This window comes from Camellia sinensis, chromosome 11 (genome assembly GCF_055761805.1).
Source record: "Camellia sinensis isolate YWXY chromosome 11, ASM5576180v1, whole genome shotgun sequence".
Classification (NCBI taxonomy): domain Eukaryota; kingdom Viridiplantae; phylum Streptophyta; class Magnoliopsida; order Ericales; family Theaceae; genus Camellia; species Camellia sinensis.
The window spans coordinates 53,187,574-53,253,145 of record NC_138971.1 but is presented as its reverse complement, the minus strand read 5'-3'; the positions used below and the strand labels follow the sequence as shown (position 1 = coordinate 53,253,145).

The 65,572-nt window shown below is 38.0% G+C and overlaps 3 protein-coding genes and 2 pseudogenes across 15 annotated transcripts; 4 read left to right on the top strand and 1 right to left on the bottom strand.

Moving 5' to 3' along the window:
* Nucleotides 1-8,901: 8,901 nt before the first annotated feature.
* LOC114311799 (RNA polymerase sigma factor sigA pseudogene) lies at nt 8,902-9,585 on the bottom strand (annotated as a pseudogene).
* A 3,936-nt stretch (nt 9,586-13,521) lies between these two features.
* Nucleotides 13,522-14,271, top strand: LOC145802334 (secreted RxLR effector protein 161 pseudogene; annotated as a pseudogene).
* Nucleotides 14,272-15,555: 1,284 nt separating this feature from the next.
* Nucleotides 15,556-16,685, top strand: LOC145802333 (uncharacterized). The gene is made up of 4 exons (XM_082895029.1): nt 15,556-15,600; nt 15,908-15,985; nt 16,063-16,264; nt 16,372-16,685. Exons 1-4 carry the CDS (start codon nt 15,556-15,558, stop codon nt 16,683-16,685), a joined length of 639 nt encoding a protein of 212 aa, XP_082751155.1.
* A 7,181-nt stretch (nt 16,686-23,866) lies between these two features.
* Nucleotides 23,867-51,348, top strand: LOC114289300 (RNA polymerase sigma factor sigA). 13 transcript variants are annotated; one of them, XM_082893917.1, is made up of 7 exons: nt 23,867-23,988; nt 36,100-36,202; nt 36,325-36,438; nt 49,250-49,378; nt 49,711-49,788; nt 49,898-49,968; nt 50,039-50,420. In XM_082893917.1, the coding sequence occupies exons 2-7, from the start codon at nt 36,113-36,115 to the stop codon at nt 50,067-50,069; spliced, it is 513 nt and encodes a 170-aa protein (XP_082750043.1). In that variant the 5' UTR covers nt 23,867-23,988; nt 36,100-36,112; the 3' UTR covers nt 50,070-50,420. The 13 variants fall into 13 exon arrangements, 5 of the variants coding, with proteins under 5 accessions (XP_082750043.1, XP_082750044.1, XP_082750042.1 ...); XM_082893918.1 differs by having other exon boundaries at nt 23,887-23,992; XR_014343913.1 differs by lacking the exon at nt 23,867-23,988 and adding an exon at nt 50,991-51,348 and having other exon boundaries at nt 35,901-36,202; nt 50,364-50,476.
* LOC145801956 (uncharacterized) lies at nt 26,241-28,298 on the top strand. Its single transcript, XM_082893915.1, has 2 exons — nt 26,241-27,351; nt 27,439-28,298. The coding sequence occupies exons 1-2, from the start codon at nt 26,920-26,922 to the stop codon at nt 28,162-28,164; spliced, it is 1,158 nt and encodes a 385-aa protein (XP_082750041.1). The 5' UTR covers nt 26,241-26,919; the 3' UTR covers nt 28,165-28,298.
* Nucleotides 51,349-65,572: the final 14,224 nt, after the last annotated feature.

Below are 65,572 nucleotides of genomic sequence, written 5' to 3'. Positions count from 1 at the left end.
ATTGCTTGGATCCTTGGGTTTCTGTGAGTCTTGTTGGAAAAGTACTTGATTAATGCTGTTTCTAACCGGAACTCTAGTAACGCCTCGGGACTATCACTATCTGAAAATGAAATTCGTAAGTGCTTATGCGTTTATGTGCTTATGTGGAGTGAATTACAATTGTCCATGCATTAGAACGTGAGTGTTATAGCTTCGGCACATTCGTAAATGTGCTAACGTTCTTCGTTACCTTTATTAGGATGTTAGGACGAGGACGGGGATGTAGACATAGTAGGCGTGGTAGACAGGAAATGCCTTTACTGGATGATATTCCGACGCAACAGGAGGGGGTTGGCCAGGCCAATGTGCCCGAGCCAGCAGGTCAGCAAGCTATGGGCGCTTTAGCCCGTGGAATAGCCGATGCTTTGAGGGAGTCTATGGGTATTCTCAGAGCTGAGAATCCAATTCAGGCTCAAGTGCAGGCCCCAGTTGTTGAGGCAGGGCTTTCCTTCTTGAAGAGGAAGTTTTTTCGGTCTAATCCGGATGAGTTTGTCGAGGACCTGAAGGAGCCACTTAAGGTGGATGAGTGGTTGGAACAGATAACAAAGACGTTTGAGATGCTTGGCATCGAGGACGGAGCATTGAAAGTGACCTTGGCATCTTTCCAGCTTAAGGGGGATGCGGGTCAGTGGTGGAAGTACACAAAGGGTCGTATTAGTGGCACGTGGGAGGCCTTCGTGGATGCTTTTCAGGAGAAGTATTTATCTCCAGCTGTTAGGGAGAAGCTGAGGGACCAGTTTTGTCAGCTTAGGCAGATAGGTTTGTTAGTGGCCGAGTTTGAGGCTGCTTTTACTAGCTTGTCCAGGTTTGCACCTGAACTTGTGCCATCTGAGGAACGTCGTTGCCTTGAGTTTGAGAAGAAGATGAGGCATGGACTCAAGATGAGAGTTGGGGGTTCGATGACCCAGGATTTTGGGCGTTTGGTTGATGCTGCATTATGGAGATTATTATGCAAGAGGAGGAGGGGCAGAGAGACTCTAAGAGGAGCCAGGATGGCCAGGGTGATAACAGGAGACAGAGGGGTTCTAACCCTCAACAGTCTCAGGGTGGTGTTGCTAGATCGACTTTTCCAGTGCCGAGTGCAGGCTCGGGGAAAGGCAATTAGGGAGATATCACCTGTTTCAAGTGTGGTCAGCTGGGCCACAAGTCTTCGGTTTGCCCGCAGAATGGAGGAGGTTAGTGAGCAACTTCTTCTTCAGCTCGACCTCAGGGCCAGAGTCAGGGCAGAGGCCAGCCCTTGTCTTGTTATCAGTGTGGTCAGCCTGGGCACTTGAAGAGGTTCTGTCCACAGTTGGGTGCCACATCGGGCGCGTCTGGTTCTAGGCAAACGTAGGGTTTTCAGCCAGCTCAGTCTGTGCAAGCCTCGAGGGCCAATACGGGAGCTTGATCATCCCAGTTTGTGCAGCAGTCTTATGCTCCTAGGGGTGAGCAGGTGGATCAGGGGCCTACCAGGCATGTGTATGCTGTTACCGCGCAGGACCTAGTACCGGCTCCATCAGTTGTGAGAGGTACCTTTCTGTTTTGCAACTCGGTTGCTAGTGTATTGAATGATATGGGTGCGTCTCATTCCTTTGTGTCTGCTGCATTTGCATCTGTTTTGGGGTTGGAGTTAGCACAATTAGCATCTCCTATATGTGTTGCATCACCCGTTGGGGTGGAATTGATTTTGAAACAAGGATGTAGAGGTTGTGATATAGAGGTCGCCAATCGTCGGCTTCCGTTTCCTTTTGTAGTTATGCCCATGTCAGGATTTGATGTTATTTTGGGTATGGACTGGCTATCGTCATACCGGGCTATTATTGATTGCTATCGCCAGAGGGTCACAGTATGTACCTTGAGCGGGGAGTGTTTCCATTTCTTGGGGGATTGGGTTGGTAGTCTGTTGCCACCGGTGTATGATCCGCGAGGGCGAAGTGAGCTTAGTGGTCTTCTCGCTAGCCTTTTGAGTAGTGAGTGTGATGAGACCCAGATTGTATTACCGAGAGTGGTTTGTGAGTATTCGGATGTTTTTTCTGAAGATCTCGTTAGTTTGCCACCTCACCGAGAGATAGAGTTCTCTATTAATTTAGTGCCCGGCACAGCGCCGATTTCTATGGCACCTTATCGTTTTGCCCCAGCCGAGTTGAGTGAGTTGAAGATTCAGCTCCAGGAATTGCTAGATAAGGGCTTCATTCGCCCTAGTGTTTCGCCGTAGGGAGCACCGGCCCTCTTTGCTAAAAAGAAGAATGGTGCCTTGAGACTTTGTATCGACTACCGGAAGTTAAATTGAGCTACGGTTAAGAATAAGTACCCTATGCCCCGTATAGATGATTTGTTTGGCTAGTTGAAGGGTTCCTGTTGTTTCTCTAAGATAGACTTGAGATCGGGTTACCACCAGTTGAGGGTCAGAGAGAAGGATATTCCTAAGACGACATTCCGTACGCAGTATGGCCATTATGAGTTTCTGGTGATGCCATTTGGGCTCACCAATGCACCGGCAGTCTTTATGGATTTGATGAACCGGATCTTCGGAGAATTTTTAGATCGCTTTGTGGTCATTTTCGTGGACGACATTTTGATTTATTCACCTTCTGAGGAGGAGCATGAGGAACACTTGAGAGTGGTGCTTGAGTTGCTTAGAGCCCTTAGGCTATATGCCAAGTTTGAGAAGTGTGAGTTCTGGCTGGAAGAAGTCAAGTTCTTAGGCCATGTGGTATCCGGGGAAGGGGTGTCTGCTGATACATCCAAGATTGAGGCAGTGCAAGATTGGGCACAGCCTAAGAGCGTTTTTGAGATCCGCAGTTTTCTGGGATTAGCTGGGTATTACTACCGGTTTGTGAAGGATTTCTCCAGGCTAGCTTCGCCTTTGACTAGATTGACGCGGAAATGGGTCAAGTTTGTATGGTGTGAGACTTGTGAAAAGTCGTTCCAGGAGTTGAAGGTTAGATTGACCACCGCTCCGATCTTGATTATTCCGGAGAGAGGCTTGGGTTATGCCGTTTATTGTGATGCTTCACGAGAGGGTTTGGGTTGTGTGTTGATGCAAGAGGGGAAAGTAGTAGCCTATGGCTCACGTCAGTTGAAAATACTCGAAAAGAATTACTCTACACATGACCTAGAACTAGCAGCCGTGATTTTTGCCTTGAAGATTTGGAGGCACTACCTTATGGTGAGAGGTTCGAGGTATTCTCAAACCATAAGAGTTTGAAATACCTGTTTACACAGAGGGACTTGAATTTGAGGTAGAGAAGGTGGATGGAGTTCATTGAGGACTACGATTTTGAGTTGCACTATCACCCGGGAAAGGCCAATGTTGTAGCCGATGCCCTTAGCAGAAAATCCATTAGTGATGTAGCTTGTGTAGCCATCCGGGAGTGGAAGATGTTGGGGGCACTTGGCGAGTTTGATTTGCTTTTGGGCAAATCTATCGAGGCTGTGGCCTTGTTTTCCGTTGTTGCACAGCCTACTCTTGTGACTCGAGTGTTAGAGGCACAGAGAGGTGACCTTGAGGTAGAATCCCTTCGAGAGAAGATCTCTAATGGGAAGGTTGAGAAGGATTTGACGGTATATCCCAACCAGAGTGTGAGATACTAAGACCGTTTGTTTGTGTCAGAGTCTTGCCGAGAGGAGGTACTCCGAGAGTTTCACCATTCACGCCTTGCGGTGCATCCAGGAGGCACTAAGATGTATTAGGATTTGAGTCGCCAGTTTTGGTGGCGAGGTATGAAGAAGGATGTGGCAGTTTTCGTGTCTAAGTGCCTTACTTGTCAGCAAGTGAAGGCCTAGCATCAGAGGCCAGTGGATTTGTTGCAACCCTTGCCTATTACCGAGTGAAAATGAAAGCATGTCACTATGGACTTCGTTATAGATCTTCCGAGGACTCAGCGGGGTAGTGATGCTATTTGGGTGGTTGTAGACTGGTTTACTAAATCGGCGCATTTTATCCCTATGCGCGTAAGAGATTCGGTAGATCATCTAGCCGATTTGTATATTCGGGACATAGTGAGGTTGCACGGGGTCCCAGCGATGATCATCTCAGATAGAGACCCTCGTTTTACTGCTAGATTGTGGCAGAGTTTGCAGAGTGCCTTAGGCACTAAGTTGACCTTTAGTATGGCTTATCATCCTCAGACTGATGGGCAGTCTGAGCGTATTATCCAGATCCTTGAGGATATGCTTCGAGGTTGTGTCCTTGATTTTAGTAGGACGGGGGAGAGGCACTTGCCCTTGGTGGAGTTTGCCTACAACAACAGCTTTCAGTCTAGTATTGGTATGGCATCGTTTGAGGCCTTGTATGGCCGACCTTGTAGGTCTCCAGTATGTTGGGCTGAGGTGGGTGATGCACCTTTGTTGGGCTCGAAATTAGTTAGGGAGACGACAGAGAAAGTTGAGCTTATCCGTAGGAGGCTTGTTACAGTCCAGAGTCGCCAAAAGAGTTATGCCGACTGTAGGAGGAGGCCTTTGGCATTGAGACGAGTGATCATGTTTTCTTGAAAATATCACCGAGGCGAGGTTTAATGAGATTTTGGAAGAGTGAGAAGTTACCCCCTCGGTTTATCGGTCCCTATGAGATCCTTGAGAGGATTGGGCAGGTTGCTTATCGTTTGGCTTTACCACCGCAGTTGTCCAGGGTACATGACGTATTTCATGTTAGTATGCTTCTGAAGTATAAGCCGGATCCATCGCACGTGTTGGATTGGACTGACTTAGAGGTAGATGAGGATGCCTCATATGAGGAGAGACCGGTTCAAGTCTTGGATAGGCGGGATCAAGTCTTGCGAGGCAAGACTATTCCTTTGGTAAAAGTTTTGTGGAAGCATCACGGAGTGGAAGAAGCCACTTGGGAACGTGAGTTAGAGGTCCGTGAAAAATATCCAGACATGTTTGTTGATTTATAATCATGTATTGAAATTATATAATATGATGAACTTTAAGAACATTGAATGTGTCTTGAGTTGTAAAACATTGTGAATGTTTTGGTTCATGGAAATATATTTTGGAAACTTGCCTTAAAATGGAAGTTTAGTGTAACATTGCATATTGTAGAAATGGAAATATATCATGAGTATTGAATTTGATATAGAATTGTGTAATGTGGTATTGAAATTTGTAGAATTTCAGGGAATGCATATCTATAATGCATGTTGTGGGAAATGTTGTAAATTGCCTCTTGAAAAGAGATGAGATGACCGGTAATGGGTCGAGTTGTTGAATTTTGCTTGTAATAATGTTGGGAATTAAGAAAATCTTGTTTTTGAAAAACTTGTATTTAATTTTGGGGATGAAATTCTTTAAGGAGGGAAGGTTATAGCGATTTCGATTTTCCCTTTCTGTATTTATTGTATTCCAGACATTGGTTCCGTGGTGTTGGTGGTTGTATACCTTGTTGTCATCCTTTAATTCCACACGTTTGAGTTTTAGGATGTGTTGGGCATGTTTCGAACAGGTAGGTTGAGTTTTGGTCTTAAGTGTTGTTGCCCAGGTTTTTGGTGTTACGCTCGAGCGAGTCATTCTGCGCTCGAGCGGATTTTGGTTTTTGGTTGTTTGCTCGAGCAGACCTTCTTGTGCTCGAGCGGGGTTTACACCCTTCCAGTATTTCATGTTCCTGCAAAACTTCTGCATGTGTGTTTTCTACGCTCGAGCAGGTAGCGCTCGAGCGAGCCTTTTGGCGCTCGAGTAGGTAGTTCTTTTTCTGAAAAGTTCTGGGAGATGAAAATCTACGCTCGAGCGGACTGGTCTTTCGCGCTCGAGCGGGTGTGTTTTGTCTTTGTGTCTTGGCGCTCGAGCGGGCATTCTTGCGCTCGAACGGACCCAATTTTTTTGTTCTTGACGCTCAAGTGTCCTGTTCTCCGCTCGAGCGGGAGAGTCATATATCAGTTGACAGCTAGGCTATTTTAAATCACTTTTTACTTTCCATTCTCTCTCTTACTTTTCGAAAACAGCTATTGGAGAGCTTCTCTCTCTAAAAACTTACCTTCTCTCTAGGTATTGATCTAGTATAAGTGATCCTTCACCCTTTGGCCTTTATAAAAAGTGTGTTGATCGTCGAGGGCTTTGTTTTGATCCAAAAAGTTTGGAGTTTGGAGCACTTTGAGTTTGGTCTTCTTCTTCCTTTCAGCTCCGAATTTGAGGTAGGGATTCCTACTCACTTTTATGGGCTTTGACCTAGATTTTGAGCTTTTGTATAAATGGTTTTGGGTTTTGAAAGTTAGGGTTTCAAATGTGTAATTTTTAAAAGAGGGTTATGTTTATTTTGAACCATAAACATGTATTTGGATTTCAAAATGAGTATATTGATGTTGTTGGTAATATTTAGACCCTTGGGGTTAATATTGAGAGATGGAGGAGAAAGTCCTAAATTGTGCATAAATTAATTGGTGTAATTAATTTGGAAAAGTTATGGGTTTGTGAAATTGAGTTGAATATAATGAAATTGGCTCATTATGAGATGGGATAGTGGAGTTGGATTTATAAATCATTCACTTTTGAAAATGCGGATAATTTATCTGTTAGTGCTTTTATTATCTATTTAAAAATAATTATTTTGGGCTACCGGTGGAGGATAGTCTTGATTGTTGTAGACAATGCATGATGATTAGGCAAACTAAACCTGATCAATTGAATGTGTCATAGAATATGACGGTTGAAATAATACATTAATTTTATGTATTGATTGAATGTGTATATGATCTATGTTTATATACATTGTGTTGTGTGGGAGGAGATAGGAGATGTACTCCATGGTTTAAGGGAAGATAGGGGATGGACCTCTAAACCGGATAGTGTTTGGAAGAAGATAGGAGATGGACTCCGTAGATACAGCTCATATGCTTATATGTTGAAGTGTTGATACAACTCATATGCTTATATGTTGATATGTTGATACAGCTAGTATGCTTATCTATTGTGAAGTGGGAAATGTTTAATATGAGTTACTAACTCATCTGAATTGTTAGGTCAGGTTCTGAGCCATAGTTATGAATTGAGAATTGGATAAGAAATGGAAAATGGGATGAAATATAGACGCACTTGTCTAATGGAAATAGTTTATGAATTGATTTATGTGAGTCAAACAGTTATCAATTGCTAATGTCTTAGTTACTGCTCATACTATGTTTAGCATATCTCTACTGGACGTTGGCTTACCCTATATGGGACATCATTTTCAAGTACAAGTAGCATGCCACCTCCAAGGACATAGCTTGGGAGACTAGAGGCAGACGGACTGTGTTGTTATTTTGCTTTCTTTTGATGTATTACATGTAAATTCAAGCCAAGGGCTTAATATGTATTTGAGTTAGCACTCTTCTTTTGTAACCAAGTGTTGACTTGGAAAGCTGTAAGCCCATAGGGCATTTGCTTTTGTTGTTAACATGTAATACTTTTGTAAGAACTACTCTGATAAATAGGAAGATGTTTATTTCTCTTATATCTTTGCATGTCTAAAATAATGGGTTTTATGTATTATTTTGAGGGCGTTACAACTACCGAATGAAATTATTCACAAAGATGTTTGATTTCAACTCAATGTCATTTTCCCATTTACAAAAACTATATGTTATTATATTTTTTTACTAAATTGACTCTAAAATATATTACAAAAAGTACACAGTCATAAATGAAAAATAAGAAAAACTATATTAGCCTTAAAATCCTATTTTATGTACTTTTTTACTCAATTGGATGGAGTTACATGAGGATTCAAAAATGTCATATACCTCTCAGTAGAAATAACATTAAAATGTGCAAGTAATTCTTCATTAAATGGATTATCCATGTCAACTTCATGTTATGTAAGTTCGACACTAACTTGACACTTAATATTCATGTTACCAGGTTGTGTCATATTCATGCTTGTGCCAAAAATGATCAACCCTAACCCGCTAACTTCGTGTACTGTTCATGTTGAAGATTCCCACCCTTAAATACTAATATGTGAATGAAGCTGCCAAAAGGAAAATGGCAATAGCTAGGTCAGTATTGATAGAGTGGGTTGCCGTGGACATCGGCTGCAGAGCGTGGTGGTATGTTATGATCCCATATTGGTTAACAGCAAGCTTGGGCATGTGAACATAAAACTCTTAGGAACCCTCCCTTTGCAAGTCGATTTTCAAGGGTGAATTCTACCCTTCTACCCAAGTGGTTTGTATCACACAGGCATGGTAAATTTCTTTGGCCCCATTTGATGCAATGATGCATTTAGCTTGAAAGAGCTTTTGCTGTCCTTAAAGTGCTTCATGGTGATTTGGTTGTATCTTTGAAGAACTTTGAGTTTTATAGGTACATCACCAAAAAGCATTGTATGTTAAAGTAGTAATTGAGGTGCTTTGGCGAAAAAACAAGAAGTGATAGCTCAAGATGTAGCGACAAAATAATACTAAACTAGTATACATTGAGCTTTTCTCTGCTAAGACTCTTAATTGAAAACATATCATCAGAAAGCACGCACCACCAAACTAGGCCTTAACCAAATAACTTCTCCATGAATGAAGAACAACTATGGACATGTAAATGATAAGATAAGAAGGGTATTATTTATGTCTAAAATCAAATAGCTTGCAAATCTTATACTACAAGGAAAGTAAGACAAAAGGCAGATATTAACTGCCAAAAGGCTTAAACAGTGACCATGAGGACCATAATACATGAAAAATGTGTTACCTTTCACAAACGATGGATGAATAAGTAAACAAGACAGAAACAAAATTTCTGATGTTCCACATATCTTTAATGAACAAATCTATGTTTCTGTTACCTCCCTTGTGTTGTGTAAACATCTCACTGTGGAAAATAGTGTCATTCATGGTGAGGGTAGTAACAAAACAAGTAACTGAATCAAAGTGGTTCATTCACTCTAAATAAATAAGAAAGAAAAAAGATGAATTACCTCGATTTTTGCTCCTCTAAGTAAAGGCCAGTTTTTATTATTTTAGGTAATTGCACTACTTCTGAATAGGTGAGCAATTCCTCACTTATTACTCCCTTCACATATCCTTTCAAACGGTTCTGAAGCAGCTCTGGCCTGATAATGCATTTTAGCTGCTTACTTGTACTAAGTCGAATCATGGAACAGTTTTGCCTTAGAACTTTCCTCCTAGTATCTATTCTCCGCCTGCGAGCAGATGTCCCTGAACCAGTGACCTGCATCTTCTTGTGGGTATTTTCTCTTTTTCCATAAGTTATTACTGTCTCAGTTGAAAGATTCCATTGCTTTTCCAGCATTGACTTCTGTAACAAGAGAAGAGCCTCCACTGAAAATTCCGAATGAGATCTGTCCTCCTCCAAGTGGTTCAATCTTTGAAGCCACACCTCAACAATTAAAGGTTCAGAAGCAGTATTCACATGTTCTTTTTGAGCTTTTAAGGACCGTGTGTATTGGTTGGACAAAAAACTAGTGCTATTATTGGAGGACTTATTTGCTGTGATAACATTCTTTGTTGTAGCAGCCTGATGGTATGTTGATCTGTAATCGTAACCACATGACAGCTTTTCTGTGAGATCAGAATAATAGAAGGAACTAAATAGCCTATTTCCTGCACTGAGTCCAATAACAGCAGCAGAGGCCATCATATGGCTTCTTCTTGGTTAGCTGCAATACTATCACACGTATTTAGCAAATTTGCTGAATCAAAACCATCTCACAATACTTCAATTGCAAGGGAGACACCAAGCCACAAGGAAATGGTTGTGTAGATCACTTTCTTAGGTTTCTGAAAAGGACCAAAAATTAAAGAAATGAATGTACGAGTCGATTTTTGTTTTATAAAGTAGCAACACTAATTTTAAGCAAATTCCAAGAAAAGTGAGCTTTAAGTTAGTAAACAATAACAAAATTTAAAGCAGACAAAACAACCTTCAAGAATATCACCACCAGAGTATGGGACAAATTTGAAAGATATCAATATCAGCAATCAAGTGGGAGAAGAACGGGGGAAAATAAATGGTAGATGAGAGGCAAATATTTTATTTTCTTTGTTTGTTTATTTATCAATAAGTAAGAAGTAAAAGATTTAACATGAATATAAACATAGAAAGAAAAGACAAAAACCAATGGAAAGAATAACCACAATGACATTTCACTTGCATACTATATGACCTTAAGTTATGATGCGAAGCTTCAAACTTTTAAATCTGCTACTTCAAGTCATTACCACTTCTCGGTTACAATTGAATTTGGCAAATAAATGTGCTGAAGATTTGGATAAAGCTGCATGAATCATCACTATTGCAATATTAAACAGGAATATGATGAGTGCACAACACAAGTTGAGTAAAGTTTTTATGACCGGCCTGTTTCCATTCCAAATGCTCTACATAGTTATCAATCCTGGCCTACATTGACTGGCATGATCCAAAACCTACAGTTCAAGCAAGAAATGTACAAACAAGTTTGTGTTTAGTTCTGGTACATTCTCCTTCCTACACCAACATGTTCCATCTGTTTTGGGTTGTGTATGTTGCAACAAACATAGTAAATCAACATTTGTATTGCAAATCAAAATTCTAATTTTGTGAATCAAGAATAGAATTAGGAATCATAAGAATTAGTAAAAACTATAAAAAAAAATAATGTTAAACAATCATACATATGAAAGAATATAAAATAACTTGATTTTGGCACATGTTATACAATAATTCTTACACAAGGACATAATTACGTTGTTTAGTAGAAAAAGTAAAGCAAATTACTTTAATATTGAAAAGCTTTTGAATTTGAATAAGCAAGATGCCTATATTACCACAGTGAAAAAAAAAATCTAATGATTGTTTCTTTGTAGGGATTTTCTTTTCCTTTGCATCAAATGGCTGCTAATTTCAGTAATGAACGTGAAACTAAAATGAAGGTGTTAAGATTTTGTGTATTGGCAATTTTCATGGACAAAACATGTGGCACATATTCAAGAATGAATATCTTTAAAGACAATGCAAAGAGTGTTTGAAATTTAATCTCATGTATAGCTGCATGAGCATACTACATTAGTATAGGATACAAGCATTTTATGTCACAATTTGACCTAGGATGACCCGTACTTAGTCCTATGCACTTTGTAGTTGAAAACAATTTGAAATAGAGCTATTTAGGCAAGACCAGCATACCCGGCTCAAGGCTGTACAAGCAAGGTGCCGCTAGAGTTAGTTGAATTCTGTAATAAGGCAATAAGGTTGAATATAGAGAGAAACAGAAAAGAGAAAAGAAAGAACCCAAAGGTTTAATATGGTTTAGTCAATATTGGCCTACATCCACATACACAAAGCCCTATGGGCTACATCTTTCATTCACTCAACTTCATACTCTTCTTTATATGATGCACCATATGTATAGAGTGGGAGATATAATCAAATCCCTTCAATTAAGGAATTAAAATAAATCAGAGATACAAAAAATCATAATAAGTACAAATCTTGGGATCTCCATATATTATAATATCTTCCATATCTTATGATATTTTTGACAATATAATCTTATCTCCAACAGAATCAAGGACTCTAAGCCCACTTGAATGGAGCCTTCTTTTGATTTTCATAGAAAAATTCCAAAATCTTGCGCCCTAAGCCCTCCAATGTGTACTCAAGTGGACAAGTGGATTTCTAAATCACTACACGACATTAGTTGTTAAAAAAAAAGGAAAAAAATGTCTTTGTTTATGTCTAATACAAACAAAGATACCAAGAAACAATCCTAGGAAACCTAGTTTTTAGTTTATTTAGAGAAGAAGACTTCTTTTTCTTATGCATACAAATTGATTTGTGAAAAACTTCTGTTTGCTTTTTTTTTTGGTTTTTTTATTTTATATTATAAAAATCACATGCACTTTAGCTATTTGATTACTCTTAGAGTAGCGGTTATTCTTGTCTATTCACCCATTGCAATCAAAGTTTAGTCTATTAACCCATCTAGCCATCAATGTGTTTGCCTTTTCCTTTTGAAAAGGTATCAATGGATTGCTCCCCAGAAAATTATCTCTTGGACTTTGTTGGTCCATAATGCCGCTCCCAGTGACTGCTCTAAAAACAGGTCCACAGGTTATGATGTCGAATGCAGTAAAACATAAGCGAAGCCCTCTCTAACATCAATTGGTTTTAGGAGAGAGAAGGTGGAACTTGATTCGACAGACTTGAAGCTTATAATGCCTTTAACATCAGTATATATATATATATATATATATATTTATTTTTTAAATTAATGAAGATGCCAATTCCAACAAATTACCAGAATCGAGTATGTGTGTGATTATAATTGGCATACCATTACTTGAATACAATTCGATGATAAGTTTGAGAGCAACATCGTCTTAAATACCACTAAGGGACCATCCTAGTTGGTAAGGGAGTTTGCTTCTCTCCTCACTGACCAGGGTTACTCATGTAGTGCAAGTCCGACAGTTTAGGTGGATCGGTTAGCTTCCTCCATTTGGCTTGTAAGGGTAGATCCTAAGATCCTGCCTTGGGGTGTTCTGGGCATTAAAAAAAAATCATCTTAAATTATACTAATACCAAAATAATAATAATAATAATAATCTAACCCAGAAAGAACTCAATTGTAGATAGACCAAATCGTGAGCACATTATTTTTTTAAAAAAAATCAAAATACTCGATGAGAAGCAATTATTAGTTGAATTGAGAAACGAAAGCAAATGGAATCACGGAGCATACAAAGAAGCAAACTCTATTTAACTAAACCGAACCAGAGAACTGAAATGTAATGTATATATAAATATAGAGAGAGACAAGCATTAATAAATATGAATTTGGAAAAATAGCATATATATATATATATATATGTAGAGAGAGAGAAAGAGGGAGGGGGAGGGTTATTTACACACCACATTTAGGTTAGGTTTGGCATCTCCTCAAAAAGACAAAAAGTTAAAAAGTCATTATCCTATTTAAGTTACATCATCTTATTTAAGTTACATTACCTCTCTACCACATCATTGCAAACCCAACCCAAATTTCATAAAAACTCAAAAAAGTTCACTTATTTAGAACATCCCAAACAAGGCACACCATTAATTGGTTATTTTTTTTTACAATAATGACCTTAGATAAAATGACCAAAATAACCACAAAACAATATCAATACACCTCTCACACACCACCACTCTCCGCCGCCTGATTTTACCTTCGGCCACTGTCACCGAAACCCAGCCACCATCGCAACCCCACAACCTCCCTACCTCACTGGCGATCCCTTTCCCCTTTGCAAACCCTTTTCCCTCTCCCCATTAACAAACAACCCAGTCTCTCACTTCGGCCATGGCTCGTTTTTCTCCATCGCAGAGAGAGAGAGAGAGAGAATCCTAGGGTTTTCAGATGACTTGCTTATAACAGGGAGCAATGAGGATCTTATAAAGGAATTTAAAGCAGAGATGCTTAAGGTGTTTGAGATGACAGATTTGGGCATGATGTCCTATTTTCTGGGAATGGAAGTAAAGCAAAGGCAACATGAAGTCTTTATCTGCCAACAAAAGTATGCAAAGGAGATCCTAAAAAAATTTCACATGGAAGATTGCAAAGCTACATCAACTCCTATGAATCAAAAAGAGAAATTCAGCAAGGATGATGGAGTTGACAAGGTTGATGAAGGTTTGTACAGGAGTTTGATTGGTTGCTTAATGTATCTTACAGCAACCCGACCTGACATAATGCATGCTGTGAGTTTGCTTTCGAGGTTTATGCACTGTGCAAGTGAGGTGCACTTTCAAGCTGCAAAGAGGATTTTGAGGTATATCAAAGGCACTATCAATTATGGCATAAAGTTCACTCATTGTTCAGATTTTAAGTTCCATGGCTTCTCTGACAGTGATTGGGGAGGTTCTATTGATGATATGAGAAGTACAACTGGTTTTTGCTTTAGTTTTGGATCAGGCATGTTCTCCTGGTGTTCAAGGAAACAAGAGATTATTGCACAAAGTACTGCTGAAGCTGAATATGTGGCTGCTACAGCCGCCATAAACCAAGCTCTGTGGTTTAGGAAATTGTTAACAGATCTGCATATGGAACAGGAGGAGTCCACACAAATTTTTGTTGATAACCAAGCTGCTATATCTATATCTAATAATCCAGTTTTTCATGGGAAAACAAAGCATTTTAAGATTAAACTTTACTTTCTCAGGGAAGTACAGAAAGAAGGAGAAGTACTGTTGCTCCATTGCAAAACAGAAAATCAGGTTGCTGATATCCTAACAAAAGCACTTTCTAAAGCAAGGTTTGAATTCCTACGAGAAAAATTGGGAATGAGCAGCAGTTGATCCAAGGAGGAGTGTTGAGAAGATGACTCAGCTGCTGATGTGTCATGTTGAGTAGGCTTCTAAGATATTCAAAGATTGCTGAAATAAAGTTGCTGGAGTATTTTTGAATAAGTCAAAACGTTTGAAAGCTTCAAAGTAGTTGTTACTAGAAAATAGGAAACTATAAGATAAGCTCATCTATTCATGGGCTTGTGATGCTATTTCTTTGCAAGTTGTTATGCATTTCTGTTATATTTTTCATGTATATAAAGCACTTTCTAGTCAATAAAATATTTAGGTCATTTTGGCAGCTCATTTTAGTTCTTATATGTTCTTATTTTGTCACTGTTCTTGAAAAATAACAACATATAGATCTAGGGCTTGTAGGAGTTCGATCATGCAAACCAAATTCAAAACTTTGATCTAGGATTTCAAGCTCTGATTCGAAGCTTTGCCGCTGCAGTTGTCTTCGGCGAGAAGCTCCTCTCCGATGGGTTGGGGAAGATCTCTGTAGAAAGAGGGTTGTGGTGGTGAGGGTAGGTTTGGTAGTTTTTAGAGAGAGAAGAGGAAGTAGAATATGAGATGGGATGGGATGAGAGGTTGTGGCGGCGATGGTAGGGAGGTGGTTGAACTGGTGGTGGAGGGAAGAATGGGGTGAAAAAGGGTTTGGGAGTGTGGTTGGAAGTGGTAAGGCAGGAAAAGTGATGGATGGAGGAGTGAGGAAGAGATTCACTGGAGAATGAGGGAGAGACAACGGCCTGAGGTGAGTGGCGATGGCTAGGGTTAGGATTGGTGGGGCGGTTGAAGAAGATGAGGATATTTTAGGTATATTTGAAAATGGATGATGTGTATTGAGCAAAAATAATAAAATTAAAATTGTGTTTAGTATGCATTAAGTAAGGAATGCTACTATTAGCACCTGCCAAAATTCTTTGGACCCTCCATTTTATAATTTTTTTATTATTACAATTATACCCTAAAGTAAAATTACATTAAAAGACATTATTAAATGGAACACCCACCTATCAAATAAGAACCAATTTTTTTATAATATTGGACACCCACCGACACCCCCATCGACACCCCTACCTCCAACTCCAACTCTAACTATACGTATTCCATGTCTGTAAACCCTAAACCTATTGCTTTTCATAACCAACCAACTAAACCCTAGATCTATTATTTTTCATAATCATCTTAAATCCTGAATGTGTCAAATTTATCACCATTATCAACCCTATTGAACTTGAAAGTTTTACTTCAAGTATAACGTATACTTCATCACTTATTTCATTGTGTAGAGCAATGGAGGACGAGGACAACAATTCTAGAGAGATCGGCGTTCCATTGGTAAGTTTATCTGTCTTATATTAACATTCTCGGTTGTTTTTAGTCGTTTTCAGTTGTTCTTGTTTTGTTTTGAGCTGTTTGGTACTGGTTTGCCGACTGTTAGGATTATGCTCGGTAATACAGTACTGAACATAATCCTTTCATTCAATACATAGGTTCCGAACATTAATACATATAGTCAGTACTGTTAAACCGAATATCATCTTTATTTTCGGCACTGTTGAACTGAACAAAACCATTAGTTTCGGGACTGTTGAAATGAACATCATTTTTTCAATTTTGAAATTACATTCACACGTGTTTTCAGGGTGATGCTTTGACTAGAGGCAGTAAGGTTGATTCAGAACTTGTAATGGATTATAGTAATGAATTTATTACTTATGAGGTGAGTCTTTGATTGTTTTACAAATAATGTACCTTTTTTATGTGCAATAATTGGTTAGTTTAATTTATTTATTTCAGATATTCAAGAGTCGAAATGAGTTAATTCGATGGGCACGTCAAGTTGGAAGAAGAAATGGATTCGTTATTGTTGTGCAGAAATCAGATGGGGGTGATATTCGTGGTAGGAAGCCAAGACTTAGCTTAGCTTGCAAGATGAGTGGATCTTATAGCGACACTCGAAAAAACAGCAAGCCTAAGACAAAAAAAGCAAGACTGACTGGTACAAAAAAATGTGAATGTCCTTTTTATTGAAGGGCAAAAAATTAGCCACAAATGATGACTGGATCTTGATAGTTATTTGTGGTGTGCATAATCATTCTGCTGCAGAATATCTTGAGGGTCATTCTTATGCTGGAAGGTTGTCACATGAGGAAACCTCTTTGTTGGTAGACATGTCGAAGAGTATGGTACGACTGAGTGAGATATTGGTTACATTGAAACAACGTGATGATGCAAATGCTTCCACAATGAAGACAATTTACAATGCACATCATAGGTATAAAGTTGCTGAAAAAGCTGGGAGATCTCAAATGCAACAACTATTAGGTCAGTTAGCGATGAACAAGTACATTGAGTGGCATAGAAGCTGTGCAGATACTGAGACAGTGACGGATTTATTCTTGCACATCCTGCTAGTTTGAATTTGTTACGTGCATTTCCAAAAGTATTGTTGATGGATTGTACTTATAAGACCAATTGATATCGGTTGCCCATTCTGGAGATTGTAGGTGTGACATCGACAGACATGACCTTTTCAGTTGCATTTGCATACCTCCAATATGAGAAAGAGGATAACTACACATGGGCACTTGGTATTTTGCGTAGTGTCATGGATGAAAATACTCTTCCTTCTATTATTGTCACAGATAGAGAATTGGCCCTTATGAATGCCATATGTATGGTGTTTCCTGCAATTAAGAATTTGTTGTGTAGATGGCATATTGGAAAAAATGTGCTTGCTAATTGCAAAAAAGATGTTTGAGACAGAAGATAAATGAGAAATGTTTATAATGAGTTGGAATATGTTGGTTATGTCATCGTCTGAAGAAGTATACATGCAATGACTATCTTTGTTATATAGTGAGTTCAATACTTATCAAGATGCACTTCATTATGTTACCTCATCTTGGTTGGATACATACAAGTCGAAATTTGTGGCAGCTTGGACTGACACATTTATGCACTTTGGAAATTCTACAACAAATAGGTATATTCGAACATTTAAATTTATTAGTTTTTTGGTTTTTTAATTATTTTTATAACATTTTATTTTCATATATAGAGTTAAGAGTTCACATGCAAAACTTAAAAGACATCTTGGATCAAGTCAAGGAAATTTTGAGTCGAATTGGACAAGGATACACAATTTACTTGATTTGCAACATAGTGAAATAAAATCATCATTTGAGAAAAGTAAGATAGTTGTGCAACATGATTTCAAACCTGTGCAGTTTAAGGAGCTTCGTGGTAATGTCTCAATTACTGCATTAGAGATCATATTGGCAAAGTCTAAATGAGCATCTTCTGTTGGTATTGATATTGTTGCATGTGGATGTGTCGTTCGACGTACTCATGGTTTGCCATGTGCACATGAGATAGGAAATTACATGAGGGAAAATCGGTCAATTCCCCTCACTTCGATTTATTCATATTGGACTAAGCTTGATATGTTAAGTATCCCACACACTGTAAGTGAAGAGTGGACTTGTACACCTGAGTTAGAATTGTTTCCTAAACGATTCGAGGAGGTGGATCCAGATGTGAAGAGGTTTTTGTTACAGAAATTGAGAGAGTTAGCCAAACCTAATTGTACATTTTTTATTGAGCCGGAAGTGAAGTCTAATCCACGGGGTCAGCCAAAATTGAAGATTGAGACCTCCACTCGTCGCGAGCCATCTGCGTTTGAAATAGTTGTTTCAGCACAAGATAGTTATTCACCCAGAGTCATTGCCAAGGTGAGTGTAACAACAAAAAAAGTGAAAACAAAGAAGATAGAAAAGGTACATGGTTTACTAGTCAAGTATATAATTGTGTCATGTTGTCTACTTTATTGTCTAACATTGGCATTGGCATGTGATAGATTCACCAGCTTTGATCATTGAATCCAAATTGCTTTTTAGAGGCATTTCCTTCTGAATTGAGACGATATATTAAATACAGTAAGGATGTTGCAGCAGATGGCAATTGTAGGTTCCGAGCTATTGTTGGTTTGATGGGTTTTGGAGAAGAAGGATGGTTACAAGTGAGAAAAGATTTACTTAAAGAGTTGCATGCGCATAGTGACCACTATAGGAAATTATTTGGATCACAACGGAGAATCGATGACCTTACTAACATCTTGGCATATTTTGAACCAAACCCTGGGTTGGACCAGTGGATGACGATGCCTGACATGAGTCATCTTATATCGTCTTTCTACCAAGTCGTTTTGGTCCACTTGTCTATGCAACAATGTTTGACATTCCTCCCTCTTAGGTCAATACCGACGTCTGTTGCCTCTCACAAGGAGATATGTATTGGCTTTGTCAACAACAATCATTTTGTTCAAGTATTAGTTTCTAATTTTTTTGTACATTCTTGTACATTATAACGACAAATTTCTTAATAATGACAACATTTTTGTACATTCTAATTTTTTTTTTTTTTGTAACTCATTTTGGAGCTTGGTCATCCTATCCCACCCATAGCAACTAACTGGTGGAGGTACCATGATCTTTGTGCAGTAGGCTGGAAGGTTGCATATAGTTCCAGAGTACAACATTTCAAATCACTCATCAATCTAGACGTAGCCACAATCGAAACAATAGACCTGGATAAGGACTAGTGTCATACGAGTGAGTTAGGAAATAGAATTAGAATAGATTTAAGTTATGTAATTTTCTTTGTTAAACTAGCTTAGAATGGAAAAGAGTGAATTGGAATGGATTTAAGTTTATGTATTTTGAATGGATTTAATTCACGTTATTTTCTTTGTTCTAATGAATTGGAATGGTAAACAGTGAATTGAAATGAATGTTATTTTCTGTGTTGTACTGAATTGAAGTTGATGAAAAAAGTGAATTGGAATGGATTCAAGTTACACCGTGGTGAACAAATTTTGTTCGGACATACAGTGTTGACGGATCACTATTGTTCGACAAAATAGTTCTGAAGAAAAATATATTTGTTCAGCTATACAGTGCTGAACGAATTGTTTTTTATTCGATTCCGCATTGTTGAAATGAGTAGGCCAGCAATTGTGATTGGGCCAGCAAGCATTTATGTTCGGCATTACAGTACTAAAAAAATTATATATGTTCGGCATTACAGTGCTAAACAAAGACTACCTGTTTGGCATTACAGTGCTGAGTGAGTCATTTTGATTCGATTTTACAGTGCTGAACGAGGAGAATTTGTTCGACTAGTCAGTGATGAACATAAAATTCATGTTTATTCATTAGTCTAGATTTGTTTATTCAACGATGACCATAAAGCAATAAACAAACCAATATTTCAAACAAACAAACTATCAAACCAATTCAAACTATCAAACTAATTCCAAACCATCAAACCAATTCAAACCATCAAACCAATTCCAAACCATCAAAATAATTCATTGAGTGCCCAAAAAAGGTATAGTAACGTCATATACAAGCCTAGCTCATACTTGTGTCATATACAAACCACCATCAAAATGTATGCCAAAAAATTTTCTCAGACAAACTAACATATACTAAAGTGTCATCTGACCTTTGTTATACTTGTGTCTAACACCATCAAAAAGTCTAACAAATGTTTGAGACTAAGATTTCAAAATACACATTTAAAACATTTGAACCCAACAACTACTAAAGTCTAAGACGTTGCTCCACGATTCCTGCGACGAGTGTACACCAAGTTCTCTGATGGTGTATGTTCTTCAGTGGATTGTTGGCCCTCCAAGACTTGTGTTATCTTCTTCATAGCATTGCATAACATATCTCAGGTTGGAGCTGCTTCATTGTATCCGATTTCGAGCATTGAACATGAAATGCTCAAGGCACTATCAATGCGCTGCAAACAATAAAATAAAACTTAACGATTGCCTTAAACAAAATATATACAAAAATGAAAATGGTAAAAGTTGACATACGAACTGAAGTTGACGATAATCAGCTGATGCCTCAAAGCATGGATTATACTTAGAACGATGTGTCGGGTTTTGAACTTGTACGTGTGAAATGGAAGTAAACCAGTCCAAGTAACCTGGCATACAACCCCATGGATGCAAGACTGGAACACTACGCATTGTCTCAGACAACAAGTGATTTTCCCAACTCTCCCAAATCGCATCCAAGTATTTATAGGCAATGTTGTACTATTTTGCAGTGGATCCTCTAGAGGCTCGAACCTGAGCAAGCGGAGGTGAGGGAATAATTTGCATCCTACCAAATTGTCTTAGTACCCTATCTGGATGGTATGGTTCAACAATGTGCATCCATTTTAAGCATCCATTATAGTAAGCAACATCAGAAAAGGATGCTTAATATGCTTATCATGGTATGGATCCCAAATAACCTACAATAGTAAAAATTTTATATGTAAGTTATGAATTAGATTGAATAACAGCAAGTAATATGTACATACATTGACATAAGATTGAGACTTACGTCATGGGCCTCTAATCTGTCGAGGTCCTCTCGCAACCTTTGTAAAATAGACGTTGACGAACCAGATTAGGTACGAGAAATCCAATGAACGACACAAGGTTGATCTTCTTTATAGTCCAAATTGGGGTGGGGTCTAGCACCAACAAAATGCTTGTAAATCCAAGCTTCTAGCAATGTCATGTATCCCGCCATCTGTTTTATAGCATACCTTGTGGCAGTGCCCAATTGTCGTATAAAAAAGCCAATGCGGCTACACCCCAAGCATAAGAAGCAACCGATTGTAAATCCATAAGAAAAGACAAATACACTACCGAAACACGTATGCCTGTCTTGTCTGCAAATAAGGTACAACCTAACAAATATAACAAACATGCCCTAGCTGTACACTCAATGATATTATCATTGTCTGCATCAGACACTGACCCAAACCGTTGTCTCAACCATTCTACCTTGATAGACTGGCCCCGTGCTACCTTCGATGCTACATTTGCCTCATCTATTGTTACTTCCAAAGCCTCAACTAACAGATTTGCAGCGTCCACATTTAATAAATTCTTGCAAGAGACTGGTTTACCAATCACTAGAATCCCTAAAATTACACTAACATCATCTAAGGTTGGTGACATCTTACCAAATGGTAGATGAAACGTGTTTGTCTCTGGCTGCCATCTTTCTACAAAGGCCGAAACTATAACTTTATTTACAAATTTATATGAGCAACTCACTAAAGAAATCAACCCCGAATCCATAATTAAACCATGAAATTTGGACTGTTTATTCTCTTCCAAGTTGAATGACCATTCACTAACTTTAAAACCATGATTTAGGCATTTACGTATTCCACGTTCCTGCAACATAGAATAAAAAAAAGAAAAAAAAAAGAATTAGTAAAGTTGAAACAAAATTTAAAACATTAAATTAATGTAAGACTATGATTTACATCATTATACCAAATTTTGGCTGTTACGTGACAATGAAAACTCTTCAAAATTGAAGGGTCATATGGCCCTCCAGGAAAAGGTCTAGTAAGATCTTCATTAACTTTTTCAGTTGTATCTGCTGGTTGGTCTTCATAGTCACCCATGTCTGTTGGTTCATAACCCATATCTATTGGTTCATCACCCAAATCATCACCCATGTCACTCACATTCAATTGATTGCCCCCATCGTTTTCAACCTCAACCGTGTTTGTTAGAGCAGCACCTATGTCATTCATGTCATGTTCATTAACTCCACTACCTTGATCCTTAGTCTTACGAGTGCGTCGAGTCTTTTAGCCACTTTTTGAGAAAGTACAACATTATGTCTCCTAGACGCTGTTGGGCGATCTCGAGCAGTTTCCACCCACCAAGTACAATTAGATGTTAGTCAATGACAATGTAAGTAAATATATCAAATGTCAATTACCCTTAATAATATAGTTAGTCCTTCCTATGTATCGAAATTGCATGTCATCTAGGGACATTATATATATAACTTATAAGCCATTGAAGCCTATTTTAAATAGGTGTGTCGTGACCAATTCAAATAGGAAATAACAAACTAAGATAGTTTCTTACCAAACACAAAATGAATAAACGATAAAAAGAAACTACTAAAAATAAGATATTTGAGTTGGACCAAAATTTGAGAATTGTAATGCATTAGAAGCATGCCAAGAGCAAGGCCATCAAAAAAAAAAATCCTAAATAAAATTATAGACAAAAACAAAACTTTCCAAAAATATGCAAAAATTTGAGAGCCTAAACAATGGAATTTGGTATTAAAAACAAAAAAGGCTTAGTACATAGCAAAAGCCGCGCGTTTTGCTTCTTAGGACATTTCGGATTGATTATAAATACTTCAAGAAAATTCAACATTGGCCCAAAGCCTATAGTTGCAATATAATCACATGCATCTCCAAGTTGATATAATGTGTTAAAATTAGCACTGTTTTCAAACAGCCCACCTACCTCTTGTTAGGTTTATGATGTGTATTGTGCTAATTAGAGTTAGTTTATGTGGAAGACAACTAGTACAAGTGTTGTGTGATAATATGGCCATAACTTGATGTATGAACATACATGGAAAAGAAGCTAAAAATGTAAATTAAATAATCTGGCTAGTTGTTGCCCTGTTTGCCTCCTCTTTCCCCCCCTCCCCTTTTTTTTTGTGCAGAAAATTCAGATATAAGTTTTATACTATATGTGCAATACAGACATAAAAGGGACAAAACCAATGGCAATGACAATGCCTTACAGTAACAGAAAAGGGACAATTTTATACTATATGTGCAGTACAGACATAAAAACCTTACACTTAAAAAAGCAACTGGTCCCAACACTCCAAGACAAAGGATCAGCCAAACAAATTTTGTTTTCTTTATGCACAAAAAAAACACAATCAAAATACCTAACACTCCAAGACAAAGGATCAGCCAAACATATTTTCTACAAGACAAAGGGTTCTAATATATATATATATATATATATTTTAAATTTTATTTCTAGTTGGTATGTAAACTTCTATTACATTATAATATTCAAGCCATCCATTAGATTATAATATTCAAACCTCTATTCTAAAAAAAAAATTGAATTTTATGTGGAATCAGGCCATCCATTACATTATAATATTCTCTCACAATTGGGGTTTTGTGTGGTTGTGGTTTTAGTTGGTAAAGGGTTTTTTGTTTGTGTGGTTATGATTAATTGAAGAGAAAAGAGAAGTAAATTATACCTTTGATGGTAGATGAAAAAGTTTACAGCACTTGTAAGAAAAAGAAGTAAATCGTACCTTTGTGTGGTTATGATTCAAAAGTGTTGAATTTTCAAAAAATTGCAGCAGCACTTGATTCTAAAGTGTTGAAGCACTTGCAAGGAAAAAAAAAAAAAAAAAAAAGAGGGTAAAGTAATGTCCCAAGCACTTCAGCAGCAAAATGGATTTAATCGGTGTGAAGAAGATGAATACAATAGACCGACGGTCAGGAAAGGAGAGATATGAAAAATTAAGTAGGTGTGTGTTTGATTGTGAAAATATTATAATTATAAATAGATTTAATAATAAGTAAATTGTCAAAAAAAAATATTATTAAAATTTAAGATTTAGAGTTAAGATCCAAATATATAGGTGAGCCAAAAAAATTTAATATGTATTAATAACAGCGCTCTTAATTAAGTGATGTGCCTTGTGACCTGCTGTATAAATAGACCCCCACAACTCTCAGCAATTTCTGTGTCTCCAAACATTAAAAGCGCACGCTAGCCGAGACGTTTAACCGCTAAGAACACGGCCACGGCGAGTGCGAACAACGAAATTTTCTCGGAAAGAAAATTAGGTTTGTAAGTTCATTCCTGTACGGGGAAGAAATAATTCTCCTCGTATAATCCTGTTGACCAAGTCCACGCTCCTCCGTACGACGTCGCTTTGTCACCTGAAAACACAAACGTGAGCTAGCCGGCGGGTGTGTGCCGGAAACCTCTCCGATGCCTAAGTCAGAAAACTTGACAAATAGACAAAGCTCTAAGTTCTCAGAAAGATTATGTTCAATTACCTCCTCCAAGGTGATGCTTGTGAGCTTTTATAAATTTCCCGTGGCACAATCCTAGTAGGACTTGTACTCCTCCATGCAGAGTCCTCCTAGGATTCATTCTCCTAAGGATAATGCTTATCCTTTTACACCCTCCCCCACTGCTTAAACCAAGTGGGATGGTTTTCTTCATAGCCGAACTACCACACGGCCGAAATAACACGGGCTATGCTGAGCCATAAAGAAGGCCGAACTATCCTTAGCTCGGTCTTCTCCTTTAACTCATTACTTCGGCTGCCCCTGTTCAACCTTGGTGTGCTTAGATCAAACTTCCAAGTAACAAGTTTTGACCGACTTAACCAGATTGTGTCACGACCGGACTAACTCTGAAACCGGTCTTCCCAGAACATACTGCGACCGGACTAACTCTAAGACCGACCCTACTCCGAGTTGTCTCTGGACCGGAATAGCCTTACTCTTCCTTGGGCCGAAGCAACTATCTCTTCTTGAGCCGGAATAAACTCACCTCCTTGGGCCGAAGTAACTTTGTCTCCCCAAGGCCGGAGTAACCTTGCCCTCTAGGCCAGAGTATTCAGTACGGCCTTTTTACGTAATCCTTCGTGTTTTGGGCCTCAATGCCCAACTCTCAGCTCGGCCCAATTTTTCCCAAAAATTACCCTCTCAATTGCCCCTTAATTCCATCTGTGCAACATGATTGGGATTACCAGCCTTTTGGCCGAGTTAGAGTTTGTTACGCTTTTTCAGCCGAGCTAAAAAACCCTTTTAGCCTTTCCAGCCGAACTAAGATTACCTCGGGTATCACTATGTCCGGTCAAAACGTCTCTTCAATCATAGTGTCTGTAACGCTTCCCCTTCCAGTGACACGTGGCAGGCTCTGATTGGCTAAGGACGGCTGTCACGCCGTCTTCGTGCTTTGAGATCTCGAGACGGTTCCCGCCCAAATTTTGGGCTTTCTAACAAAAGTGAACCCTGAGGCTAGGGTATCTTCACTTTTACCACCCTTCATACTCTCTCTCTGCTCTTTTGGCTGCTCGAGTTCTTGAGCTTTGAGCTTACTGTGTTCGTGCTTCCGTCGCTGCCACTGCTCCATCTTCAACTTCTTCTTCTCCAAACTGGTAAGTTCTGGAAAAACTTGTTGTTGTTGTTTTTGCTTTCTTCATTTCTGTTTTTTCTATCTGGGTGAAGCATGCTCGTGTATTCCTTGTTTTTGCTTCTGTACTTTCATGAAAAAATGAACAGAACTTGCATGTGTATGAACTGTTATGTAGAAAAACAAGCCTTAGATCCAAAATCACATTGCGGCCGAACTAGGATTCTGTTTGCCCCTAATACGTAGACTTCTGTAGTCAATAACCGAACTAGAACTTGTAGGAATGTCAGTAGTTTCTTCTGAACCACTCTAGCCAAGATAAGATTACCGAACAAGCTTGCATATACCGAACTAGGTACTTCGGTCTCCAACCGAGCTAAGACCTTGGGGCCAGGCCGGCTTTCTTAGTTCTGAAACCGAACTCAGGAAGCCGCCCCTAGGGGCTCAGCCGGAGTAACTTTCCTCATATCGCAACCGATTTAGGCCTTGGGACTAAACCAGCTTTCTTAGTTTTTTAGACTGAACTCAGAAAGCTGCCCCTTAGACGTTAAACCGGTCTAAACTGCTCGAAACCGAGCTAGGAAACCTTCTGATGAGCCGAGGTAGAACCAGCCTACTAAGCCGAAGTAGGATTTGTATATCTTGCTTATAATTTGTAGCGCGGTCCAACGATCTGTGCTTAACCCCTTTGTTTTCTACTTTGCAGACTTAGGTTGCCCAGGCACTCCTGCGTGTGCTCAACCGAGCTACTGAGCCTAGTTTTTGTACCGAAATAATTTATTCATAAATTATACGACAAATGGGTAAGTATAGATATTTAGTTGAAACCCCTGGTGGCATGGCCGAATTTAGGCAAGATTACCAGATTCCTGACGATGTCCATCTGGCGTTGGCCGAAAAAGACGCTACCCCCTGAAACAATGAAGGCTTCGTGCCTTTTACCCTTCAATCCATCATAGAGACCGGACTACGGTTTCCTGTCCAACCGCTAATCTGCGAATTTCTCAGACAGACTAGGTTATGTCCCACCCAACTATCCACCAATACATACCGTATTATAATGGGGATAGCCGCATTAAACCACCAAACCGGACTGAATCTTGGTTTGGCCGAGATCTTTCATCAATACTCTATTGGCTCAAAGAATGCTGGGTGGGTCTACTACCTTAGAATTCGTCGCCGTCGAGAGAAGATAATTAAACATACTCCGGATAAAGATCTAAATGATGATGATTTCTTTTGGGTCTCTGGGAATTTTGAGGATTTTCAAGCTCAAATTCCTGGCCGACCTATAAATTGGAAAATGGGAGAGCCTGGTAATTTTACTTCGGTCTTCTGCTTTGTAAGTTATCTCGGTTGTTTAGTCTGTTAGCCGAACTAACACTTCTCTCTTTTTTGCAGATTTTGCCCATCTCCATTCCCTGTATAGCTATCCTAACCTCGGAGTCTTGCGAGCCGCTTTTCGGGTTAAAGAAAGGGATTAGGCCAAGCTTCTAAATTTCGAACCGACCTACCGTTACAGCGGTCGACGGAAAGCAAAGGTGACTGACTTCCTTCTTGAAGAGGCACCGGAACCGGACCCAACTTTGCCCGAGATAAGACTTGTCCCTCTAACCGCAGAAGAAGAGATGGCGAAAAGGAGCAGGGTCAGGGCCCTTCTTACCGAAACAGCTAGGCCCGAAGTGGCGCCTCCCAGCCAACCGCAACCTGCTGTTGTCGCCCTTCCTTCCCAACAGCCATCCTCTTCCCGCCGAACCAAACGTGCCCGAACTTCTGAACCCGAACGAGTTCTGATTGATGAAGAAACTCCTATTCAGCCGAGCTTACCACCGAGCCCCCAACCGGAGTCTTCCGACCGAACTATCGGCTGCTGGGCACCGAAACTAACCTTCAACGACCGAGTCATTCTAGACACAGACTCGGTCGTTGCTGAGAAAGACCACCTGTTGGCCATCAACCTGGCCAAGAGCGTGTGTCTGCCCAAAGACATGGAACATCACCAAAAACAGTTAACCACCGAGCTAAAGTCCATCCGGTCTGCTACTAAATCCATGATTCTGGTTAGTGACTTCGGTTGCTTTTCTGTTTATGTTTCTTTTTCTTTTTAACTCTTTCTTCGGTTAAAGGGAAGTTGTTTGCTTTGTCAGGCCATTCAAAAGAACCAAATCACCCACAGGAGAGTACTGGAGCTGAGGAAAGTGACAAGGCAAGCGGCGGCCGAGGCAGAGGCGAAATCGGCCGAACTAGAGTCGGCCAGAAAGGAAATGGCCGAACTCCGAGGTGAGGTCGGTCGTTTGACCGGAATGGTTAGTTCGGCCGAGGCCGAAAAGCAAAAGACTGCCATTGTGCTGAAGGACAAGTACTTGCGCGAGTTGCTGAAACTTGAAAGAAAGAAGGATGCCGAAATAAAAGAGAAGGTAAAACAGGCTGACCAGCAGGGCTTCAAGAGAGCAGAGGACGCTTACGCCCAACAATGTAATGCTGCCAAGGATCTTTTCTTTAAGTGCGGCTGGAGGGGAGCCGTTGAGAAGCTCGGTCATGATCCTCAGACCGAGGTTTTCAACCCTCCAGCCTATTTCATACCTAACTCCTTGATGGAATATGCCACGGCCATGCAACAGCAGTTCCTTGAGGGCTCAGATGATGAAGATTCTGATGAAGACTCTGCCCCTGGGGATACTTCGGTTGTGAATGTGGATCAGATAGATCGGCCCGAGTCCAGAGTGGAAGATCTGACTATTGAACAGCCAAATGAAACTGTGGCTCCGGTCGATACCACTGTTGTGACTGAAGGAGTCCTGCCGCCAGAAACCGGTCTTCCAGCTGACACTGATGCTGCCTTTGATGCCGAGATAGATGAACTTTTCTCTTAAATTTGTACTCTTTTCTTTGTAACCGAACTAAGCCCCCTTGTAATGACTTCTCTTTGAATGAAAATTTTACTTCTCTTATTCCGGTTATTGTGTGTGTGCTTGCATTTGTAATGTCTTCTATTACTCCAAGTGTTATTTCGGTTTTTGGTTGGTTAAACCATACTTACCAGCCAACCACTCTTTAGCCGATATAATTACTTCGGCTGAGGAGTACTAAGTGTTGGTTTAATCCAGCCAACCACTCTTCAGCCTCACACTTACTTCGGCTGAAGAGTAACAAGAGTTGGTTTATTCCAGCCAACCACTCTTCAGCCTCACACTTACTTCGGCTGAAGAGTAACAAGAGTTGGTTTATTCCAGCCAACCACTCTTCAGCCTCACACTTACTTCGGCTGAAGAGTAACAAGAGTTGGTTTATTCCAGCCAACCACTCTTCAGCCTCACACTTACTTCGGCTGAAGAGTACAAAGTGTTGGTTTATTCCAGCCAACCACTCTTCAGCTTTACACTTACTTCAGCTGAAGAGTAACAAGAGTTGGTTTATTCCAGCCAACCACTCTTCAGCCTTACACTTACTTTGGCTGAAGAGTAACAAGTGTTGGTTTATTCCAGCCAACTATTGAAGTTAGTTTTTCCAGCTAACTTCTAGTATTTGGTTATTCCGACCAAATGTCCTGCAGCCTGGATCCTTATCCTGGGCTTAGGAAGGGTGTTGGTTTAATCCAGCCAACCTCTAAGTTAGTTTTTCCAGCTAACTTAGAATAACATGTTTGCAATATACTTAAGTCTTGAATGCTAATTTTTACAAAGAGTAATTTGTGCCAAAAAGAATCTCATTTTATTGAAGGAAGAGAAAATTACATAATGTTCGAAAGAGAAAAGCTAAAAGTAAAATATCTTGAGATTGGCCGGATTCCATGGCCTAGGGATTGCCTTGCCATTCTTGTCTTCTAGGTGGTATGCCCCTTTGCCGGCTAACCCAACCACTTTATAAGGACCTTCCCAATTTGGGCCTAACTTGCCGTCTCCTGGGACCAAGGTGTTTCCCATTACTTTGCGCAATACCCAATCGCCAATTTTGAATTGTCTTGGATGAACCTTTTTGCTGTATTTTTTGATTAACTCTCGTTGGTACGCGGCGATGTGGACCAATGCTCTTTCTCTTCTTTCTTCTGCAAGGTTGAGTTCTAAGGCTATGGCTTCTCCATTTAAGTCTGGATCAAAATTTTCGCTTCGAATTGTGGGAAGGCCAACTTCTAGTGGGATCACTGCTTCCATGCCATAGGCTAAGGAAAATGGTGTTTCTCCAGTTGATCGCCGAGGTGTGGTGCGGTAAGCCCATAAAACATGAGGAAGTTCATCCGCCCACTTGCCTTTTGCTTTCTCTAGCCTTTTCTTTAGTCCATCCAAGACGACTTTATTTGATGCTTCAGCCTGCCCATTTGCTTGAGGATACGCCGGTGTGGAATTGTAGAACTCTATCTTGTATTCTTCACAAAAGCTTCTGAAGATTCTGCCGTCGAACTGAGTTCCATTGTCTGAGATCAGTGCTTTTGGTATGCCAAACCGAGTGATAATATTTTGCCAAACAAACTTCTTCACATCTTTTTCTTTGATTGACGCCAATGCTTCTGCTTCTACCCACTTTGTGAAGTAGTCTGTTGCTGCGAGAAAGAATTTTCTGCCTCCGGGTGCTGTTGGAAGTGGTCCTACTATGTCTAAGCCCCACATTGCGAAAGGCCATGGGCTAGTTAAAGGTAGGAGTTCTCTTGCTGGTTGATGTATTTGGTGTGCGAATTTCTGGCATTTTTCACACTTCTTCACGTATTTCTCTGAGTCTGCTTGCATATATGGCCACCAATATCCTTGTGAAATAGCCCTGTAGGCGAGCGACCTTCCCCCTTGATGACTTCCACATACCCCTTCATGTATTTCGAACAGGAATGCTTCTACTTTGCTGGGATGAACGCACTTGAGGTAAGGCCCAGAGAACGACTTCTTATATAATGCCAAAGATGGAGATAGCCAAAATCGTTGTGACTTCGCCCTTATTCTGTTGGCTTCTTTTTTCTCTTCAGGTAGGATGCCGTCTTTCAAGAACAGGATGATGGGATCCATCCAAGAAGGGCCTAATTCTGCGCAACATACTTCTTCTGCTTCGGGGTCTTCTATGCTTGGTCTTGGTAAGAAGTCGATGAGTAATGGATGAGGGATTGATGTATCTGCCATTGAGGCAAGGCCTGCTAGCTCGTCCGCTCGGCTGTTTTCCTCCCTGCCAATTTGTTCTATCCTTACCACATCAAACTTCTTGATCTCCGTTCTGACTAGCTCTTGGTACTTGGCCATTCTGTCATCCTTTGCTTCGTATTCGCCAGAAATTTGGTTTACCACTAGCAGTGAGTCACTGTATACCATTAGTTCGGTTGCTTTCATGAAGTGTGCCGACTTGAGTCCTGCGAGAAGCGCCTCATACTCTGCTTCGTTGTTGGATGCTGGGAAGCCAAGGTTGATTGCTTGCTCTATAACCAGGCCGTCTGGAGAGATGAGGACTATGCCAAGCCCTGCACCATGTCGGTTGGATGCTCCATCCACAAAGAGCTTCCACATCTCTCCAACGAATAGTTTCCAGCAGGTGGAAGGGTCAGACGATGCCGTGGGGTCAAGGATGGTGATTTCTTCAAAGTCCATATTGGCTGTCTGCCCTTCGTCCTCGGTTTGAACTGCTGGTGAGCCTTTGTTTGGCTCCTCCTTGTCGTCCTTAATGTAGTCTGCCTTTGTGCTTGATGGACTACCTTTCACTAGGGGTTGCGTTATTCCGGCGTCAACTTCGGTCCCTAGTTCGGTTGGACTACCTTCCACTAGGGGTTGCGCTATTCCGGCGTCAACTTCCGTCCCTAGTTCGGTTGTGTCAGTTAGGTCGACTGGGCAGATATGATGACTTCCAGGAGTAAATTCCGCGACGAAGTCCGCCAAAGATTGGGCTTTTATTGCTGTCTTGGGTTGGAATTTGATGTCGAATTGTCCAAACTCCACCGCCCACTTCAAAATTCGCCCACTAAAATTCGCCCTTTCAAACAGAGCTTTTAGTGGAAAGGCCGTGAGGACGACTATGGTGTGGGCATGAAAGTAGTGCGCCAATTTTCTGGATGCCATCATTAATGCTAATGCTAGTTTCTCCAATGGTAAGTACCTTGTTTCGGCTCCCAACAATGTCTTGCTGACATAAAAGATGGGCAAGTGTTGTATTCCTTCTGCACGAACCAACACTGCGCTGACTGCGTGTTGAGAGACTGCTAGGTACAAAAAGAGTTCTTCACCAGGTACTGGAGTAACAAGTAGTGGTGGGGAAGACATGTATTCCTTCAAGCTTTCCAGAGCTCGGTTGCATTCTTCATCCCACTCAAACTTGGCCTTTAATGCTTGGAAGAACGGTCGTAGTCTGTCCGACGATCTGCTTATGAACCGGTTGAGTGCAGCCGCCATACCAGTAAGATGCTGCACTTCTTTGACTGAGTTTGGTCTCTCCAACTCCTGGATCGCTTTGATCTGAGAGGGGTCGGCTTCTATACCTCGGTTGGTCACCAGGAAGCCCAAGAATTTGCCAGATCCAACTCCGAATGCGCATTTGGACGCATTGAGGCGTAGCTTGTGTTTCTTCAGGATCTGGAACATCTCGCCTAAGTCTTTCAGATGGTCATTCTCATCCTTGCTTTTGACCACCATGTCGTCGATGTACGCCTCCATTGTTCTGCCTAACAATGGTTCAAACATCTTGGTGACCATCCTTTGGAATGTTGCCCCTGCGTTCTTTAGGCCAAAGGGCATGACCTTGTAGCAATATAACCCCCTTGGTGTTGTGAAGGAAGTGACCTCTTGGTCTGGTTCGTGCATGGCGATCTGGTGGTAGCCTCTGTATGCATCCAAAAAGCTAAGTCGGTTATGTCCTGCTGTTAAGTCCACCAGTTGATCTATCCTTGGTAGAGGGAAGCTATCTTTTGGGCACGCTTTGTTGACTGTTTTGTAGTCGACGCAGACACGCCATTTACCATTCTTTTTTGGCAATACGACGGTGTTGGAGATCCATTTTGGGTAGTGCACTTCCCTTATCGCTCCTGCCTCCAACAGGTTGCCTACCTCTTCTGCCACTATTTCGGCGTGGTGGAGCGCCGATCTGCGTGTGCGTTGAATGACTGGTCTGGCGGATGGGTGGACATTGAGTTGGTGACTGATGAAGTTTGGATCAATGCCTGGCATGTCGTACGGTGTCCAGGCAAACACTTCGATATTAGAGGTCAAGAATTCCATGACCTCTAATCTCTCAGCGCTGGACAATGATGAGCCAAGCAAGAAGAACTTATCCGGGTTCTTCTCATCTATTTTTACCTCCACCAAGTCTTCCACCGCTTTCTGATCAGCCTCTTTGCCGACGTCCGCGAATAGTTCATTACTCTCTGGTTCTTCCACCGAATGAACGTATCCTTTGGCAGCTCGGCTTCCATTTGCTGTGGCGAAGCACTGTTTTGACATGATCTGATCGCCATAGACTTCTTCAATTATACCGGCGTCATTGGGGAACCGCATTACCTGATGGTATGATGACGCTACTGAACGCATGGCATGCAGCCATGTTCTGCCCAGGATGATGTTGTAGGTGGAGGGGACCTTCAATACCCAGAACTCCACCTGTTTTGATACACTTCCTGCTCTGACTGGAAGGATTATTTTGCCGACAGGCCACTCAGGCATGGAGTTGAATCCAATCAGGGGAGAAACTGCAGGTGCCAAGTCTTTGTCTTGCAGCTTTAGTTGTTTGAATGTGTCGTAATACATGATCTCACATGAACTACCCTGGTCAATCAGAATCCGCTTGACGTCAAAATCCTTGACTCGGAGAGTGACAACCAGGGCATCATTATGGGGGCAGTAAATTCGTTCTAAGTCCTTATCTGAAAAGGTCATGACGTTTGTTGCCTCTGTCCTCCCCTTCTTGATGGCAGGTTGGGCACTCAATATTTCCCTAAAGTGCTCAGCCTTCTTGATCGAACCTCTAAGCTCGCATACGCGCTCAGGTTCAAAAACTCCATGAATTACATTGATAATGCCTTGAGGTGGTGCATCGTTTGGCATTCCATTAGGATGGTCATTATGATCTTGGGGGGCCGGCTGTACTCCTCCTTCAATGTATTCATCCAAGTGGCCTGCTGCCACCAATTCTTCCAAGTGCTGTCTTAGTGGCGTGCAATTCTCAGTTCGGTGCCCCTTTTCTTTGTGGAAGGTGCACCGTGATCTGTCGTCGTAATTCTTCTGACCTTCCCCTAGCTTGGCTGGCCACTTGACAAAAGGCTTGTCTTTGATTTCGCTCAGAATCCGATATATTGGTTTTTTGAACACCGTTGTTATGGCAGTGCGGATTCTCAACCATCTTTTGTCTGGGTCTTCTCCGTTATCTCGTCTGCCACGCCCATTTTTGTTACTTCGGTCAACCGTGTTGACCTTGGCAGGGGTTTTCTTTTCTGGTGCTGCGGTCGTGCTTGATCTTGTTTTAGCACGCGCGCCATCCTCTTCTACCCTGATGTGCTGATGCACTCTTTCCATCAGGGCCTCCATGGTGAGGGGTGGTGTCATGGTGATCGAATCTCTTAGTCGATTTCCTACTGGTAGGCCTCTTTTATATTGCGCAATGGCCAGATTGGTGGGGCAGTCTCCAATCTGGTTGAATGTCTCCCAGTAGCGACTGTTGTAAGATCTGAGGGTTTCTTTCTCACCCATGTCGATGGAGAGTAACTGGTCTATCTCCACCGGTGTTTTAGTATTTGTCCGAAACCTTGTTACGAACGCTTCTGCCAATTGGGCCCAGGAGGCTATGCTGCCCTCTGGGAGCTTTTCGAACCAAGTCAAGCCTAAGTCGCCCAGACTTGATGGGAAGAGTATGCACATTAGGGCCTCGTTTCGCCTGTACACAGCCATGACTTGGCGAAAGTGGCTCAGGTGAGAATACGGATCCGTCTTCCCTTCATATGTATTGAACTTCGGCTGAAGGAAGCCTGATGGTAGGGGAGCGTTTTCGATTGCTGGGACAAACGGCGAAGTCTGTAGTCTTGCCAATGCCTTGTCCGTTGGTTCGTAGGCCGGTCGCGGTATTGGCATTCCAACCTCGACGCTTCCGTGCGTCCGAGGAGCCAACCGTTGTAAGGCCGAAACTCGGTGTGGATCCCTTGCCCTGGCATCCTCCTTGCATCGTGCTTTTTCTTCTAGCACGGTTCGTAAGTCGGATGACCTGGGTAGCTCGGTTTGTCTGGATCTGGTTTGGTGTGAATGTGAAGGCCAATACGTGCTTCCTTCAGTGTATGATCTTTCGGATCTCGTCCTCTCAGACCTGGAGTGACGAGTTCTTGAAGATAAGGAGTGAGTGTCGCCTGTCCTGAGGCTTCTGCTCTCTCCTTGGGAGGGTGTAGTATTCCTACTACGACTTTCTGAGTGGCGAGGGGGCGTCTTGTGCTTGCGCCCCTCTCCTGTCGCCACATCTTTAGTCTTCATCTGGCGTTTTAAAGTCTCCATGTCCGCCGCCATCCTTCGAATTAGTTCATCTTGTTCCTTTACGCGATCTTCCAGGGCTTGAGGATCAATCCTCCTCCTTTGCCTGTCGGGACTTTGAGAGTGACGAGGGCTGCCATTCCGCCTTCCCCTGCCACTCCTCCTGGAATTATGTTGTTGGGGCTCCAAGTCCGCCATGGGAGGGACGGCAGGTAATCCTTCACGCCTTGCGCCCCCTTCTGGAGTTAGTCCGTCGACGGCGGACTGCGGCAAGTCTTCAATGTGTGCCATTGAATGAGAAAAGGAGAAGCTTAGTCAAGAGGTTTTTGTTCTTGTCTGTTCTTCCCACAGACGGCGCCAATTGTACGGGGAAGAAATAATTCTCCTCGTATAATCCTGTTGACCAAGTCCACGCTCCTCCGTACGACGTCGCTTTGTCACCTGAAAACACAAACGTGAGCTAGCCGGCGGGTGTGTGCCGGAAACCTCTCCGATGCCTAAGTCAGAAAACTTGACAAATAGACAAAGCTCTAAGTTCTCAGAAAGATTATGTTCAATTACCTCCTCCAAGGTGATGCTTGTGAGCTTTTATAAATTTCCCGTGGCACAATCCTAGTAGGACTTGTACTCCTCCATGCAGAGTCCTCCTAGGATTCATTCTCCTAAGGATAATGCTTATCCTTTTACACCCTCCCCCACTGCTTAAACCAAGTGGGATGGTTTTCTTCATAGCCGAACTACCACACGGCCGAAATAACACGGGCTATGCTGAGCCATAAAGAAGGCCGAACTATCCTTAGCTCGGTCTTCTCCTTTAACTCATTACTTCGGCTGCCCCTGTTCAACCTTGGTGTGCTTAGATCAAACTTCCAAGTAACAAGTTTTGACCGACTTAACCAGATTGTGTCACGACCGGACTAACTCTGAAACCGGTCTTCCCAGAACATACTGCGACCGGACTAACTCTAAGACCGACCCTACTCCGAGTTGTCTCTGGACCGGAATAGCCTTACTCTTCCTTGGGCCGAAGCAACTATCTCTTCTTGAGCCGGAATAAACTCACCTCCTTGGGCCGAAGTAACTTTGTCTCCCCAAGGCCGGAGTAACCTTGCCCTCTAGGCCAGAGTATTCAGTACGGCCTTTTTACGTAATCCTTCGTGTTTTGGGCCTCAATGCCCAACTCTCAGCTCGGCCCAATTTTTCCCAAAAATTACCCTCTCAATTCCATTCACTTGCCAATTCTATTTCAGATCTGTTGTTGATTCTCAAGCCAAATCTCGAACTCGTCTCTAGCGATACAATCTATATGTGTTCGTTAGAGATGTTCCGATTACAGCAAGAGAAGATCAGAAAACGACGACAACTTTGATTTCTATTTTCAATCGATTGAAACGATTCTAGGGTTTTTTATTTTATGGCCGACGCGCTCTCTGTGATTCCTCCCGCCGTTCTCCGAAACCTCTCCGACAAACTCTACGAGAAGCGGAAGAATGCTGCTCTAGAAGTACTCGTTTTGCACTCACTAGAATTTTCTATCTCTTTTGTGTCTCAATTTTTGAGTTGATCATCGTTCTAAGGGTTTTGGTGGTTTGATTTTGGGTGAATGAATGTTTGATGATTGTGCAGATTGAAGGAATCGTGAAGCAGCTAGCGGCGGCGGGAGAGCATGATAAGACTACGGCCGTGATAAATTTGTTGGCCAATGAGTTCACGTACTCGGCACAGGTGAATCACCGGAAAGTAAGTAGCCAGGTTTGAAAACTAGGGTTTTACTATATATATATATATAGTGGTGTTCTATGGTTTTGGGGAAACACTATGGTAGCCACCCCTGAAAGGATGTGTAGCATATGCAAGATACTTTCTGAGTCCTATCTTAAAAAATATGTCATAACCAAAAAACTTATGAGTTATAACTAAAATAATGTCACAATGAATAACTTTTAACACAAAAATGGCATATCTAAGGGTGTATATGGTACATGCCTTTCAAGGGTGTGTATATTTGAATTTCCATGGCTTTGGTATTTATTTTGAATCTTGATTTCTATTTATTTTAAGTGAGGATTGATTGGACTGGCTACAGCCACTGTTGCTTTGACTGGTGAAGCTGCTCAGCATCTTGAGGTATGGGAGGTTTGGAAAATATACAAAGTTGTTTATGTACATGTTGTTTTTTTCAGTAGAACAGCTTATACCCTCCAATTTGTTAATGCTTAAGTTTTAGAATTTTAGTATATGTCTTGAATAATAGGCCAAGTGAAAAATCCCTTTTGATTCTTTCAACTTGAATTTATTTATCAGGGATTGATCTTATTTTGTTTTGGTGAGGCCTATTCATAGCTTTTCTGCGGCTGAGAAAGTAACCAGGAACTTTTTAGAACTTTTCCTATTAATTATGTTGACAAATTAGGATCCCCATTTACTTGAAGCCTCAACACTTTACTGAAAAAATGGAAAGGTACAACAATACAAAATATAGATACATTTGACACTAGGAACTTTCATAAATAAAATGCTTTCAGCAATCTTAGGTGCTAAGCATCAAGTTTAAAGGCTATGTTGTCTTCTTTTAGTTCACATGAAGTTTAATCTATTCTAGGTTGAATGCTTGTCATACCAAGTTGCATTAATTGCCTCTTGTTGGAGAAGTTGTCTGTTTGAATTTTGCAACTGAAGGTTTGATAAAGATTGTCATATTATCATGATAATCTTCACATCATTAAATTTAAAGTGATCTCCCTTATGTCCTTGATCTTGTAGAGTAGTGTTACCTAAAGTTTTTAGAGATGAATGCATAACTTGAGGTGTTTTACCACTCATGAGGTGAGGCGTAAGTTTTAAGGCATCGAGGTGTAGGAGTTTCAAATTTTAAATAATAATATTTAGTAAATAAATTAAATATTTTAAAATAGTAAAAATTAAATATGAGGCTGTAAATACTTTTTTCCTTAACGCGTTGAATATTTCAATGCAAAGAATGAAGCTTGCCTTCTTTGAAAGTGAAATTGATATTCTTAACTTCAGTAATTGGGCCTCTCACTTGAACATTAACTTTGTGTTTTTTCTTAATTGGTCATTTACTTAATTTTTTCTATAGAACATAGTTGCAGGAAGGATTCTTTCTTATTTTTTGTTTTTTATATTTAAACCATCTTCTAGACTAAGTTTAATAAGAGCCTAAGGCAACCTCTTCATATGCATATACGACTCATATGCTTATGCACAAGGTGCACCTACAGCGCATGCCTTAGACTGTATTGCGCAAGCTTTTAGGGAGTATAGCCTAAAATCAAAGCCTTGATGCGTTTTTACCTTAGCCTCAGGGCGAGGCGAGTATCGAGGCGAGTCTCAGTGAAGTTTTTTTAAATTTTGGTGTTACCAAAGACGATATATGATCATGAGGTAGATGAAGGTAACAATTATGTCGTATATGTGAGTATGGGGCTCTTTTTTGTTATTCTAAATTCTTGGACGGGCTCAAAAGTTGCTAGGAAAGATTTTGACATCAAATTGAAGTAATCCACTAGCAATTCAAAATTAGAAAATAAATAATATTTGATTTGCAAGGAGAAAGAGATAGAATTGAATAAGGGTGAAGAAATAAGAGTATGGGGCCCTTTTTTGTTATTCTAAAACTTTAAAACCATTCATCTAGGATTACTTGACTTTGTTGTTGATTTATAGAAGCTCCACTAACGCGACTTGAACCAGTCAACCTTGGTGATCTTCTGCGTCTTCCTTCATTTTAAAATTTCATCCTCGAAATTGATTTATGGTACTGTTCTTTTTGTTTCCGTTGCGCACTCTAATATAATTATTCCCTACTATTCTTTTTGGGTCTTGACCATGATCTTCGCCTTACATCTCAAACTTCCTTCTTTAATTTTTCTTTCTTAATCTTTGGTTGGATCTTTGCTTTCAATTTCAAATCTTTCACAATGTCTGATTCCTTTGTCCTAATTACAATTTTACGAGCTAGTATACTTTTGTTAAATCAAAATTTACTATTTTGACAATCTTTCTTATACCAAATGATTGTTGAAACTAATTCATACTTTCATCATCAACCTTCCCTCCTTTTAGTTGTTGATGTCATTCTTAAATAATCCACATTATCGTTTCTAATTGAGCAAATCGATATTCAAATTCTTATATGTACATAACTCTTTTCAATTATCAAATGACAATAAAACTATTATTAAATTAGTCTTTGAGGCTAAACTTCTGTTTTGTATTTAGTCAATTGAGATTTCCACATTTCAAAAAGGGTGTGATACGAGTGTAAATTCTACCAAAGTGGTGTATAACTCTTATCTTACACAAACATGTCCACAAAAGTACATGAGATAATCAGACTTAATATACTTGACAAAACATAAACAAAAGCAAAAGCCTCAATTATCATTTTGCGTCTGATAATCGTTCATATACGAAAAATACCATGTCTTCCTTTTTGAGAGGTCAAAATGTTGACAATGTGGTCTTAATAAATTAAATTGTTCTCATTCTAACATTAAATAGGCTTAGTTTCATTGGTTTAAATCTTAGTCATATAGTACCAATTCTAGCAATTTCGGGTCACGTTTCAAATGGCCAAGTAAATGGATCCTGAATTTATCAAAAATCGAATAAGACAAATACAAATGAAGACATATATATTCAATTTCTAACTTAAGACTTCTTGTATGTGCTTAACATGTTCCTCTTTTGATCTTGCAATTTATCATAGCATTGCTGCATAGCTTCCATTACCCCCCCCCCAAAGCACTTCTTCTATTTTGTCCAATCGTTCTGCCAAAGATTCAACTTCTTTTTCATTTTTACATTTCACTATCCTTCCTAAAGACACAATACAAGGGTTAATGATATTTAGGCTAATATAGACTAACGTAGAATATAACATAAAACACATAACATATACAATTAAACATAACATACAATCATACAAGGACATTGGTAGGGTAACCTATTGAGGAAATATCATTTTGCCCCCAAACTTTCACACATTTTTCAATTTTACCCCCAGACGTCGATTAATATCAATTTTACACCGAATTTTCGAAATTTTGATCAATTTGGCCTCTGCTGTCACATTTTGTCTACAATTCATTTTGAATTGTTCTAACGTGGCACCAAAATTCATTTTGAATTTTATTTCCCCCCCCCCCCCCCCAAACTATACCTTAAAAATCATGTTAACCCTCAAATATAAAAAAATTAAATTTAAATATTTAATAAATATTTTTTTATCTCAATAATTAAAAAATTAAATTTTAAATAGCATATCATTTGTAAGGAAAATAATAAAAAATATAAAAATTCTCATGTAGAATTATCTTGAGACTATGAAGTATGAATAATTCGACGAACATATTGTACCCGTACCGGGTACTTACCGACGTATGGTATTTCAGCATACGTACTAGGTACACAAAACATGTATTCAAATTTATCCTTCTTAATTTTTGGTGTACCTAGACATATTTAGTATATACCCAAGTCGTGCCATACTTTAGTCGAAACAATATTTTCTTCTACTACAAAGATAAAATTCTTTTTACTGGACTTCTTTTTCAATTTTAGTTTTTTGCTTAGCATGGTTTTAAAATTAAATTATGGTTTGTAAGTTATTTAATATAATGATATTTAAGTTTGATTTATCTTGTACTTGTACTTTTGGCATTAAATGTCAATTGTATGTTGGATTTAACAAATTAAACCATTTAATCAATTTTTGTATTATTCCAAATTAGAAACAAATATTTTCTTTACAAATGTATTAAGTTATACCAATACCTTTTTATTATTATTATTATTATTATTATTAAGGGAAGAAATAAGGGAAGAAATAGCCAGTAATAGGATAAACCAAGACTATAGGTTCTATCGCAGGATTAGAAACTTAAAAGTGGAAATTGCACTTAAGAAGATGAAATCAAATAAGGCTTTAGGACCTGATGATATCCCTATTGAAGCTTGGAAGTGTTTGGGTAAAAAGGGTGTTGGTTGGTTGACTAGATTGTTTAGTAAAATTTTGTTGACTAGGAACCTGCCAGATGAGTGGAGGAAGAGTATTTTATTATCAATCTATAAGAATAAAGGTGATGTCCAGAATTGTAACAACTATAGAGGAATCAAGCTAATGTGTCATATAATGAAAGTGTGGGAGAGGGTGATGGAACGCCGATTGCGAGATATAACAGAGGTATCAGAGAATCAATTTGGGTTTATGCCTGGTAGGTCAACAATGGAAGCGATCTATCTTTTGAGGAGGGTAATAGAAAAATATAAAGAAAAGAAAAGAGACATTCATATGGTGTTTATCGACCTTGAGAAAGCATATGACAGAGTGCCCCGGGATATAATATGGTGGGTGTTAGAGAAGAAAGGGGTGACAAAAGGTTACATTGACGTGATTAGGGACATGTATGAAGGGGTGGTGACCACTATTAGATCGCTAGCTGGAGAGACAAATGAATTTCCTATCACTGTAGGGTTACACCAAGAATCTACCTTAAGTCCTTATCTTTTTATGTTAGTTATGGACGAGTTGACGATAAATATTCAGGATGACATGCCATGGTGCATGCTTTTTGCAGACGATATTGTGCTAGTGGATGAGACTAGAGAAGGAGTTAACACTAAGTTAGAGATTTGGAGAAAAGCTCTTGAATCTAAAGGATTCCGGATAAGCAGAACTAAGACAGAATATATGGAGTGTAAATTTAGTAACAGTAACAATGAAAGCAGAGGAGAAGTGAAGATTGAGAACGAAGAATTGCCTAAGAGTGAACATTTTCGTTATTTAGGGTTGATTATCACAACAGCGGGAGAGATTGATGCAGATGTGGCCCATAGGATTAAGGTGGGATGGTGTAAGTGGAGAAGTGCGTCTGGGATATTGTGTGATAAACGAATACTCACTAGACTAAAAGGTAAGTTTTATAGAACGACTATTAGACCAGCTATGTTGTATGGGACGCAGTGTTGGGCAACCAAGAAACAACATGTAGATAAGATGAGTGTGGCTGAGATGAGGATGCTAAGGTGGATGTGTGGTAAGACTAGACACGACAGGATTAGGAATGAGTGTATTCGGGAATGGGTAGGAGTAGCACCGATAGAAGATAAGTTGAGAGAGAATCGTTTGAGATGGTTTGGTCATATTCAACGGAGACCAATAGAGACAGTAGTGAAGAGATGCGATGCTGTAACGGTAGATGGAAGTGTTAGGGGACGGGATAGGCTTAGATTAACGTTGACTAGCGTTTTAAATAGAGATATGAATCTACTTAATTTGACTAATGAAATGGCCTTTGATAGGACTGCGTGGAGAAGAAGGATTCATGTAGCCGACCCCATTTGATGGGACTTAAGGCTTGGCTTGGTTTGGTTTGGTTTATTATTATTATTATAAATTTTACCATGTCAATGTACCCGTATCGTACCAATACCAGTACTCATACTTGTACCTGTGCTTCATAGGTTTGAAATTATCTCGAGTCGATCCTGGATAAACTTATTTCAAAAAATCTTATTTTATTCCTAACATTACTATTGAGTCCTGTCAAATTAAAGGGAAAATAATCAATGAATCGTATTTTATTCCTAAGATTACTATTGAGTCTTATCAAAGGGAATAAAATAAGATTTATTGATTATTTTCCCTTTAAAATTTATTGATTATTTTCTCTTCATAGGTCTGAAATTATCTTGAGTCAATCCAAGCGTGTTGTTGTTAGTATCTCACCAAGCGATCCAAGTGTCTCGACTTTAAAGTGAATCACCTTGCACCTTCATGCTTTTACTTTGGTGTGTATTTTTCTATAGATTTTAAAAGTTTTGATGGCTAATTTTTGTATCAAATACATCTGATATATACACAATACATGATAGAGTTTGCATGTAGGTAGGATCCATAGGGATCTCTATCTTTCAGTTGTGGGGATAAATTAAAATATGTATATTTTATTTTGAATTTGCAGGATACAATTTATCCAATTTTTTATTTAATTATTTTTTAAATAGATAATATAAAACTTCCACTAATTGTAATAGTGTCCATCAACACGTTACAATTAAACTCCTAAAAGTAGAGATTTACAAGTGAGACCTTTTTTCACGATTGGTCACAAACTTCCTTCGACCAAACTATATTCCACATGAGCTACTAGGTATGGACAAATTTATCACTATCAAAAAACCCTAGCTTATGTAGGCAAATTCCAAATTTTCCCTTCTTCTAATTGGACCCCAAAAGTATTTTTCAAAAATAGTACTTTTGTAATTACACATGTATAAAAATATTTTTATGAGAAAATTATCAGCTGGTTTTCTTTTGGTCCAACGTTAATAGGAAGAATTACTTGAATATACTGTCACACTTTGAGAATGGTGGATTCCATGTTAAGCACCTATATAAAACCAATTACCACTCACATTACCCAACATGTCGGTGTATAGCCTTTGATTCGGTGTCATCAATTAACAATATCAAAGTTAAATGAATAGTTAATTAATTTATACAAGCCTCTCAGGTCAAAAGAAAATAAGTGCATTGTAATAAAATTACCTTTTAATTTTAAACTGACAGTGATCATTCTATAGGTGTTCTCAAAACATGTACTTATTGCATAGCACCTATCTATTTGCCTAAGGTCACTACCGCAACTGATGAAATAAATGATTCTATCATAGAGCAACAAATCAGGTGTAGGCCATAGTAATACGACGCCCAATCAACACCCATAGACTATAACATTAATTGGTCAACAAGGCACCGAAAAATCGTTACTCCCAACTTTAGGTTCATTAACCATTAGTATGTTTTTTTGCAATGTTATCCAAAGGACTTTATGTTTATATTATATGTAACATTAAATATAACATTACCCAGAATAGTAATATACAAAATTATGTATATTTTTGTAACTTACTAAATATTTTTAATTCAGTAATTTTTATAAAAAGATCTAGAGCACCATCATCTTCACTTTGTGTCATAATATAAATTATGACACTCTGCAAATTTAAAATACACATAAAAGATGCATTTTGGAGGTGAATGTTTACTTGTATCACATCACTACATCAAATAACATATCTAAATATTAATACAAAAATAAAATAAAAATTTTATGAAAAAAATATAAGTCAAATTTTAACACAAGTAGATTTAGAGACCTTATGATAGTTATAAGCTTGAGAAATCCTTATCCTAATATACCGGTCTTTTGCACTCCATTTTTGAGGTTGAGGAAAACCTCTTTTTTTTTTTCTTTTTTTTTTTCACAGAGACATCACAGAATGTCATTTTATTCACTCGTTTGCTCAAGAATATTTCCAAAGGTTGTCCAACCTTTTCTACAGCCACAAAAAATTGAAAATCATTTTGCACTCTGAACACTGGTACTATTGGAGAAGCAATGTTAGGGGGCGGCCAAATATTGGGATTCATAAGCATCTCATAGAAACTTATCAGCATCATCTAGTCTTTCAAAAGCTCTTACACTAACACACTCATGTCCACCTTGACTTTGAATGAAATCATAACGCTGGATACATTGTTGTTCTTCCTTATCTAACGTTAAATGATTTCATTCAAATTCAAGGTGGACATGAGTGTGTTAGTGTAAGGGCTTTTAAAAGACTAGATGATGTTGATAATTTGTATGAGATGCTTATGAACCCCAATATTTGGCTGCACCCTAATATTGTTTCTCCAATAGTACCAGTGTTTATAGTGCAAAATGATTTTCAATTTTTTGTGGCTGTAAAAAAGGTTGGACAGCCTCTGGAAATATTCTTGAGAAAACAAGTGAATAAAATGACATTTTGTGATTTCTTAAAATAATGCTGTGAAAAAAGAAGAGTTTTTCCTCAACTCAAAAATGGAGTGCAAAAGACCGGTATAGCAGGATAAAGATTTCTCAGGCTTATAGAGCTATCATAAGGTCTTTAAATTTACTTGTGTTAAAATTTGGTTTATATTTGTTTCATAAAGTTTCTATTTTGTTTTGTATTAATATTTAGATATGTTATTTGGTGCAAAGATGTAATATAAGTAAACATTCACCGCCAAAATGCACCTTTTATGTGTATTTTAAATTTGTAGTGTCATGATTTATATTATGACACAAAGTGAAGATGATTGTGCTATAGATCCTTTTATAAAAATTACTAAATTTAAAATATTTGGTAAGTTATGAAAATATATATAAAATTTCTTTTACATATTTTTATCAATATGTATATATATAAACATTAATATTTTTCTTGTAATAGATAATGCTCCAAATGGCGAGGAGTGGCTAGCATTACTGAATTTGATAAAGGATATCAATGAAATGCTAAACTACAAAATTTCGAAGGCTTGGAAATGGGGAAATTAACATCAAACTTTCAAAATTGGGACGTGAGATGTTAATTTCTCCATTTCTAAGCCTTCGAAATTTTGTAGTTGAGCATTATCATTGATATCCCATATCAAATTCAGTAGTGCTAGCCACTCCTCTCCATTTGTAGCATGATCTATTACAAGAAAGATATTAATGTTTATATATATACATATTGATAAAAATATGTAAAAGAAGTTTTATATATATTTTCATAACTTACCAAGTATTTTAAATTCAGTAATTTTTATAAAATTATCTATAGTACCATCATCTTCACTTTGTCATAATATAAATCATGACACTACAAATTTAAAATACACACAAAAGGTGCATTTTGGAGGTGAATGTTTACTTGTATTACATCATTGCACCAAATAACATATGTAAATATTAATACAAAAATAAAATTGAAACTTTATGAAAAAAATACAAGTCAAATTTTATCAGAAGTAGATTTAGAGACCTTATGATAGCTATAAGCTTGAGAAATCCTTATCCTAATATACCCGTCTTTTGCACTCCATTTTTGAGGTTGAGGAAAGCCTCTTCTTTTTTTCACAGCGTTGTATTTTAAGACATCACAGAATGTCGTTTTATTCACTTGTTTTCTCAATAATATTTCCAGAGGTTGTCCACATTTTTCTACAGCCACAAAAAATTGGAAATCATTTTGCACTCTGAACACTGGCACTATTGGAGAAGCAATGTAGGGGTGCGGCCAAATATAGGGGTTCATAAGCATCTCATAGAAATTATCAGCATCATCTAGTCTTTCAAAAGCCCTTACACTAATACACTCATGTCCACCTTATTTCCAATTTTTTGTGGCTGTAGAAAAGGTTGGACAGCGTCGGGAAATATTGTTGAGAAAACAAGTGAATAGAATGACATTCTGTGATTTCTTAAAATAATGCTGTGAAAAAAAGAAGTGGTTTTTCTCAACCTCGAAAATGGAGTGCAAAAGACTGGTATAGCAGGATAAAAATTTCTCAAACTTATAGAGAGCTATCATAAGGTCTCTAAATCTACTTGTGTTAAAATTTCGATTATATTTTTTTTCATAAAGTTTCTATTTTATTTTTGTATTAATATTTAGATATGTTATTTGGTGCAGGGATGTAATGCAAGTAAACATTCACCTCCAAAATGCACTTTTTATGTGTATTTTAAATTTACAGAGTGTCATGATTTATATTATGACACAAAGTGAAGATGATGGTACTATAGATCCTTTTAATATTTGGTAAGTTACAAAAATATATATAATTTTTTTTTTTTACATATTTTTACCAATATATATGTATATATAAACATTAATATTTTTTTTGTAATAGATCATATGCTCCTAGTGGCGAGGATTGGCTAGCACTACTGAATTTGATAAGGGATATCAATGAAAATGCTCAACCACAAAATTTCGAAGGCTTGAAAATGAGGAAATTAACATCAAACCTTCAAAATTGGGACGTGAGATGTTAATTTCCCCATTTCCAAGCCTTTGAAATTTTGTAGTTGAGCATTATCATTGATATCCCTTATCAAATTTAGAAGTGCTAGCCACTCCTTGCCATTTGTAGCATGATCTATTACAAGAAAAATATTAATGTTTATATGTATATATATGTACATATTGATAAAAATATGTTAAAGAAATTTTATATACATTTTCATAACTTACCAAGTATTTTAAATACAGTAATTTTTATTAAAGGATCTATAACACCACCATCATCACTTTGTGTCATAATATAAATTATGACACTCTGCAAATTTAAAATATACATGAAAGGTGCATTTTGGATATGATTGTTTACTTGTATTACATCATTGTACCAAATAACATATCTAAATATTAATACAAAAATAAAATAGTAACTTTATGAAAAAAATATTAGTCAAATTTTAACACAAGTAGTTTTAGAGACGTTATGATAGCTATAAGCTTGAGAAATCCTTATCCTAATATATCGGTCTTTCGCACTCCATTTTTGAGGTTGAGGAAAACCTCTTCTTTTTTTCACAGCATTGTATTTTAAGACATCACAGAATGTCGTTTTATTCACTTGTTTTTTGAAAAATATTTTTCAGAGGTTGTCCTACTTTTCTACGGCTACAAAAAAATTGGAAATCATTTTGCATTCTGAACATTGGTGCTATTGGAGAAGCAATGTTAGGTTGCGGCCAAATATTGGGATTCATATGCATCTCATAGAAATTATCAGCATTATCTAGTTTTTCAAAAGCCCTTACACTGACACACTCATGTCCACCTTGACTTTGAATGAAATCATTTGACGTTGGATACATTGTTGTTCTTCCTTATCCAACGTTAAATAATTTCATTCAAAGTCAAGGTAGATATGAGTGTGTTAGTGTAAGGGCTTTTGAAAGACTAGATGATGCTGATAATTTGTATGAGATGCTTGTGAACCCCAATATTTGGCCACACCCTAATATTGCTTCTCCAATAGTAATGGTGTTTATAGTGCAAAATGATTTTCAATTTGTTGTGGTTGTAGAAAAGGTTGGACAGCTTTGGGAAATATTATTGAGAAATCGAGTGAATAAAATGACATTTTGTGATTTCTTAAAATAATGCTGTGAAAAAAAAGGGGTTTTCCTTAACCTCAAAATGGGAGTGCAAAAGACCGGTATAAGGTCTCTAAATCTACTTGTGTTAAAATTTGGCATATATCTTTTTCCATTAAGTTTCTATTTTATTTTTGTACTAATATTTAGATATGTTATTTGGTGCAAGGATGTAATACAAGTAAACATTCGCCTCCAAAATGCATCTTTTATGTGTATTTTAAATTTGTAGAGTGTCGTGATTTATATTATGACACAAAGTGAAGATGATGGTGTTATAGATCCTTTTATAAAAATTACTGAATTTAAAATACTTGGTAAGTTATGAAAATATATATAAAACTTCTTTTTCATATTTGTATCAGTATGTATATATATAAACAATAATATTTTTTTTGTAATAGATCATGCTTCAAATGGCGAGTGGCTATCACTACTGAATTTCATAAGGGATATCAATGGTAAAGCTCAACTACAAAATTTCAAAGGCTTGGAAATAGGGAAATTAACATCAAACCTTCAAAATTGGGACGTGAGATGTTGATTTCCCTATTTCCAAGCCTTCGAAATTTTGTAGTTGAGCATTATAATTGATATTCCTTATCAAATTTAGTAGTGCTAGCTACTCCTCGCCATTTGTTGCATGATCTATTACAAGAAAAATATTAATGTTTATATATATACATATTGATAAAAATATGTAAAAGAAGTTTTATATATATTTTCATAACTTACCAAGTATTTTAAATTCAGTAATTTTTCTAAAAGGATCTATAGCACCATCATCTTCACTTTGTGTCATAATAAAAATCATGACACTCCGCAAATTTAAAATACACATAAAAGGTGCATTTTGGAGGTGAATGTTTACTTGTATTACATCACTGCACCAAATAAAATATCTAAATGTTAATACAAAAATAAAATTGAAATTTTATGAAAAAAATATAAGTCAAATTTTATCAAAAGTAGATTTAGAGACCTTATGATAGCTATAAACTTGAGAAATCCTTATCCTAATATATCGGTCTTTTGCACTCCATTTTTGAGGTTGAGGAAAGTCTCTTCTTTTTTTCACAGCGTTGTATTTTAAGTCCTTGAAGCTCTGACGTGATCCCCATTTCCAAGGGTTAAATTAAGAAAGCCCAGGGTCATAAAAAGTATAAAGGCTGGAAACACTTGCAAATTTCTGAAAACACATGTATACAATCTGTATGTGTCTTGATTTACCAAACCATTTCTTTTGCCATTCTAAAACAGAATATCTGGAATCTGTTTAACGTAACAGCGATCAAGTAGCTCTTTTGATATCATATATATGCTGACATCATGCACAAAACTTCAAGCTTTCAAAAAACTTCTACTTAATGAATCTCTTCCTATGATTTTACTTTTAAGCCGCCTAGTTTTCAATAAAAGAAAAGGTTTATTGGGTGTTTTTAACCCAGAATCTTGTCAATTTTGTTCTTTTATTGGGTATACAGTACATTCCTGTAGTCACATTAATAGATCTTCTGTCAGTGTGTAAACTTAGAAGGATCTGTTACTTCTCTTTCATGCAGGGTGTTTCGAGGGCATTAGTTGAAAATGCAAGAACCTTAAGATTGCCTACTTATTTGCATGAAAGATTAAGTTTAATCCGTAATGCAAAGACGAAACATGAAGAGGAAGGAATTGCTCCACCGATTGATGTAAGCCTAATTGATTGTTACTTGACTCTTGCGTGTCACATCATCATACCTATATAAATATATGAAAACACGCTAATCAAAAATCCTGATTTAGCTATGTCATGCTTTAATTTTGTGAACTCCTCTCGTTTAATTCACTTGTTTTCCACACTCCCATTTCAGAGAATTGCGGCATGCCTGAACATGTCCCAAACAAAAGTCAGGAATGCAACAGAGATGCCAAGTACTTTGAGCTTTATACTGTCTCAATATCTTGTAGTTTTTGCAGTTATACCAGGGTTCATCCCTTGTGTGATTTCTCCTTGCTTAATGTAAAATATCTCTCTTTGTAGGCAATTAGTAAGGTCTTCTCTCTTGATAGGGAAGCATTCCCCTCTTTAAATGGCCTTCCAGGAGAAACACTTCATAGTGTAAGTGCATATGTACTATGAAACAACTCAATTTTTGAATACTAACTTTTTATTGACACTACATACCACCTAAGAGATAAAAGTTTGACTCCTCTTTCTATCTTTCCAGTACTTTGCAGATAATCACCTCGAGAACAATCCATGGCATGGAGTAGATGAGTGGGCACTCAAGCTAGTAAGGTAACAAAAAGAATTTTTAAAACTTTAAAATGCAAAATGTTCAGTGGAAATACTATTCCGTGCTGAGCAGGAAAGTAGGTTGTCTGCCAATGAACGAATGACTGATAAAAGGCACCCATCCATGAATATCTCCGTATTATCCTGTTCAAAATCAACACATTGATATGATCAAATTTCACAGAGAGTGAGAAGAAGGGGAATCTAAGTGATCTACATGCAAATGCATGCATATATGCTTATTTCTTTTAAAATGTAGAAAATTATTTTCTACATGTATTGAGATTCTAAAATATGCCAAATGGCTTTTTTTAGCTTTTCTTTGTAGCTAGTTTTTGTAAATACAGCACATCTTATAATGTTGTTTTCCAAACTAGCACGAACAATTTATTTTGCAGGATGAGGTAAATAAGCTTATTAGTACAACACTAAGAGAACGGGAGAGAGTTATTATACGTCTTTACTATGGCCTGGACAGTGAATGCCTTACTTGGGAGGATATTAGTAGACGGTGGGTACTGCTAAACACTATCCATGACATCTCTCAGGTGGCCAAATATGCTGATATATAGACATACTTTTAAAAATGCTCTGGAGTTGATTCTGTCATGCATGCTCTGGAGTTGAAATTAAAGAAAGAATGCTGATGCTAAAGCTATATTATAGGGGAGCACTTTTTACTTTTAAATCATTGCATGTGGTCTATAATCAAATCATTCAGATGAACTTTAGCCCTCTGATTGATGCAAAAATTTGTGTGGTGATATTGGCATGATTCAAATTTCCATTTATAGATACAACTAACTAGGCAACCAAAGGAAATGATCAATAATATTAACATGGTGCAATGCATCTATGAACTCGATCATGTACTCTTTTGAACCTTTACATTGGTGACATTGTGATTTCTAGGTCCTTTTCCCTGCCTGTTTATTGAAATCCTTCTTTTCCTTTCATATTTTTTTTTTTTTTTTGGGTCCAAATTAACTTAGTAGTTTTGAATGTCATTATGTCCAACCCTCCAGGATAGGATTGTCCAGGGAAAGAGTTAGGTAAATCGGACTTGTTGCACTAGAGAAACTAAAACATGCTGCAAGGAAGAGGAGACTGGAGGCCATGCTGATGAATCATTGACTTTGGTAGTGGACTACATAGAAATTGCATGTAAATATCAAGGAAGAGAAGTTGATTCTCCATTTTATTTTTCTTATCAGGAATTAAGCAAGTGTATACATAGATGGTTATGTAACAGATTGTATCCTTTAATTTTATGTTGGAAGTGTCAAACACACCTTGTGATCGAGAGCTTCTAACATATGTCACAGCAATCACTCTCTAATGTATTCTATTATTGCCAAAGATTCGCAGTTGTGAATCTATCTATATCTTTTTCTACAAACTTCAAAACCAGGTTTAAATTATTGCCTTTGTTACATTACATGTGTTGTGTGGACTAACCACTTTGTCTTAATTTATTGGCAAACCATTTTCAGACTAATTAATGTGGAATCGCAGGTAATACATGCATATGCAGGTGGTGGTATCCAACAGGAATGAAATAAATTAGCTTGTGCAGTGAAGATGTGAATAGGTTGTCTTATTTTCTTCAATTTGTAGGGAGCTTATATTTTCACACCCCAAATCTCTCAATCCGCACTTGACGAATTTTTTGATATTATATTTTTGTCCTAAAATAAAAGTACCAAATTACCCTAAATCCTAATTCTCCATCCAAAACCCAGCCACCACTCATCATCGCTGGTGTAAGACCCCTGAATTTTATAAATCCTAGTAAGGCCCTTACTTTTGAATTATTATAATAAAAGTCCTCAACTCCTCATTTATAATTTTAACCCTAGAATTGAAAACAAATCCCGGATGAAACTGTGCAAATCCTAATCGACTCCCGTAACTTAGTAGTTGTTTCTAACACTCTAATATTAATTACTTAACTCTCTAATTATAGATTGATCGCTCAAAACCTTAGTTTTCGATTTCTATCGTTTTCATTCGGTTATGCGTCTTTTAATTCAAAGTAAGATAATTCAAACTAAATTATTTTTCCTAACACTATTTTAATTAATACTAAACTTGAAATAGATATTCTAATTAAACCCAAGCCCTTACATTTTTTTTTTAATTTTATTTTGACCTCAAATCATTCTTTATACATATAAAAATACAAATTATTATTTTAATCTTTTTCTACCAAAATATCTACATATATATATATATATATATATACACACACACTTATTTGTACCAAAAAGATGATACAAATCCCTTGATCAAATGCACATGGCCGGCCACCCTCTTGAAGAAAGTTTGTGATGTACTTTTCGAAGCAAAATCTATGAAATTAAGGAAAAAAGTGAGCTAGTACCCCAAAACTTGGAAACTTGTTTTGTACCAATCTAGCCATCTAGTTCCATTCCAACCAAATGAGATTTAAGCCATAATTAAACCATGATTAACCATCTAAATCACCCCTCATTCCATTTTATTCTAAATAAATCTAAGACTATTCAATTCATTTGAAATCAATGGGTATTTTGGACATTTCACCGCAATTTTCCTATAAATACACCACCTCCCTCAACACTTTTGGCACAACAAACACATACACACACTCTATATTTTGGTTGAGCAGACGGAAAGAGGAGAGAAAGTGAGAACTTTGGAGGAGGAGGAAGAAAAGTGAGCAATTCTTGCATAACACCTTTCCTATGCAAACAAGCAAGTCACAGCACAACCCTCTTTTATTTTCTCATTCAAATACATGATCTTAGAAGTTTAATGTATCATTTTCAAATATGTATTCATAATGTTCTTGTGTTTGAATAAAGCAATTATAGCATTGTTTCTTTCCTTATTTGTATTTTCACTTAATGGAAACAAAACTATATTTTTCTACTCATTTTTCACATTATTTCCGAAAGCATACCTTCATTCTAAAAATCTGAATTATTTATATACTATTTAGCATGTTTTCGTCATAAGAGAAATGGAAAATTACTCATAGTTGCCCTCTTTTTCTATTACTCTTCTTACTTCAAGCTTTGTGCAAAAAAGATAGATATTTTCAGCCCACTTTCAAAAATTCTAAAAAAATGTTATCCTTCAATTAAAAATGGTTTTATTGAAAAAAAGTGAGTGGTTTAAGAAAAATCCGATTTTCGTAACAATCGACGAATCTGAACAGTGCTAGAGTATTTCTTTAATAACTAAAAAATTAGAATAATGCTATATATACCAATTAATGTACTAAATAGTATACTAACAGATGATGAAGCATAATTTGAGAGGTTTTGGGTATTTGTAATTTGTATAATAGGTGGGGTCAGTAATACTGACATAACACTAGTTGGTACACTAGTATGTACATTAATTGATTCTTGTAGCACCATCGAAAAATTTAGGAAAGGTATCCCGTTTTTGAAAAATGACATAGAAACTAGATAAAATTCTCTACAAACCATAGAAAGGCCGAGTTCGGAAAAAGACAAGAAATGTCTCTTAGATTGTAATCTTTAAAGAGTATCTAATTTGGAAATTTATGTTTGCTTATGATTTCATACTTTAAAATTTCATGAATATGCTTCTTATCACTTGTTTGGGCTTTAGTATGATTTTTACATTTTTATGTCTATGTTTCTTTGTCATGGTGCTTCGATGATGCTCAAACGTGTATGCAAATTATAATCTCAATAGCTTATTCTAACATTCACTTAAAACATCTAACTCAAGAGGAAACTAAATGGGGTGGTATTGGGTTTTTGATCACTTGAATAAAAATGATATGATAATATGTTAACTTCAAGTATGGATTGATGGGACGTGTTCCCTAATTGAAGGTTAAGTCTTGCACAAATGATTTTTTCGGAACCCTTGAATGAACCGTTGTATTCGGACCCTAGATATTTATGATGGATAAGGTTGGAGGAGGTTATGGGCTTGGCCCTTATTTTTACCGTATCTTTTGAGGTCCTCAGTTGGTGCTACGTGGTATGTAATTGTAGTAGGCATCCGGGATAAGGTCTACAAAGCAACAAAAGATGGGGTATACCGAATAATCCGAATCCAATTCTTGCAGTTAGGTTAGGAGGATGAAATCCCTATTTCTAGATTATTAACATCTAACTTTGTAACCTTTTGCTTATTTACTTGAATGTCATGCTTCATTACTTGTTTGTGTTGGACAATCTTCACTGTATTTAAATAAATTAAATTCTGTTGTGTACTAAACAACAACCAGAATATAAAGAAATAAAGGAAATGAGAGAATTTGTTTGATTACAAAAATCAAACTCGAAATAAAAATAAATAAATAAAAACATATTTTATTTTGTTACAAAAACAAAATTAAAATCTGATTTAAATAAATAATAATAACACTGAAAATAAATTAAATAACTTACTTGATTTAATTTCTTCGAATTATAATCTGATCAAGTCTAGTGTTTGACACTGTGTCCTTAAGACAGATTCGTCCTCTCTACGGTGCTTTCAGAATTTGGGCGTCTATCTCCCAGGATGAAATGATCTACTACAAACAATAGCAGCACTACAAATTGTTTGCCTTATGAACACACTAAGTGTTTACACTCTTTCTTTCAGAAATTAAATGCAGCAAAATGCAGAGATTTATAGCAGATGATGGAGTACGAAAATTGGAGTCAAATCCAAATAGGAGGCTAGTCTATTTATAGATGTAAAGGTGGCTACTGGTTTTGAATTGAACAGGTATGAAACCTATTGGTTTTGAATTCAAACAGATTTGAATCTGTTGGGTTCATAATTTAAACAGATACAAAATCGGTAAGGGCCCTGTTTGGATGTATAGTAAAAACCAAGAAGGGCCATGTTTGGATGTACAGTAAAAACCAGACTAGTTTATTTCGGGAAGGGCCCTGTTTGGATGTACAGTAAAACCAAACCAGTTTATTTCCAGTTTAATTTGAATTCTGAATTTTATTTCATACAAAATAAAATTAAATTCAAATGTTTTTGGCCTAAAAAGATTAGTATTGGGCCGAACAAGCCCAACCTCACACCACGTACCCACGTCCAAGCCCAGGCCCAGCCCAGCTCGCCCGACCGAACGGACGGCGGCGGCGGCGCGCGCGTGTGGTGATTTTTGGGTCCAATGGGTCTAGCCCATTTTGCCCATAATCTCTCCCTCTAAAACACTTGGGTATCTCTTGGGGCACACCCCAAGTACCAAACCCATGCCTTATAAACCCATTCAAAACTTCCCACCAAATCAATGTGGGACAAACCTTATACAATACATTTAAGGATTTTTCACCAAAACTCCATTTTCATGAAGCATACTTTGGCTTCAATTTTCCATTCACTCGGTAATGGTTTTGAGCAACCAAATATACTACGCGAATCACAACGCAGCATAAAATGCGTTACTACTTTGACCCGTGAAAATCGATGCACGGGGCCCACCTAAAAAATAGACCAAACTTAGGAAAAAATTTTGGTTTTATCCAGAATTTTATAACCATTTCCAACAATCCCCCACATGAATGGAATTTGATGACAACGGAAATGCAATAATATGCAGACTTTATCAAAAGAGTATAAGTCGAAAATATCTTGCATCAGGATAGGTAGCTTTTGGCTTTGAACCTTCCCTAATGATAACCTATCGGACTTACTGGCTAACCAATGGACATGATGCCTTGAATTGTTCAGCCGATTGTGTAAGCCAAGACAATAGATTTCACACAAAATATATTCTAACACATCGTGGTTCTCAATGTTGTGTTCATTTTGGCCTTGAACGCTCCTGGTTTTCATGAGTGTTTCTAGAGAATGTAGCCTCTTTCATTCTCATAGAACTAGCCCCAGTTCAACACTCATATAGGTGATTCTTATTGTGAGCATCTCCTTATACTCGTCTTGATTTTATGCCTTAATCAAGATATAAGTAATCATTAAAAGCAAAACTTATCCTTATACCCCTGCATACAACATATGTTGCAGATATTACTCTCATCATAGGAATGGGTAGGGAAATTTTAATCCCTTGGTGATTTCTGGCGAGCCATACATAACTTAGTTGTCCCTTTGAACTTAGTTCTTTGGGATCTCCAGTCATATAAGTAGGGTTACCATTATGACGACTCTTATGTAATAGGCTTTAATCCCATCTCCTTCGATGAACTATACACTAGCTCTTTTGTCAAACCTTTTGTTAACGGATCCGCAATATTCTCTTTAGATTTTATATAATCTATTGAGATTATTCCGTTTGATAACAACTGCCTTACGGTATTATGTCAACGACGAATATGTCGAGACTTACCGTTATACATATGATTTTGTGCACTGCCTATTGCAGATTGACTATCACAATGAATGCAAATAGCTGGCACAGGTTTTGGTCACATTGGAATATCTTCTAAGAAGTGACGAAGCCATTCTGCTTCTTCTCCTGCTTTGTCTAAAGCAATGAACTCGGATTCCATTGTGGATCGTGCGATGCATGTTTGTTTCGTAGATTTCCAAGAAATAGCAGCGCCTCCCAGAGTAAAGACATATCCACTTGTAGATTTTGAATCTTTAGTATCTGATATCCAATTTGCATCACAATAACCTTCCAGTACTGCTGGATATCGAGTAAAGTTCAAACCATGATCACGGGTGAATCTCAGATATCTAAGAACCCGAATGATCGCTTTTCAATAGTCTTCTCCAGGGTTACTAGTGTACCTACTCAATTTACTAATAGCATAAGCTATATCAGGACGAGTACAATTCATTAGGTACATTAGGCTTCCAATGGTTTGGGCGTATTTTAACTGAGACACTGCATCACCTTTATTTTTCAATAAATAAAGACTGATATCTACAGGTATTCTAGCTAAATTCAAATCATCCTTGATAAATTTATCAAGAATTTTCTCAATATAATGAGATTGAGATAATGCATATTCGTCAGATGTTTTAGTAATTTTCATTCCTAATATAACATCTACGACCCCCATATCTTTCATATCAAATCTTTTGTTAAGCATTTGCTTAGTTGATTTGATCATGTTTTGACTACTTCCAATGATAAGCATGTCGTCCACATAAAGACAAACTATGACATATCCTTGGTCAGTGTTTTTAACATAGACGCATTTGTCACATTCGTTTATCTTAAACCCATTAGTAAGCATTGCATGATTAAATTTTTCATGCCATTGCTTAGGTGCTTGTTTTAATCCATAAAAGGATTTTACAAGTCAACAAACTTTCTTTTCTTGCCCTGATACTACAAACCCTTCGGGTTGCTCCATATAGATCTCTTCATTTAGATCACCGTTTAAGAAAGCTGTCTTAATATCCATTTGATGTATTTCTAGATTAAAAAACGCTGTTATTGAAATAAACATGCGAATGGATGTTATTCTTGTCACAGGGGAATATGTGTCAAAATAGTCCAGACCTTCCTTTTGTCTGTAACCTTTAACTACAAGTCTTGCTTTATACTTGTCAATTGAACCATCTGCTTTCATTTTTCTCTTGAATATCCATTTATATCCAAGAGGTTTAGAACCTGGTGGAAGATCCACCAATTCCCAACTATGATTTTGCATAATGGATTCAATTTCATTATTAACAGTCTCTTTCCACAAAGGTGCTTCAGAACCTGTCATTGCTGCCTTAAAGCTTTGAGGTTCATTTTCTAACAGGTATGTCAGAAAATCTGTACCAAAGGAGTTTGATGTTCTCGCTCTCTTTCTTCGTCTTGGTTCATCATCAGTTAAATCCTTTTGGTCGAGACCATTACTAGTCTCTTGTGTTTGATTGTCATTAGTCTCTTGACTTTGTGTACAATCATAAGTTCTTTTCTATAAACTTAATTCCTGTCCTTTTTTGTAACGAAAGACATGTTCAAAAAACACAGTATTCCTTGACTCTATAATAGTTTTCACATTTATATCAGGTATTTCTGATTTATAAGTCAAAAACCGATATGCACTACTATTCTGAGCATAACCAATAAACACACAATCTACTGTTTTTGGTCCAATCTTCGTCTTTTTAGGAACAGGAACTTCAACTTTTGTCAAACACCCACACACTTTTAAGTATTTGTAGGAAGGTGGTCGACCTTTCCACAATTCATAAAGAGTGCTGTTGGTTTTCTTATGGGGTATTCTATTAAGAACATAATTAGCAGATAATATTGCTTCCCCCCACAAGTTCTGTGGTAAGCCTGAACTTAGTAACATGACATTCATCATTTCTTTTAGGGTTCTATTCTTCCTTTCAGCAATTCCATTTTGCTGTGGAGAATAAAGGGTTGTAGTTTGGTGAATAATGCCTTGTTGTGCACAAAATTCATTTAATAGTGCATCATATTCACCACCCCTATCACTTCTAACCATTTTAATGGTTTTACCAAGTTGATTTTCAACTTCTGTTTTGTAGAGTTTAAACATTTCTAAGGCTTCATTTTTACTTCTACGTAAATAAACATAACAATATCTTGTGCAATCATCGATAAATGTTATGAAATACTTTTTGCCTCCTCTAGTTTGAATAAATTTTAGATCACATACATCAGTATGAATTAATTCTAGAGGTTCAGTTTTCCTTTCAACCGATTTAAATAGAGCCTTAGTTAGTTTTGCTTCTACACAAATTTCACATTTATGATTAGGATTAATTTCAAACTTTGGTATATAATCTAAACCAATTAATCTACGCAAAGTATCAAAATTCACATGTCCTAGTCTACCATGCCATAAATTCGACTCAAGAATATAAGCAAAAGATGTGTTATTCTTATTCATAACAACTTTCGGTACAACTGTCATTACATTCAACTTAAAGAGACCATCACTCATGTATCCCTTACCAACATACATACCACTCTTTGTTAATACAAATTTATCAGACTCAAAGACAAGCCTAAAATCATTTTTACTTAACAAAGAACCAGAAACTAAATTCTTCCGGATGTCAGGTACATGTAGTACATTGTTGAGAGTCAGTTCTTTCCCTGATGTCATCTTCAAGATCACTTTTCCTTGTCCAGCCACAGTAGAAGTAGAAGAATTTTTCATAAAAAGTTGCTCACCATTTGCAGCCTCATTGTAGATAGTGAACATATTCTTGTCCACACATATGTGACAAGTTGCTCCAGTGTCAACGCACCACTCTTTGGGATTTCCAACCAAGTTAGCCTCAGACACCACAGCAGAAAGGTTCATGTCATTCACTCCATCAGAGATGTAATCCAATTCTGTTACATTGGCCTGATTGGTTGTGATACCCCTGTTTCGTAATACGTTAATTGGTCCTTAATACGAATGTGATTATGCGTTTTGATATGACTTTTTGTGCCATCATGTGAAAATATGTGATTTTGAAGTTCTATCTGTTCACCGTAGGAATATCTGTTTGAATAATCTGCTTTGGAAATTAAATTGGAGGCCTTATCGGCCACAGAACCCGAATCGATTATGCCATTGTAATTAGCGTAATTTTTAGAGCCTACGATAAAATTTAATTGAAAATTGATTCGGGTCAGATTAAATTAATTTATTTAATGGCATTGTGCTCAAACTGTTTAATATCTTTTTTTAATTGTGGCTAGTGGGGTTTGACTACACTTCCCATTCTCTCCTATGACCTCATTTTGGCTGATCAAACCTTGAGAAAGGGAGAAAGAGCCGGCTGTTAGAGAGAGGGAGGAGAGAATTGTGCATTTGTGGTTCAAGACTTGGACCTTTTGGAGATTAAGCTCAAGTATTGCTAAATTGGGAAGATTAAAGCTCCTTGGTGAGTGATTCATGCATTATAGTCATCATCTTGTGAATTCAAGTTTGATAGATGGCCAAGAGCATGAATTAGTTTGAAAGTAATGGAATTGAGTTGTATATGTTGGATTTCAAGTTAATTGAAGCATGCATGTAAAGAATTGCTATAGGTTTCCATGTTTGAGCTTGATTGTGTAATCTATGTAGAAGTTTGAATGAAATCCATGTGCATGACCATTTCTTCACCAAATAAGTTGTGAATAATGTGTATTTCTTACATGCAAGAGTAGATCATGAAGGGGTGAGCTTTGCATGCTTGAATGAGATGTATTGGTGATGAGTTTGATGGGAGATTGGGGCATGCATGTGAATTAATTGTGAATTGAGCTCCATTGGGTTGAGATTTGGGGTTTACATCATATTAGTATGCTTATATTTGAGAATTGAGCCATAACATGCATGATTTGTTGGTTGAACATCGAATTGGAGCTCAAGAACTCAATCTGGAAAACCCAGATTTTTTATGCTCGCTCGAGCGGGTGAAGTGCTGCTCGAGAGGGAAAATCGTGCTCCCAACACTTTTTGCAGACATGGTGCCCGCTCGAGCGGGGAAGTTGACACTCGAGCGAGGAGCTATGTAGACAGGCCATCCGCTCGAGCGGCAGAGTTCACGCTCGAGCGTGATTTTGATGTAACTAGTATTTTTGCAAGCCTTAAGGGTCCGCTCAAGCGGGGTAGTCCACGCTCGAGCTGGGACCTTATTTTTTGAAATTCTGAAATTGCATTCTGTGTTCTGTTTTCCGTTACCTTTCACTTGTAAGCACTCTTAGGCATGCATTGAGAATTGTAAATGAGTTAACGAGATAAGAATAAAGCCTAAAGAGGAATATGAGAATTAAAGAACGGATTGAACTGTTAGTGACCCTTTTGTGTTCATTAAATGTGTAGGGTCAAGCTCCAGGGCAAATCCACAAGCCGATCACTGTGAGTAATATCGATATTTGAAAGCTTGGCAATGTCTAACTGTTTATTCCCTTATAAGCTTTATGAGTTGCTAATTGGGATTGTGGACAAAAGTCTGACATGAACGAATGAATGGACCGAAGGTCGTTTTGATAGAAATAAATGGACCTAAGGTCGTTTTGACATGAATGAGTAGGCCGAAGGCCGTTTTGACACGAATGTATGGGCCGAAGGCCATTTTGACGTAAACAAATGGGCCGAAGGCCGTTTTAACGCGAATGTATGGACCGAAGGCGGTTTTGACATAAGTAATTGGGCCGACGGCCATTTTGACATAATGATTGGGCCGAAGGCCGTTTTGACATGAATGATTGGGCCGAAGGCCGGTTTGACATAAATGATTGGGCCGAAAGTCGTTTTGGCACAAATGAATGGACCGAAGGTCGTTTTGACATAAATGAACGGACCGAAGGCCGTTTTGACATAAGTGAATGGACCGAAGGTCGTTTTGACAAGGCATGAACGAATGGGCCAGAGGCCGTTTCGACACGAAAGTGTAAATAGGCCTAAAGGCCAGTTTGATACGAAAATATGAATGGGCCGAAGCCAGTTTGATACGAAAGTCTGAATGGTCCTAAAGGCCAGTTTGACACGAGTAATGGTTTGACAATGAAGCGGATAAATTGGGCCCGAGGCCGTATGATGTGTTTGGAACCACAGTTACTTAACTTACATATGTTTATGTATGTATGTATTAGTTAGAAACGCAAATTGGGCCCGAGGCCGTTTGATGTATATTGTTCCAATGTATATTCTCTATTTAATATTATTCACTGGGCTATCGCTCCCGCTCATTCATGTGCTTGTAGGTGAGCCAAGAGAGGTCCAGACCCAACCTTAGTGAAGTCAGTATGGGACAACCGAATTTTGGAGAGTCAGCCCTTGCGTCTTACGTACGAGACCCGTCTTCACCCTTTTGATGTGTATTTATATTTTGTCATGTTGGTGAAGTTTTTGTATATGTCTGCTTATAGTTTCTATGGGTTGACTTAGTTTTGGATGATCCTGTCTGTATAGAACTTATGTCACTATGTTTCTGTTGTGAGTTATTAATGTACATGTGTATGGTTTGTTTTGATATGCCATGTAAGCATAGCTCTATGGACAAAGTTTTAAATTTTGCTTCCCTTTGGCCCCCTTTACTCTGATAAGTTTTGTCTGGATTGATTTGAGGCTGTAGGTAATCTCACGATTACTGGCCGGTTATGGCCTTAACCCATGGGAGCGGGTTCGGGTCATGACAGAGTGGTATCAGAGCACGAGTTAATAACTCACACACTTGTCCAAAAGAGCAATAAGCGTCTAGATAAGATCTAGGATGCATTCATGTGATAAATATGAATTTGGAAGCATCAAGAATATGCAAGTGTTTCGATATGAACAGTTATGTGCCATAAATTCGTGAATTGCTTGCATTGTAAACCATTGGAATACGTATGCTTTCTGATATATGCATACTTGTGAATCTTTTGTATAAGGTATAATGCAAGTTTAATCAGATGGGGAATAAGAACTCTATAAGGTTATGTTTAGCCTTAATTATTTTCTGATGGTATGAAATGACATGTTCCCTGAAATGCTATGTTTGGTATAAATGAATGATTGTCTAAATTCTCCTTGAACGTAATTGTGGTATCCTTGGTGGAGGCCCTCGCCCAGAGGACATAATACTGTGGCTTATGGTCATGAGGCCCTAGCCCGGGGGAAATAATGCCGTGGCACAGGCCCTCGCCCGGGGGAAACAATACCGTGGCCTATGTATGAGATATGTTACCCGGTACCAGAGGTTCCATTATGGAACTTGATATGCTTGACCAACATGATATGCTATGCTAAAGGAAGTACCACACATGATTTGAATATGAGATATGAATTGTTACACTAATGTGTACAACAAGTTTGTTTTGTTATAATGCACATACATGAATATATGAATCATGAAAAGTTGTTTATGTGCATTCAATTCTGCCTACGGGTGTCTATGTGAAATATGAACATGATTTGAGTATATAATTACTTAGTAAATGTTCAACATGCGATATCTGATAAGTATGCAATTATCTATTACGTATGTGATTAATTACATACGATATGTGAAATGAGAATATAAAGACGTGCCTATGTGTGACTATGTGTTTATTTTTGTATTGGACATCCCCGTATTTGGCATGATTTAATAAGAGTTCGTGTAGAACGTAGTTACAGAAAGGGCATACGAGTTGGCAGACTCTTTTACAGCTCGACCTGATAGACTGGAAAGAATGGTACAAGAAATGGCAGAGATCTTAAGACAACAACGTCAGTTGCTGTTATGGTAAGAACTTTTGCCACCACCAGTGTACGAAACGCCGATGAGTCGTTGTCGGATTTCGGGGGCTTGTTATAGGTGTGGTAAATGGACCATATGGTAAGGAATTGTCCCCGAACTGAACAAATGCAAGTAAATCTTCTGCCTCAGTTGAATTCGTACCAATGGTGGGAATTGCTAATCAAGATAGAGTAATTGCACTCGTCCCATAATGCACTCAGAATACTGTAACCGTTATCCCAGGTATCTACGTTGTTTATAAACAAATGCCTATGTGTTGATTGATTTTGAATTAGTACGTTTGTACATCTTCGCTTGGGATATTATTTGATTCGGATCGGCATATTTTTTCATATCTGCTGCATGTGTATCTAGATTGGTTAGACCCACATGATTGAGATTGCATTCATTGGAGGTATATGCCCCGTTTGGGAAATTTGTGAAATACGTTTTGGGATATTGATTAACTCTGCACATGCACATGTATATCTACACCTATGCTCAGGGCAATTTATTATGTTGCTGTCTTCAATGACTAAATCACTGGAATTATGATTCTGCGATTGTGTGACCGAGTTGAGAACCCCAAATAATGAATTCTATGATTGTGAGACCATACACTTCGATTGGTAGGAAATTGACTGGATTATGTGACTATACTGGGCTCGACTCATAAACCTATCTTTTGTGATTAATTTGGAACTTTTGCGTAACAGACCCTATCTTATGTACAACTGATGAACTTTGTTTAATGTATTACTGTGCACCATGTGCTTACATATAAGACCTATTTGGAAGCTGCTATATCGATTATGATATATACCTCCTGATATGAACAACTGCATGCATATGCAACTACACTTGAACTTATGTGGACAATGCCATATTGTACATGACTTGAAATACTTTGATATGAACAGTTGAGATGAATGGTTTTGATATGACCTTGAGAATTGATGAACTTAGGACAGTTGTGAAACTATCAGCCATGTGCCTAAGCAAACGAAGTGAGCCTTATAGAACCGAATGTATCCCATTTGAGAAAACTTTTATCTGATTCGATCCGATATAACCTTTGTTTGATTTGATTTGATAGAACCCTCATTGGATATAATTTGATGAACCTTTGTTTGATTTAATCTGACAAAACCCTTGTTTGGACCGTCCGATAAGACCCTCTATCTAATTCGATTTTGTTAAAAGAGGATTAAGAATTGTTTATGAATAAATAGCCAAATTATTCTCGGCAGAAAAACTAATAGACCCAAAACTTGAATCCATTAGAATACTTGACTTATTTGAAAGACCTCTTGTGGGCTGTCAACAGATTGATCTAACTATGAACACTGTTGAGAACCAATCCCCGACTATTGAGGGCATATGTGTTAAAATGGACCGAATTGTGCAAACCCCGTGATTGGGTGTCACAAGGAGTATTGTCTCATCTTTGTTTGTTTGACGCTATGGGAACTGATGACGGTAGATTGATTTGATCATAAGCAATACTGAACATTTGTCTTTGACTGATCAGAATATGTTTTGTAGGGGAGAGTGGTTGCTTCAGTGTTATTAGATTTTGGGAAATTAGGTTAAAGTGAATGGTATTATGTTTGTTTTGATGACATTCTTGGAGCATCCTTTCGTGCTAGGAGACGTTAAGCCTATGTAGCACCTTTGGTTAGGATATCTTTTGCCATCGACGGTTTCGTACGGATGGGTTTGTCTAATCGATCTCGCGTCAGCCACCGACGGTTGTAAACGGGTGTGCTTTGGTTCCGAGACGATTATTCCTTTGTTTTGTCTGGAATGTCATCCCTTGGTATTATTTAGATGTTATTAACATCCAAAAAGCTTTGAAAAACCCTGATTGTCCGAAAATGTGCGAATTCAGTACGTCTTGTGAATAACTGCTCAGTGCCATTATATTCTGTGATTGGGGCTCTGAGAATGTGTAAATTGTGTCTAACATATGACTGACTATTTTGATATTATCTTTGACATCATGGGGATTAATATATGAATTGCCTTCTGCTTTGGCAATTATGAAATAGTGTGGAAAGACTCGATGGAACAGGAAATTGAATATTGAACTGAATTGTAGACTGTAACCTGTTGAATGAATTAAGAACACGTGTTTTGTGTTAGAAATTGACTGCTTCGATGTTATTATATCTTATAATCAGTATTATGGGAATATACGGACTATGTGCGTTGTATGGGTAATTGCTTCAATACTACCTTTGTTGATTCGAGAATTAGTATCTGGATCCACCTTATACTCCTATAGACTTTTGATTGACTTTGGATAGCTGTGATAAGTCACTGAGCTAAATACCGAATTGGATTGTGGATTGTGGAATTGTTAGAGAATGAATCGAATTTTTGTGACAAGGAAATAGACCAACCTTCTGTGGTAAAGTTAGTTGGCATTTGAAACATCTAATGTTGGCGACCTATTGTGAAGAAGGAAATTGTTGAATTTGTGTCTAAATATTTTCAGTGCCAA

Excerpts from the sequence above, each read along its gene's own strand:
- LOC145802333 (XM_082895029.1), top strand. The coding sequence starts at position 15,556 with ATGGAGGACGAGGACAACAATTCTAGAGAGATCGGCGTTCCATTG. Across the intron at positions 15,601-15,907 it reads GAGAGATCGGCGTTCCATTG|GGTGATGCTTTGACTAGAGG; the intron begins GTAAGTTTATCT and ends ACGTGTTTTCAG. Across the intron at positions 16,265-16,371 it reads AAAAAAAGCAAGACTGACTG|AATATCTTGAGGGTCATTCT; the intron begins GTACAAAAAAAT and ends ATTCTGCTGCAG.
- LOC145801956 (XM_082893915.1), top strand. The coding sequence starts at position 26,920 with ATGGCGAAAAGGAGCAGGGTCAGGGCCCTTCTTACCGAAACAGCTAGG. Across the intron at positions 27,352-27,438 it reads CTACTAAATCCATGATTCTG|GCCATTCAAAAGAACCAAAT; the intron begins GTTAGTGACTTC and ends TTGCTTTGTCAG.
- LOC114289300 (XM_082893916.1), top strand. The coding sequence starts at position 36,113 with ATGGCCGACGCGCTCTCTGTGATTCCTCCCGCCGTTCTCCGAAACCTC. Across the intron at positions 36,203-36,324 it reads GGAAGAATGCTGCTCTAGAA|ATTGAAGGAATCGTGAAGCA; the intron begins GTACTCGTTTTG and ends ATGATTGTGCAG. Across the intron at positions 49,379-49,710 it reads GAATTGCTCCACCGATTGAT|GCAATTAGTAAGGTCTTCTC; the intron begins GTAAGCCTAATT and ends CTCTCTTTGTAG.